Source organism: Cupressus sempervirens, chromosome 11, assembly GCF_028749045.1.
Source record: "Cupressus sempervirens isolate cs-2001-9-10 chromosome 11, ASM2874904v1, whole genome shotgun sequence".
NCBI classification, from domain to species: Eukaryota; Viridiplantae; Streptophyta; class Pinopsida; order Cupressales; family Cupressaceae; genus Cupressus; species Cupressus sempervirens.
In genome coordinates, this window is record NC_143128.1 from 278,072,108 (window position 1) to 278,144,196 (window position 72,089).

Genomic DNA, 72,089 nt, shown 5'->3' on the forward strand with positions numbered 1-72,089 from the left:
AAAATGTTTTACCATTTGAAAGTTATAGTTGTTTTTCAAGTTGTTTTTCAAGTAGCGTGTTAGTCAGCACTTTATATGTAATTCCATGAGAAAATAAACAATAATTACTTACTAAACTAATAATTTAAAAAACCTTACATTTATGGAAAGATAAGAACATTCTTAAGAAAGCCTTTTCATTTCATCAAATTTTGGCAAAAAAAAAGTCGTCAACTACATGTTTGAAGTAAAAATCACATTAAAAAAAGGCCAAAAGCACATTTAAAGGATGTTTTTAAAGTTGATCATATATGTTTGGTATCAAAAAATATAGTAGACCTTATAAAGATATTAATTTTTTTCATTTAGTATCAGGGTGGGTGGGAAAAAAGTTGGAATAAATTTTGAAATGGTTTGAGGTATTTTAGAACTACAGAATTTTTAGATTGCCACTTTTTGGCACACCATGATCCTGCACATACCTAATCCAAATAAATGAACCCCAAGCTCTTCCAAGAAAATCCATAAACCCTCCCATGTCTAAGTTGGACCTAGACTTGGAAAAGGCTAGGAAGGATAAAGAAGATCTTGCAAAAGAAATTGAAAGGGTTGAGAATGAAGTCCAAGCCACATAAACTAGGAGGAAAATCTAGTTCATAAAGTGTAATTCTACATTGCCTTCATGGCCAAATTTGTCTATCCCAGCTACAACTCCTATACTAGCTTGTGGTCCATTAATTTCAATTCAAGGAAAATTTCAAGCTGCCCCTGCCTTATCATCCACTATTAGTACTCAATTTCCTTTTGGCCAAACCCAACAATCTTAGAGTGTTGTTCTTAACCAAGCCAATATGGAAAGCACCTCAATTGTTGTTCATTTTTAGAAGAAACCTATCTATATGGATAAATAGAGAAAAATGTCATTTTTAGGTATTCCTGGTGCCCCACACCCTATATCTTTTGATTTGAGAGATAAAGTTGTCAAGTTCTCTAGAAATAATGTTCTTACTGGTGAGGAGCATTTAAGAGTTTTAATAGACATGTTAAATGACTTTGAGGTTGAACATGAGGATGTGGTGATGAAGTATTTTATTCATTCTTTGACTGAAGATGCACAGGATTGGTTTAGAAGACTACCTGATGACAACATTGGCTCATGGAGTGATTTGGAAAGTTTGTTCAAAGAACAATATGGAGATAATACTAGTGCTAGATTTATGTTGAAAGACTTCAATAATATCAAGAAAAACCCTAATGAATCCACATTTGATTTCAATGTAAGATTCTAAAAGGGCATGTACAAATTATTCCAAGTTATAATGCTAAATGAGGATGTTTGTCTTACAATTTATTTTAATGCTTTTGATGGCAAGATGACTTACCAATTAAGGGATAAAGATCCCAACACTTTGAGGGATGCTTATAAGATTGTAGTGAATATTATAGTTATTGTAATATGGGATGCTTATCTGGCAACCTAGGTAGGAGAGACGATACAAAGTTATTCAATCCCAAGACTAACAACAAAAGGAATGTTGATAAAACCCCTGCTAAAAAGAAACCTAAAGAACCCACAATAGGCTAGGTATTGGACTTGTTAAAAAATATGAACCCAACTACTTTTGATACATACAAGAAAAATTTTGGTGAGAAAGCCCTAGTGAATAACAACAATTTCAATAGACTTTTCAGAATGTAGAACTATCCTTATACCACTCAAATAAAGGATGGTAAGCCAATCCCTAGCCAAAACTAGAATATAAAAGATAAGAGTACATCAGATCCTCTATAGAGGAGTTCTATTAATATGAATGATGATGTGCCTTAGTGTATCTTTTGTTAGTCACCTCATTCTTCTAAGTATTGTGCTATTGCTCGATCGTTTTCTTTAGACCATAGTGCACAAAATGAAGAGGATGAAGAAGAAAAAATCCATGATGATGTAAGTTGTAATATGGTGAGCATGTGCAATGACTCTATGGATTCTGATTTGGAAGAAATAGAAAGTGATCTTGAAGATAAGAAAATTACTTATCAGTTACATCATCGACAAGTGTTTTCAGACAATGAAGGGTATGATGAAGATCAGGTATGTGCTACATCTTCTAAAGTTGGTCATGTGAACTTGAGAATGCCTTCCAAAGAGAAAATTGATAGGATCACTACAGAGATGATCTCCTAAGTACATAGTAATTACAATTTGAGAAATTGAATAGTTAACAATGATATTGGGAAGCCTTCTAGGATATTTATTAAAGATATTACACATAAAATGAAGGATGAAGATAAGATGGATGATGCAAAGACAACTAAGACCAAAGAAATCAAAACCAAGAAATGGGAACCTAAGAAGAAAGTTCAATTCCAAATAAATGAAACAGCAAAAGCAATTATGCAAGAAAAGGGATCAGGATCTAATACTGCTAAACAAATAATAGAACCTTTTATTCAAAAGGCTCTTACTCTAGGTATGATTGTATAACCCATTATATCTGATCTTATTGACATGACATCCATGTTATCAAAAATTACTGTGAAAGTGCCCTTATCTAAATTGCTTACAATTAAAGAACATAAGAGAAAAGCCTTGTCATGGTTGGGAGGGATAGGAGATAATAACAACAACATAGGAAAAAATGCTATTTAGAAAACCCCATTCATATTAGAAGATAGTGGTATTATGTCTAAGATTCCCCAAATGTTCTTGGATGATTAATCAATAGCATATATAGAAGACATTGACCCATTTTTTCTTAGTCTGATTATAAAAGGAAAAACCCTTAAGGATTGCATGATAGATTCATGAGATTCTAACACCATTATGCCATTGAAAGTAATGGAAGCCTTAGGGTTGAAAGTAGACACTAAGCAAGGTAGATGTACGTGCATGGATGCTAGAGAAGTTCTAGTCATAGGTACCATAAATGCTTTACCATTTAAGTTAGCTACATACCCTGAGGTAGAGTTGACCATGTCAGTCCTTGTAGTTGATATTCTTCCACATTATGGGATGTTACTCTCTAGAAAATGGAGTGTTGCTATGGGAGGTAGCCTACAATGTGACCTAACCTATGCCACCTTTCACATAGCAGATAAGGCTGTGAAGGTAAACATTGAGCTAAGGGTTAGTCATATTTTGGGGGAAGAAATTGATAAAGATGTTGCTTTCTTTTTATACACCATTGTGAATGCATTCAGAACAGAAATAATTATCCAAGAATTTGAGAAGTTGTCTGCTGAGATCAAACATGAAGTTGAGTGTTGTACTAATTCACCAGTATTGTGGACCATGTTCATTGATGGGGCTAGTTCCAAAGAAGGTGCAGGGACAGGGGTAGTTTTTTTTTTTTTTCTTGAAAAGAATACTTTTAGATATTCTTTCACCCTAAAATTTTCATGCACCAACAATATAGTTGAATATGAAGCCGTACTATTAGGATTTTGCATCCCACCATAGAATTAAGAAGTTGCATGATATAGGTGATTTTGAATTGGTCATCTCATAGATAAAGGGGACATATGCATCTAAAAATAAGAGGTTGAAATAGTATAGAAATGTTGTTTGGGATTAGATAGGATTCTTTGATGCATTTTGTATTTCATGGAGAGATAGGACTCAAAATAAGATGGATGACTTATTAGCCAATGTAGCAATTAAGCCATAAGAGGTATCATTTACAAGAATCTCATAGATTGAGATCCAGAATAAACCCTCAAAACTTGATAATGTTGAACATTGACAAGTTTTTGAAGATGGCAAAGACATTGTGAATTTCTTGTTGAATGAACATAAATACCATGGTCAAGAGTTGGATTGTAGTGATTTGGTTGAAACCATAGATGGGAAGGAAACAATCTTTTGTCAAGAGGTCATACAATTGAAAACTAATAAGGTACCTAAAGGTTTGGTTATTTTTGAGAACATGTTTGATAACCAAGATAGGGTAAGGCCTAGGGCTAATGATTGTAAACCTCAAGAACTAGATGAGATAAATCTGGGTACTAATGAGGCCCCTAAGAAAGTTTATATTGGATAGAATTTTTCAGCTAAAATTAGAATGCCTTTGATTGACCTACTTAGAAAATATAGACATGTTTTTGCATGGTCATATGATGACCTAAAATCTTATAAAGAAGATCTCTTTCAACATGCCATACCACTAAAGGACAATGTAAAGCCTTTTAGGAAAAAGCTAAGACTAGTCAATTCCACCCTAGCCCCAAAAATAAAAAAGGAATTGATGAAGTTAAGGGATGGAGGGATAATTAAACCTATTAGACATTTCACTTGGGTCTCAAATTTGGTACCTTTTAGAAAAAAGAATGCAGATATCAAACTATGTGTGGATTTTAGAAATTTGAACATTGCCTCCATAAAGGATAATTATAAGTTGCCAAATATGGAAGCTATGTTACAACAAATAACTGGGTCTGAGATCATGTCTATGATGCATGGATTCAAAGGGTATAAATAGGTCCTAGTGAAAGAAGAAGAATAGTTTAAAACAACATTTACAACTCACTGGGGAACTTATGTATATGTAAGAATGCCATTTGGATTGATTAATGTTGGTGCCACTTTTCAAAGAGCCATGGATGTGGCTTTCCATGAGTACATAAACAAGTTTATGGTTGTGTACCAAGATGACCTCACAACTTATTCCAAAAAGGCTAAAGACCACTGTAGGCATTTGGAAAAGATTTTCATTGAAGCATTGGAATATGGAGTGTCATTAAACCCTAAGAAATGTGCATTTAGGGTAACTGAAGGTAAGCTATTGGGACATATAGTATCAAAGGATGGAGTGAAGATAGACCCTAAGAGAGTAGTAGCCATTGATAAGGTTCCAAAGCCAAAGAATGAGAAAGGAATAGAATCTTTCTTTTGGTAAGTTAACTTTCTAAGAAGGTTTGTCAGTAACTTTTCTGAGATTAGCAGACCTATCTCAAAAATGCTCAAGAAAGGAGCCACTGTAGGTTGGAATGGTGAACCTTCATAGGCATTTTATGATATTAAAACTAACATAAAGAATGCTCCAATTTTGAGGAACCCAGACTATACAAAGCCAATGCACATATTCTCTTTTGCATCTTTCCACACTATAGCGACAATTTTGTTACAAAAGAATGAGGAAGGATATGAACAACCCATTACAATTTTTAGTAAGTCACTAGAGCCTACTGAATTAAAGTATGAGATATATGAAAAATAAGCATATGCCCTGGTAAAGGCTGCTAAGGCTTTTAGATGCTAAATGATTAGTGCTACTATCATTGCATTTGTACCTAGTGCTGCTATAAAGGACATTTTTTTTCTCAGAAAGAAGTATCAGGTACAAGATGTAGGTGGATCAATAGGATCCAAGAATTTAACATTGAAATACAGATAACAAAATTGGTAAGAGGTCAGGGTTTAGCTAAACTTATGGCTCAATCTAATTTGGATGCTAATTAGATAAATATGGTAACAGATGACCTCAGATCAGATATATTTGGCATAGATCACTGTGAGTGGTATGCTAATGTTATTGATTATCTACAACACATGGAAGCCACATCCCACTTGACTAAAAATGAGAAGAGGAGCACTAAATTACAAGCCGTCAGGTACATAATTGTGAAGGGTAGTTTGTGGTGGAGAAATTTTGAGGGAGTGTTACTAAAATGTGTTGATCAAGAAAAGGCCAAAGAAATCTTAAATGAAATGCATGCTAGAGTGTGTGGGTGACATTATATGGCCAAGACTACTGCACACAAGGTAATGAGAGCTAGATTTTGGTGGCCATCCCTTTTTAAGGATGCTCAAATCATGTTCAGGAAATGTGATGCTTGTCAAAGGTTTGCTAGAAAATTGAAATTTTCAAGTAATACTCCATTAAAACTAGTTGAGATTCAAGCACCTTTTTAGCAATGGGGTTTGGATTTCATAGGTGAGATCTATCCTAAATGTAGCACTGGTCATTCTTGGATTTTAGTTGCTACTAATTATTTCACAAAGTGGGTAGAGGTAGTCCCTACAAGAAATGCAACTAATAAAGTTGTCAATAATTTTTTGCTAAATAACATTATTTCCAGATTTAGTTGTCCTTAAGAAATTGTAATAGATAATGCAATGTTCTTTAGGTATGAGGAGTTCATGAAATTTTGTGACAAATATGGAATTAAAAGATCAACTTCTTCCCCTTATCATCCACAAGGGAATGGACAAGTTGAATCCACAAATAAGAGTCTTTTGAAAATAATCAAGAGAACCTTGTATGACAATAAGAAGGCTTGGAATTCCAAATTGCAATTAGCAATATGAGCTCACAGGGTGACTGTGAAGAAAGCCATTGGTGTAGCCCCATTTGATATTGTATATGGAATTCATGCAAGGATGCCATAGAATAACTTAATGAGCTTGTATAGCTACATTCAAATGTATGACGAGGATATCATTGATGATATGCAAGAAAGGATAGACGAGCTTATAGGAATAGAAAAAGCCAGGAGAGAAGCATCTCTTAGGAACCAAAAGACACAACTACATGGTAAGACCTTATATGATAAAAGGATAGTCAACAAAAAGTTTGGAGATGGAGATTTAGTCCTAGTGTGGAATGCCAGAGTTGAGGATAAAGGAAAACATGGTAAGTTTGATCCTATTTGGTTAGATCCCTATTTAATTGAAATTACATGGAGAGAAGACTTTTATATGCTCAAGGATTTGTTAGACAATATTCTCAAATTGCCAATTCATGGGTAGTTCTTGAAGAGATACTTTTCCTAAAGTATTTTGTTTTCCATGAATAGTAGCTCTAGGGTTTCTTGTTCCCTTGTACTTTTGTATATTTTGTAAATCCCTATAAATGTCTCTGTACAATGTTGTTCCCTATTTTTGTTTCTTTATTCATGTGCCCTCTAAAGAAGTTGTCATTGTTAATGTCAAGTATATGGTTTGCTCACCCATAGATTCTAAATTTTTGAATAGACTTAGGTAGTCTATTGTCTCCAAATAGAGCCATTATTGGTTTGATTTTTGCAAAATAAAATTTTCCCCATTCAAGTTACAAAAATTTAGAATTGAGTCCATTGTTGGAGACTAGGGTTTCTAGTTTTTGGTCTTGCAAATTTGATAACCTTTGAAATCCTTTGTCAAACCCTAGGTCTCATTCTTTTTGAATTTATTCAGGCACAATCCTTTTAAAATGAGAATATTCCATGTCTAGTTCAAATATTTCATGCCCTTAAGTGACCTTTTTCCCCTTTGTTGCATATTGTTTGATCCTTAGAAGATCTATAGCAGTCACATCGTCACTATCAAAAGATGCAAGTGTTTTACCCTATGTGACATAACGAATGCCACAAAATTGAGTGGTGGTGTTGTGAAGTGGAGGTGTGGTGATCAAAAAGTGCATTGCTTCAGAAGTGTTCAGTCATTTTTTTTTGGTTAGAGTTGTCAGAGATAGAAATGGAACCATCAATAATGAAGTGCAAAAGGCATCAATAGAATCTAGTTTTTTCAATGGGTTGTTATGTCACTGTCAGAAAAACTTTGTGCCCTACTGGTAGTGACATGAAACCTTAATAGAAAATACAAATGATGCTAGCTTTTAATTTTCCTGGTGACCATGAAAAATTCTAAGTGGCATGGTGGATGTGTGATTTTATTGTTCTGTCAGAAGTACTAATTATAATAATCATGATTTGATAGGTATCTATTTTTTTGGCACCAAATTTTAACAAGACACTAGACATTGCTATTTCACGATCAAAAAATTAATGATCTTCATCATTAGCAACATGGCACCTTGAGGAAAAATGATAATGTAGCAATAGTTCAAAAGGTGGGTCCTAGATATATGCTTTGTCAGATGTGAGTCACGCAACCTTTGGAACACAGTAGCATCTAGTTGGATACACATATGCACCAAAAATTCTAAGAACACCTGAGGTCAGTATGTCATGATCAGAAAATGAATGATCTTCACCATTAGTGACATAACACCCAGCCAAAAAGTAGGCATATGGTAGGAGCTAAGTTACATGGTAGTGCAACTAGGATTAAAATATTGATTTATGTACCAGCTGGATAGGATATCCTCATGTCATCAGTAACCTGGACCCATGCCCTATTTAGAAATTAGATGAAGGCTTTTGATCGTTGGATCAAGATCAGATCAATGATAGTCACTACCTTGCTATGAAAAGATGTGCACTATTTACTCTATGTGACATTGTGACTAGGGGACCCACCACAATCTATGCATGTCATGCAATTTCCTTGCCCTCAGACCAAGCTTAGATCTTTGGTCATCTCTTTACTGCTATGGTGAGTTTCTTGAGTGTTATGTATAGTGACATAGCGAGTAAAGTAGATGAAGAGGGGTCCCACCATATTACTCTTAAGTGATGCATTAAACTTCCATTGTTCGATCAAAATAGAATCAACAATCATTGCTTCCTTGCTATGACAACATGATCGCTCTTTATGTATAGCGAGGTAGCGACTCAACAACATGTGTCCTTAGAAATTAGTGGGTCCATTTTGAAGTACCAACAATGAAGTAAAAGTACACATGGAAAAATCTAATTGGATTGACTACCAACATGTCAAGTAGAATGTGAGTCATCTTTGATTGCATCCCTAGATCGTAGGAATCTCTCAGTTTGTTTTGGCCACTGCAAAGAAAGAAGAAAAAACAATGTTTGAACTACAGAGTAAGTATGAGAGTGTTTTCGAAGCTTATACATATCTTTTTGTGAATATCTTTTGTAAAGGACACCTATCAATTCTTTATGCCTGAAGCTTGTTACATCTCACATTATATAAGTGAGATTCTAGGGTTAGAGAATGGTCTGATTTCTAATGCAATTTTAGTATTACATAAATATGATTTTGTCCACTTATTGAGAAAACTTGATGATGTATCTTCTCTACAAATTTTTTGAGAATACATTGATATCATGTGATACTTGTGTCTTTTTAGAGTCATTCTAAGTTGTACTGCAATTGTATACAATTTTCAAGGAAAATCAATATAAAATATAGATGTCCTCATAGCTATTCTTGGTGAATTTTGTCTCCTTTTTTGTTACCTGGTTAAACTAATATTGTGTGAAGTAAAGCTCATCCAATTGAATGCAATTCATTTAGATTGTATGTCAATTCATTATTGCTATTAATTCAATGAATTAACTAAAGGCTTTAATGAGTTTGATGGGATTTCCATGCTAATAGAAAGGATGTATGTAAGAATAAATTCCAGTAAGAATTGCTGATAGAATTAGTTGTAATGCAACAAATTAAATCTAGAAATTGCAGTAGGGTCTGAATCCCAATGGGATAGGCACTGATCCAATTTATTCAATCTATAGATGCCTCTAGATCATGAAAAAGCATCAAATCTACAATTAAAATCAATTTTATTTTACTTTTTTGAAGAGTCTCAAAGATGGTCAACAGTTGTTTGCATAAAACATTTTAGCTTTAGTTAGCTGCTATTGCTAGAAGTTCTTGCAAATCTAACAAGAATTGTGACCTAATCTATTTGTAAGGGGTGTATATTATCTGAACGTGTGAAGAAATCAATAAACTACCCATATGTCAGAGATGAAAGATGAAAATCAAAATGAAACTAAATAAATTCTCATACTACAACATTCATTCTGAGTCATCCCTTAGGTATACCCACCTTGGTTTTGTAGAGCCTAAAGAGTAGAAAGTCAATTGTGGTTTTTCTGAAGTTGGTTCCAAATGGTTTAACAACATAATTATTGATAGGAAATAGCTAACCCTTAGATTATGTGAGTGTTATTATTTGGTATTGAGCCTTTGTCATTTAGTAGTTTTCAAACACCAACAAAACTTAACCATACATTTTTAGTGTTAATACCTAAGATGGATGACCTGAGACATCTTGAAGAATTCATACCCATAAGCCTTGGCAACATGATTTACAATTTCCTCACCAAGGTTATGGTTAACCTCATCAAGCCCTACTTGATAAGTTCATAGGCCCACACTAAAATGGTTTTTTCAAGAGGCGATAGATTCTGGATGCAGTCATAGCCACACCTAAGGTAATTCACTCAATGGAGAGGAGTAGGAATCTAGGTATGGCCCTAAAATTGATATATCCAAGGCTTATGATAAGGGAAAGAGGGAATTTCTTTTTAATATTTCTGTCAAGTTAGGATTCAGTGAGAATTTCATTAAGATTTTCAGGGTTGCTATTAATACTGTCAAGTTTTTGGTTCTATTCAATGGGTCCCCAGGTAGATTCTTTGACTCCTCTCAAGGTCTGTGACATGATGACCCCCTATCCTCTTACCTATTTATCATTATGGTAGATTTTATGAGAAGAAATTTAATAGCTTTAGCTAATTGTGGTAGAATAAAAGGCGTAAATCCTACATCCTTATGTCCCCCATAGGTTATACATCAATTTATTGATGACACCTTTTATTTGTCATATCTTTAATCCATGAAGCTAGAGAGTGGAAAGTAATTTTGAATCACTATGAGGAGGTTTCAGGGTAATGCATAAATTATTGAAAAATAAAAAATTGTATTTTTTGAACACAGACACTAGTTTGAGGAAAAAAGTGACCTGAATCCTAGAATGCTAGGAGGCAAGTCTTTCAGGTACCTATCTTGGCCTCCCACTCACTATTAGGGAAGTATCCATCCAATACTAGAATGGTCTAGTTAATCTCTTTAAGAGGAAGCTTGCAGGCTAGAAAGGAAAAATCATAAGTAGTGTGAGGAAACTCCTACTTCTCTCAGCTTCTTTGTAGGGTATTCAAGTGTACTTCCTCTCTATTTTTAAACTCCTAGGAAGATAAAGGGATATTCTTGAAAAAATCCAAAGAAATTTCTTGCTCTCTAGATTAGAAGATAAGACCAGAATGAGTTTGGTGAGTTGGGGAAAAGTATGTCGGCATAGGGCCCTACGGGGATTGAAATTTAGAAGGATAGGGGATCTGAATAAGACCCTCTTGACTAAGGTTGGATGGAGATTAATAAACTCTTTAAATAATTAGTGCAGTATTTTGAAAGCAAAGTATCTTAGAGGGGACTTGTTCCAATATGCCCAAGGTTCAAAAATTTGGAACAATGTGGTGCATACCCATAAAAGTTTGAAGATGGGTACTCATTGGGTGGTTGGGGATGAAAATCACATTGACTTATGGGAAGACCAATGGATACAAGATAACCCTCTCATGCACTCCAAATTTCATCCCTTGAGAGAGGCTTGTACTAGATATTATGGTACTTTGATTTTAAGCTATATCGCCCCTGATAGGAAATGGAAAAGAGTTTATAATAAGGAGAATTCTAGGGCAAGGCTCACTATGGAGCTCTAGAAACTGCTCTAGAGTTATTGCATCCCTTTCAGCCATGTTTGTGACTCTTTGGTGTGGAGACTTACCTCCTTACAAGACTTCATAGTGAAATTTTCTAATCTTTGTTATCTTGGGGGGGATGTGGCTCTAGGAATTGAAGGAAGGCCTAGCATGTTAGGATTAACCTTAGAAAGAAATAATAATTATATGAAAATATAAAAAAAGATCAAAAAATAATAGATCACACCAAAGAGAACACAAGACACCAAGATTTAATGTGGTTCACCCAAACCTTGGGCTACATCCAGCAAACAACAAGTCCAATATTATTATGATCCATTGATTACCACCTGATTACAATTTGTAATCCCTTACAACTCAATATCACCACAAAAAGTAATTTCCACATCACACATAATGAAAGATACATAACCCTAAGCCCTTTTATATAAGTATTTTTTTCCACTTTTAGGATTACAAAATACAATCCATATGTCGACCACATATTGGCCACAACATCAGCCACAACCCAAAAGTACATTTTTTGAACCCCAAAGAATTATGAAGTATGTACAATACTTCCTTGATTAGTCATGAAAAGCTAACAATATCCCACTTGGGGATTAATCAGACTCCACTATAAACAATAATCTCCCACCTAGAGACTGATCCTATAACAATACTGCTACCACATGGGGCTCCTAGTGGATCAAAACCACCTTGGAATATGCTATTCTTTTATTCTATTTTGTCCAAAAGACCAACCAAAGATGAAAAGGAGTTTAACTTCTCCCTTGTTACTACCATTGTAAAAATATCTTCTCAATTGTCATCTATATCTATTTTTTCTAGCTTTAACTGTCCATTATCCAAAATTGACTGAATGAAATGTTACTGCAATTGTATGTATTTTGTCTTTAAGTGTAGAGCAGAATTCTTTGCAAGATGAATGACACTCTAACTATCTATAAACAAGTGATTATCCCTTTAAGGGTGTCCCAATTCTTCTAGGAAGAACTAAAGCCATATCATCTCCTTGGTTTCCTCTATAGCAGCAATATACTCTACCTCTGTAGTGAATAAAGTGTTCACCTTCTATAGCTTAGAAACCTAGCTCACTACTGCCCCACCAGTAGTAAATACATAACCTATAGTAATTTTCTTGGAATCAATATCCCTTGCCAAATCTGAGTCAAGGTATCTATGTAAATTAGTAGTAGAGCGCCCAAAGTGTAAACACTTGCTGAATGTTCTTCTCAAATATTTGAGAATCCATTTGACTATAGTCCAATGCTCAATTCCTTGATGACTCATATATCTACTAACAACTCCCATTGCATGTGAAATATCTAGCCTTGTACATACCATAGCATACATCAAACTTCCTATGGCTAAAGCATAAGGTACCTTGGAAATCTTATCCTCCTCTTCTTGTGTCTTTGGACACATCTCCTTCATCAACATCAAATGACCAGGTAAAGGTGTGCTGATAGCTATAACATTCTCCATAGAGAAATGTTGCAACACCTTCTCAATATAATTAGCCTAAGATAATGTTAATTTCCTATTCTTCCTATCTCTGCAAATATTCATAGCAAATATTTGTTTTGTTGCCCCCAAATCTTTCATATAAAATGAATGTGCTAAATGGCATTTCAACCCCTTAATGTGATCCATGTTAGACCTAGCTACAATCATATCATCAACATATTGTATGCACCCTAAAATGGTCACCTAGACTATGGGCCCCCATTGTTCAATTTATCAATTTATCAAATTTCCTGAATCAATGGTGTGTAATATTTTATTAAATCAATTTAAATCAATTTCTTTGATCAAATTCAATTATTCTATTTTTCTAAGGTTGATCATTTTATCCTAAGTCTTATTTAATTAAAATAAAATCTCCTCTTTTAATTAAATAAAACAAGTCCCCATTTAATTAAAAGAAAACCTCTCTTTTAATTAAATAATTCATCAACATTTAATTAATTAAGAGAAAAACCCCTCTTTTAATTTAATTAAATATCTCCTATTTAATTAAAAGAATTGCTCCCTTTTAATTAAATGAAAATCCCACTTAAATATCTATTTTTGATGAAAAAGGAAATAAAATAATTTCTTTTATTTAATTTCTCTACACTTAAATGCACATATTTCTAAGTGGGACTTATCTTTCCACTTTCTTCTCAATCACTCATCTTTTCTCATTGGTGGATCTTTATTTCACATGGATCATTATTTCTCCACCCTTGATTAAATCTTTTTCCTCTCAATCTAGATCATCCAATCTTCTTTATAAGGGAGAGCCGTCTCCTCATTTTGGATACCCATGATTATGCTATTGTTATGCTGCAGGATTGGAGAGCAAATTTTGAAGGAGTCTCATTCTCTCTTGTACACATGGCTTTCATCATGGGCTTTTATCATTGCATTTGCAGATTAGTTTAGAGTCATATTTGCTTTCATAGACTAGATCTTGCTTTGTTTTGCATTGTTATCATTTAGATTAGCTTGCATCTTCATTTTCATAAATATTTGATGATCATAGAGACTAGAACTCTTGCTTTTCTGCTTTGAATCTCTCATTTCATGGTGTACTTGCATGGGCATGAACTAGGTTAAATTGAGGGCCTTCATTGCAAACCCTTGCACTCCATGAATAGAGAGCTATGAGTCGCCATTCGAGACCTCACTTTTGAGAAATCTTGGATATAATGACCCATAGTAGTGTGCCCACATTTTAGGCATATACATATAAACATAAATTAATGTAGCTTCCATGATCCAACCTCCTAAAATAAACACAATGATCAGAATGACACCTACTATATCCATGCTCATGCATAAAATTGTAAACTTGCATAAATCCCAAGTCTTATTTCTCAGCAAGGAGTCTATTTCATCTACAATTGTAGACTCCCATTGAATCTTAGTATCCACCTGCACAACTTCATCATAGCATTCTAGCTCACCAACATCAGTAAGTAAAATAGAATACAAAGAGGGAGAAAATCTTTCTAGAGGTCTACTTAGCCTTGTTGATCATCTAACATTCACTGGGGTGTGTGGTATTTTTTGTTGCAGTTGTTGAAAATCATAAGGAATTGTTAGAACATCAGCTTTTGGAGTATCATCCAACACTACATAATCATCTTATTTCTTCTCATGTTGCTATAACAAATCTTTGTACAACACTTTCTCATTGAATATGACATCACTGCTTCTTACAATTTTATGATTTTCAAAATCCCAAAGCCTATAACCAAATTCATCAACGCCATATCCAACAAATACACATTTATTTGATTTATCTTCTAGCTTGGTTCTATTTTCAAAAATTATATGAAAAAATGCTTCACATCCAAAGGTTTTGAGAAAAGAATAACTCACTTTCTTACCAGTCCATGCTTACTCTAGATTACCACAATCCAAAGAAGTCAAGGGACCTCTATTAATCAGATATACAATATTATTGATAACCTCTACCCACATGTTTAAGGGAAACCTAGCATGCAACCTCATGCTCCTTGAACACTCCATTATAGTCCTTTTCATGCATTCAACCAATCTATTTTTGTGTGGAGTCCTTGTAACATTTTTTCGTCTCTGAATACCATTAGTGAAGAAATAATCTTAAAATTCATGACTGCAATACTCACCACCATTATCAGATCTAAGACATTTTAATTTCTTACCAATCTCATTTTCAACCAAGCATTTCCATTTCTTAAAAGTTTGAAAGACATTAGATTTCTATCTAAGGAAATAAACTCATACTTTTCTAGTTGCATCATCAATAAATGTAACATAATAATGAAAGCCACCAAGGGAAGATACCTGAGCTAGTCCTCATACATCTATATGCACAAGCTCTAATCTCTCACTTTTATTTTCCTTCCCACTCTTCACAAAACTCACTTTCCTTTTTTTTCTTTCATACACACAGCTTTGACAAAGATGCATATTAACACATTTGAGACTCGATAAAGCTTGCCTTGAATGAAGTACTTTCATACCTTTCTCACTTTTGTGCCAGGGTCTGTTGTGCCATAACACTATATCTAAATGTACAACAACTGTTTGTTCTTCCTGCTCAATTGTAGCAATGTTCGTCAACATTCTTTTTCTTTGAAACAATCAAAGTAGAGAGAACAATATGACCTATACAAAGATATAAGGTGCCTACTTTCACATCTTTTTCTGCTACAAGGAAACCTTTTGAAACCTTCCAATTTTTATCATTAGAAGTAACCACACAATCTTCGTCATTTAGTTTCCCTACTAAAATTAAATTCCTACTGAACCTTGGAACATGTCTTACCTCATGTAGTAGCCAATGATTTTCATTCTACAACTTAATCTTAAATTTTCCCTTTCCAAGAATCTGATAGGGTTCATTATCCCCTAAATAAAAAAGCTCAAAATCTCCTTGGAAATAACCAATAAAATAACCTCTATGGTGTGTAGCATGACATGAAGCCCTGAAATCTAAAACCCATGAATTATCAACACTTTCTAAAGACAGAAGTAAAGCATCCTCTTCAGATTTGTTACTTACCACATTTTCCTCCTTTTCTCCATCTTTCTTTTCTCCTTCTTTTATTTTGAGTCCAAAAATATTTCTTCTTATGTTTTGGTTTCCCACCATACTAGCAATTGTTTGTTCCTCTTGATTGAAACCTCTTCCCTTTTGATTTTCCTCTTAATTTCCCACAATTTCTAAAATTGTTTCCTCTCTCAGTTGTTCTGCTTCTACTTTGTGTGTTCAAAGCACTTCTTGATGTACATCGAACTAAGATTTTGTTAGAACATTCCTCACTCAAAATAATGCCAATCACATCATGAAATTTTAAGGTATTAGATCTAGAAACAGAATTACTTATGGCATTTACCAAGCCATTCTAGCTTTTAGGCAAAGAACACAAAATCAAGAGAGCCCTAATTTCTTCATCAAAATTAATACCCAAAGAAGATAACTGACTAGTAATTGTATTAAACTCATTTAAATGATCTGCAATAGATCCATCTTCTATCATCTTAATATTAAAAAAAAACTTCATGAGAAATAGCTTATTTGAAGCAGAGGGTTTTCTATAAAATTTTGCTAGGGTTTGCATCATTTCTTTTGTCGTCTTTGCTTTTTTAATGTTAAATGTCACTGATGGTCTGAGGCATAACCAAATTCTTCCAAGTTTTTTTTTTTGTCTAAAATCTCCCAATCCTCATCTATTATATTTCCCTATTTCTTGGATTTTTGTTCCAATGGCTTCCATAAATCCTACTAATAAAGATAGTCTTCCATTTGCATTTTTCATAACTAAAATTTTTGCCCATTAAACTTGTCAACCTTTAGCTTACCCTCATCTGTCATTGCTCCCACTCAACTGTGAGACTCCCACTTAACCATGAGACTTTCTTGCAGAGGATAACTGGGAAAATAATAATAATAATAACCTTTCTCTGATACCACTTGTTAGGATTAACCTCAAACAAAAATAAAAATTAAATGCAAATATAAAACAATATCAAATAATAATAGATCACACAGAACGGAACACAAGACACCAAGATTTAATGTGATTCACCCAAACCTTGGGCTATGTCCACCAAATAGCAAGTCTAATATTATTATGATCTAGTGATTACAACCTAACTACAATCCGTAATTTCTTATAGCTCAATACTACCATAGGAAGCAAGTTTTGCATGACACATAATGAAAGATATCAAACCCTTAGCCCTTTTATATAAGTATATTTTTTCACTTTTAGGGTTACAACATGTTGACCATATATAAGCCATCTGTCAGCGACAACATTGACCATAGCCCAAACATTTTTTAAACCCTAAAAAATTATTATGTATAGTACCTCCTTGATCACTCACCACAAACTAATAATCTCCCACTTTGCAACTAATTAGGATCCAATCTAAACAACATAGCACCCATTGATCCTACCAAACATAAATTTATTCTAAAGGATGACCCTTCATGGGATAATTTTCAGTTATGATAATCTTCAAAAGAGAGGGTATCAATTAGCTGACTATTATGCATTATTCTAGAGATAAATTAAATCTATCACACAACTCTTCATTCACTGCCCTAATATACTACAACATTTGGGGTCAAATAGCAATGACATTTTGCGATAGTGGTCTAATTTGTGGTGATTTGCATTTATTTATTTTTTGCAATTTTCCTTGACATCGTCACAATACCAACATCAGAGTCATAATTGTGACATCTACATAAGTAATTTTGACATCACAGCTAGATGACTCAGGATTAATGGGAAATATCATTGTGAGAAGAGTAGAAGAGACATACCATGTATAGGCAACTCATATGGGTGTAGGAACCTCTCAGTTTGTTTTGGCCACTATAGAGAAAGAAGAGAAAACAATGTTTGAACTACAGAGTAAGTATGAGAGTGTTTTGGAAGCCTATAATAAAGAAGTTAAAAAGAGGATTGAACTTGAAAACAAAGTAATGGGGAGGTCTAAAAGGCCAAGAATAACATATCCCCATTCTCCAGTGGAACCTTTGAAATCCACTCATCTCTTAGAACTACCAATTACCCCACAAAGGCCATAGTATTACACTGTTGAAGACTTTGAAGAAGAAAAAAGCAAGCTATGGGCATTACATGTAGAAATGAATGTATGTTATGCAGATAAATTGAGAAAATCTATGACATATTTGGGGGATAAAATTGAATGGCCACTATTTTATTATCAGGTTACAAAGAAAATAAATATATGGGCTGAATTGAAAGCCCATGATGAGGCTCTAAAGCCTATTGTGAATAAATGGGTAAAAAGAAGGAAAGAAATGTCATTTTTGTGTTACTCTATCATAGAATTTTCACATGATCAAATTGAAAAAACATATGATATTGTTATCGATCCTCCATAATTTAATAATAAAAGAATTCATCTATAGAGAAGAATAGTGGGCTACTTGAGCATGTACAAGAGCTAGAAATTTGATTTATTCCCTTGTGCTATAGATAAGAATAATAAATTAAAAAACAAAGATAAATGGGATAAGGAATTAGATGATTTGTTTTGTCTAAGAATGAATAAAATCATCAATGAAATAGGACATGCATGGTGGGCCACCACAATAGAAGAAATGGTGAAAGCCAAGATATTCTTCAATTCTTTGAAACAAGAATTTGTTGATATTAATAGTGAAGTTGAGTATGTTATCAAGAAGCAACAAGATATTCTACATTTTGATTGGCCAGATGATACACTTTATGACAAGTGGATGGAAAATATTCCTTCTGGTGAATAGTTAGAGGAAGCTAAAACTAATGATGAAGAAATACATGAAGATGAATAGTAGCCAATCAAGAGATCAACAACACGAAAGGATGTAACAGAAGGGGGACCTACCAAAAGAATATTTTGATGTGTAAGTCTTTCTGTTACTCACAATTTTGTCTTTTTCTGACAAATGTATGAAAATATCTTTTGTAAAAGACACTTGTCAGTTCTCTATGACTGAAGCTTGTTGCATCTCACATTATATAAGTGAGATTTGAGGGTTAGAGAATGGTCTGATTTATGATGCAATTTTAGTATTACACTAAGTATGTTTTGATCTAGTTATTGAGAAAACTTCATGATGTATCTTCTCTAAATTTTTTTTGAGAATACATTGATATCATGTGATACTTGTGTCTTTTTAGATTCATTCTAAGTTGTACTACAATTGTATACAATTTTCAAGGAAAATTAATACAAAATATAGCTATCCCCATATGTGTTCTTGGTGAATTCTATCTCTTTTGTTGTTACCTAGTTATTTTGATATTGTGTGAAGTAAAGCTCATCCAATTGAATGCAATTCATTTAGATTGTATGTCATTTCATTATTTCTATTAATTCAATGAATTAACTAAAGGCTTTAATGAGTTTGATGGGATTTCCATGGTAATAGAAAGAATGTATGTAAGAATGAATTCCAGCAAGAATTGTTGATAGTATTTGTTGTAATGCAACAAATCAGATCTAGAAATTGTAGTAGACACAAAATCCTAATGGGATAGACAGTGATCCAATTTATTCAGTCTACAGTTAGGTAGATCATGAATAAGCATCAAGTCTACAATTAAAATCAATTTTATTTCACTATTTCGAAGAGTCTCAAAGATGGTTAACACTTGTTTTGGATAAAACATTTTTTCTTTAGTTAGCTACTGTTGCTGGAAGTTCTTAAAAATTTAAGAAGAATTGTGACCTAATCTATTTGTAAGGGGTGTATATCATCTAAAAGTGTGAAGAAATAATTAAACTACCCATATGTCAGAGATGAAAGATGAGAATTAGAATGAAACTAAAGAAATTCTCATACTACATCATTCGTTCTGAGTCATCCCTTAGGTATACCCACCTTGGTTTTGTAGAGCCTAAAGAGTAGAAAGCCAATTGTGGTTTTGTTGAAGTTAGTTCCAAATGGTTTACACACATAATTATTGATAGGAAATAGCTAACCCTTTGATAATGTGATTGTTATTATTTGGTATTGAGCCTTTGTTGTTCAGTAGTTTTCAAACACCAACAAAATGGTGACTCTACTGTCGATTATGTAATCTATCTATGAGAAGTACAATGGTGTTTTGGTCATTTTGTGTACGTATTTGTTAGCTCTTTTGACAAGCCTTGAGAATTTTGTAGAAAAGAAAAGCTGCATATATGCACACTAACATATACACCCTTTCCACATGTCTTATCCTACAAAGCAGAGTTACAGTCTTATGATTTGTGTGATTGGTTCTACTATGTATTTGTATATCGTATATCATCTCTTATCCTTTCCTTAAAGCTAGGAGTTATTTTGTTGTATTTTCCCTAGAATAGGGTGGTGACTTAGTCAAGGTTTTTAAAGCTAGTACTGATTTTATAAATAGTGAGTATGATTGATAAATGGAAAAACACAAGAGCTTACATAAGAGCTAATCTTGATATACCAATGTATACTGACTTATCTCAGGGTGGTAGGAATAATTTAAGCATGACAAAGACAAACCCAAACCCCACTTGGAATCCAAGAGGTAGTGTATTAGTTAATTCTCAATACCAGCCAATGGTAGGGAGAGAGTCCTCCTCACTTAATTCTGAATTAGAAACCACAAGACTCTTAGGAGGAATATTTAGCACCCCGTTACTAGATGAAAGAACATACCAGGAGAAGGATATGTCACCAATAATGAATAGATCCCCTAGACTAGATCTGATAGCTGAAATGAATCATAGGTTAGGACTCAAGAGTTCATTTGGAGATCCTTTTAATCCCATGGTGGCCCCATACATGGAACCTAATCTTATAGACCTAGATGACCTTACTGATTCAAAAGCCACTTTTGCAGATCCTAAAGAACTATAATCAAAGATAGGATTTTTGAAGAATTGGGTTGTTGAGGAAGAAGTGAAGCACATTCAATTAGAAAAGGAAAAGGAGCAAGCCACCTTAGATGCCATTGTGGAAAGAGATAATCTACTTAGAAGGATGGCTACCTTAAAAGAATAGAACAAGAAGTTAGAAGAAAGAATTTAAAATCTTCATGCTGATGTCTTTGGAGATGTAGATAGTCTAAGAACTAAGGTTCAAGAGTTACTCAAGTCCAAGCTTACAAGCCCATTCAAGTCAACCCTATAGAATCTATTGTGAAATCTATTGATAAAGGCAAAGGTAAAGCTATAGGAATCCAAATAAATGAACCCCAAGCTCTACCAAGAAAATCCATAAACACTCCCATGTCTAAGTTGGAGCTAGACTTGGAAAAGGCTAGGAAGGAGAAAGAAGATCTCACAAAAGAACTAGGAGGAAAATTCAGTTCATAATGACTAATTCTAAATTTGCTTCATGGCCAAATTTGTCTATCCCAGTTGCAACTCCTATACCAACTTCTGGTCCATTAATTTTAAGTCAAAGAACATCCCAAGCCACCCCTGCCTTATCATCCACTATTAGTACTCAAGTTCCTTTTGTCCAACCCCAACAATCTTAGAGTGTTGATCTAAACAAGGAAAATATGGCAAGCACCTCAAATAGTGCTGGTTTTTAGAAGAAACCTATCTACATGGATAAATACAAACAAATGTCATTTTTAGGTATTCCTGGTGCCCCACACCCTATATCTTTTGATTTTAGAGATAAATTTGTCAAGTTCTCGGGAAATAATGTTGTTATTGGTGAGGAGCATTTAAGAGTTTTCATAGACATGTTAAATGACATTGAGGTTGAACATGAGGACGAGGTGATGAAGTTGTTTGTTGATTCCTTGACTGAAGATGCATCAGATTGGTTTAGAAGACTACCTAATGACAAGATTGGTTCATGGAGTGATTTGGAAAGTTTGTTCAAAGAATAATATGGAGATAATACTAGTGCTAGATTTATGTTGAACAACTTCAATAACATCAAGAAAAACCCTAATGAATCCACATTTGATTTCAATGTAAGATTCCAAAAGGGTATGTACAAATTATTCCAAGTTATGATCCTGAATGAGGATGTTTGTCTTACAACTTATTTTAATGCTTTTGACAGAAAGATGGCTTACCAGTTAAGGGATGAAGAACCCAAAACTTTGGGGGATGCTTATAAGATCGTAGTGAATATATAAAACAATGGGAAATCATCTCACAAGCTAGGTAGGAGAGATGATCCAAAGTCATTCAATCCCAAGATTAACAAAAAAAGGGATGCTGATAAAACCCTTGCTCAAAAGAAAACTGAAGAACCCAAAATAGGCCAAGTGTTGGACCTATTAAAAAAGATGAACCCAACTACTTTCAATACATACAAGCCAAATGTTGGTGAGAAAGCCCTAGTGAATAACAAAAAATTCAATTTCAATGGAAGGATGGTAAGCCAATCCCTAGCCAAAACTAGAATATAAAAGATAAGAGTACACCAGATCCTCTATAGAGGAATTCTGTTAATATGAATGATGATGTGCCATGGTGTATCATTTGTTAGTCACCTTATTCTTCAAAGTATTGTGTTTTTCTCAGTCATTTGGTTTAGACCATAGTGCACAAAATGAAGAAGACGAAGAAGAAAAAGGCCACAATGATGTAAGTTGCAATATGGTGAGCATGTGGAATGACTCTGTGGATTCTAATTTGGAAGAAATAGAAAGTGATCTTGAAGATAAGAAAATTACTTATCAATTACATCATCAACAAGTGTTTTTAGATAATGAAGGGTATGATAAAGATCATGTATGTGCTACATCTTCTAAAGTTGGTCATGTCAACTTAAGAATGCCTTCCAAAGTGGAAATTGATACGATCACTACAAAGATGATCTCCCAGGTACATAGTAATTACAATTTGAGAAATTGAACAATTAATAATGATGTTGGGAAGCCTTCGGGGATATTTATTAAAGATATTACACATAAACTAAAGGATGAAGACAAGATGGCTAATGCAGAGATAACTAAGATCAAAGAAATCAAAACCAAGAAATGGGAACCCAAGGAGAAAGTTCAATTCCAAATAAATGAAACAACAAAAGGAATTGTGCAAGAAAAGGGATCAGGATCTGATACTGCTAAACAAAGGATAGAACTTATTGTTCAAAAGGCTCTTACTCTAGGTATGATTGTAAAATTGACTATATCTAAATCTATTGACATGTTATCCATGTTATCACAAATTAATGTAAAAGTACCCTTATATGAATTGTTTAGAATTAAAGAACATAAGAGAAAAGCCTTGTCATAGTTGGGAGGGATAGGAGATAATAACAACAACATAGGACAAAATGTTATTTAGAAAACCCCATTGGTAGTATAAAATAGTTTTATTATGTCTTAGATTCTCAAAATGTTCTTGGATGATTCATTAGTAGCATACATAAAAGACATTGAGCCATTTTTTCCGTGTCTGATTATAAAAGGAAAAACCCTAAAGAATTGCATGATAGATTTAGGAGCTTCTAACACAATTATACCATTCAAAGTAATGGAAGCCTTAGGGTTGAAAGTAGACGTAAGCAAGATAGATGTAGGGGCATTGATGCTAGAGAAGTTCTAGTCATAGGTACTATAAATGCTTTACCATTTAAGTTAGCTACATATCCTAAGGTAGAGTTGACCATGTCAGTCCTTGTAGTTGATATTCCTCCACATGATGGGATGTTACTCTCTAGAAAATGGAGTGCTGCTATAGGATGTAGCCTACAATATGACCTAACCTATGCCACCATTCACATAGGAGATAAGGTTGTGAAGGTAAACATAGAGCCAAAGGTTAGTCATATTTTGGGGGAAGAAATTGATAAAGATGCTACTTCCTTTTTAGATATTGTTGTGAATGCATTAAGAGTAGAATTAATTATCCAAGAAGTTGAGAAGTTTCCTACTGAGATCTAACATCAAGTTGAGCATTGTATTGATTCACCAGTATTGTGGACCATGTTCTTTGATGGGGCTAGTTCTAAAGAAGGTGTAGGGGTAGGGGTATTTTTTTTTTTCCTAAAAAGAATACTTTTAGATATTATTTCACCCTAAACTTTTCATGCACCAACAATATAACTAAATATGAAGCCCTACTATTAGAATTGAAGGTTGCATCCCACCATGGAATTAAGAAGTTGCATGTCATCAGTGATTTTGAATTGGTCATCTAACAGATAAAGGGGACATATGCATTTAAAAATAAGAGGTTGAAATAGTATAGAAATGATGTTTGGGATTAGATAGAATTCTTTGATGCATTTGGTATTTTGTGGAGAGATAGGACTCAAAATAAGAATGTTGACTTATTAGCCAATGTAGCAATTAAGCCACAACAGGTATCATTTGTAGGAATCTCACATTTTGAGGTCTAGAATAGACCCTTAATACCTGATAATGTTGAACATTGACAAGTTTTTGAAGATGACAAAGACATTGTGAATTTCTTGTTGAATGAAGATAAATACAATGGTCAAGAGTTGGATTGTAGTGATTTGGTTGAAACCATAGATGGGAAGGAAACACTCTTTGGTTAAGAGGTCATTCAATTGAAAACTAACAAGGTACCTAAAGGTTTGGTTATTTTGGAGAACACGTCTAATAACCAAGATAGGGTAAGGCATTGGGCTAAAGATTGTGAACCTCAAGAACTAGATGAGATAAATTTGGGTACTAATGAGGCCCCTAAGAAAGTTTATATTGGTCAAAAAAATTTAGCTAAAATTAGAAAGCCTTTAATTGACCTAATAAAAAAAAATAGACATGTTTTTGCCTAGTCATACAATGACCTAAAAGCTTATAGAGAAGATCTCTTTCAGCATTTCATACCACTAAAGAACAATATAAAGCATTTTAGGCAAAAACTAAGACCAATCAATCCCACCCTAGCCCCAAAAATGCAAGAGGAATTAATGAAGTTAAGGGATGGAGGTATAATTAAACTTATTAGACATTCCACTTGGGTCTCAAATTTTATACCTGCCAGAAAAAAGAATGGAGATATCAAACTATGTGTGGATTTCAAAAATTTGAACATTGCCTCCTCAAAGGATAATTATGGGTTTCCAAACATGGAAGCTATGTTACAACAAGTAACTAGGTCTGAACTCATGTCTATGATGGATGGATTCTTAGGGTATAACCAAGTCCTAGTAAAAGAAGAAGAGTAGTTTAAAACAACATTTCCAACTCCCTAGGGAGCTTATGTATATGTAAGAATGCCATTTGGATTGATTAATGTTGGTGCCACTTTTCAAAGAGCCATGGATGTGGTTTTCCATGAGTACATAAACAAGTCTATGTTCATGTACCAAGGTGAGCTCACAGCTTATTCCAAAAAGGTTAAAGACCATTGTAGGCATTTGCAAAATGATTTTTATTAAAGCATTGGAATATGGAGTGTCATTAAACCCTAAGAAATGTGCATTTGGGATAACTGAAGGTAAGCTATTGGGATATATAGTATCAGAGGATGGAGTGAAAATAGACCTTTAGAGAATAGCAGCCATTGATAAGGTCCCAAATCCAAATAATGTGAAAGGAATATAGTCTTTCTTGTTAGAGTAATTATTTGTTCTAACTTATTAATTAAATCACTTTGATTTAATTAATTAAGTTGCCTATTACTCTAGTTTTCTTAAGCTATCTTGTAGGTGCATATAATTAATATTTTATTAATTATATTATGTAACCCTAGCTTTCTTAGGCTTTAGTTTCCCTTTTTGGGTTTCGTGATTGTTAGTGTAGTTTTTTATTTTTTCCTATTTTGCTAGGTTTTTCCTACACTTTTAATAATCTCGCTTAGGTTAATAAAGCATGTCTTATTAGGTGAATGGTTGTGAGGTGTCACCTTCCTACATGTGAGCATCCATTAGCTATCTTGGGAAGATACTTTGCTATCTTTAGTCCGATAGATGGTTGCTCCTCATTGGTTGGTGTTGCCACCTCCTCTCTCTTCCTTGCCTATATAAGCATGCTACCTGGCTTGTATTTGTATCTCTTATTTTTGTATCCTTTTAATGCTATTTTGCTTTCAGCATTTGCATTACTCTCTTGGAGACTAACTCTATGATGCTATTTTGATTTTGTATCATTTGCATTCATAGTTTAGATATTTACTCTTTGCACTAGTTTTCTGGGTTATTAATCTTTTCAGATTCTAACATGGTATCAGAGCTTTTCTATGTGCAAGAGTAGATTTTAGTTTCCTTATTTGAGAGATTCGGGGGGGGGGGCAAATAAACTTTATTTTAGTTTTTTGAAAAACGAAGTATGCTCTTCTCTTGCATCTTTGGATGATCTTGAGAATCAAAAAAGTTTTGACAAAAATAGTTTTTCTCTGGGGTTTCAATCTCAAATCTGACAACCAACTTGCATATTTGGAGTTTTCAATCAGTTTTGCAGGTTCTAGCATGCCATTGATGGACTTGAGAAGCTGATCCAGCATTTGCATGTCAAATTTTGGTTGCTGGGGTCATTTTCTGATTTTTGGAGCCGTTTTTTTCTCTTAAAGGCGTCTAATTTACACTACAGCAACATCTTCTGTTCATCAAGAAGAAAAATGCTTTCTGGGTTTTGTTCGCAACCTCGAAAAACCATCTAGAAATTGCAGATTCTCAGCCGTGACTGTGCACAGTTCTTGTTTTGGAAACTTCGGAGGATCATAACTTTCTCATACGACCTCATATCGAGGCGATTCTTTTTTTGAAAGTGCATGATTTTTCGAGTAGATCGCAGTGGTGCTATTCGTTTCCTTGATTATTGTGCCCAAGTTTCACTTTTAACATATGCTCTTCATGAGGGTTTGTAATGTATTGAAATCAAGACCTACTTGTGGTTTTTTGGCCATAACTTTTGCATATGGAGGTATTTTTCCGATCCAAAAAAAAGTGCCGAAAAGATGGTTCCGAGACGGAGATGCCGGTACAGGTGTTTTTTGAGTTTTGATTCAGTTTGGTTGCCTGTTATGGCAGTCGAAGCCGGATGTTCTATTTTGCACTTCGGGAGGCATATCTTGAGCTTCCGATCTCCAATTTGGACTTCTTTATATCGTTGGAAAGCTCTGTCTGTGCTCTTTCCAGTGATGCTGGTTGTTGTTCCAGATTCTGTTCTAGACACATCCTATTCAGTCTTTTGCATTTTAGCATTCTGGTGGATATTCTGTTTGTTTCAGTTCTGGAGATCGATTTTGTTGCTTCAGTTGCTTTGTTTTGGGCTTTAATTTTTGTTGTTTCAGCCTTATGTTTTTTCTGATCATTGTTGATATTCACTGTAAGCATCTTTATGCAACGCACTGAAATAAAGTGCCACTCTTGCGTTTTGGGATCCTTTTCATCATTGTGATTCGTTGTACTCGCACTATTATATAAAGTTCCATGGGGGGGATAGTTGTTTGCCTCTTATAGGCTCTCTTTCTCTAATTCCTCATGCAGTGTCGATGACACATGCCTTTATTTGTGTTTGTACCTCACTCTCGATGAGTTTGGCTCCTATGTTGTAGGAGATTTTTGGCCCATCTTTTCAGCTACCTGTCACCTCACCTACCTTAAGGGGAGGTTATATTGTTGTTCAATGATTCTCTTCTGATCTCTTTGTTCCTTCTTCTGGAACATTCTTTGCTATCTCTTTTTGGAGTAGGGTTTTTCCCATGTGGTTTTCTCTATTTCTCCTCTTTATAGAGATTTTGTTGTGATTGGGTACCTGAACTGGCCTTGTTGCCGGGACCCAATTCTCTTTCATAGCTGTGCTAGGTTAGCTTCCTCCCAAGCTTTGCTTAAGGGGGGGGTGTTAGAGTAATTATTTGTTCTAACTTATTAATTAAATCACTTTGATTTAATTAATTAAGTTGCCTATTACTCTAGTTTTCTTAAGCTATCTTGTAGGTGCATATAATTAATATTTTATTAATTATATTGTGCAACCCTAGCTTTCTTAGGCTTTAGTTTCCCTTTTCGGGTTTCATGATTCCTTTATAAGGATTCACCTCTTTGTATTTTATTCATTCACTTATTGGATTATATGAGATATTGCTCTTTGCATGTCCATAAGATGGATCTGGCTTTTTGGCCTCCTTGATTTTTCCTTGCCTCTGTTCTTTGCTTCATCCATGTGACAGGGTTATGCATGCAAGTGTTCTTGGGAGATTAGTTTTTCACCTAATCTAACATTTCTTTGGGCAAGTTAACTTTCTAAGAAGGTTTGTCATTAACTTTGCTGAGATTAGCAGACCTATCTCAAAAATGCTCAAGAAAGGAGCCACTGTAAGTTGGAATGGTGAACTTTCATAGGCATTTCAGGATATTAAAACTACCATAAAGAATGCTCCAATTTTGAGGACCCCAAACTATACAAAGCCAATGCACATATTCTCTTTTGCATCTTTCCACAATGTAGTGACAATTTTGTTACAAAAGAATGAGGAAGGATATGAACAACCCATTGCCTTTTTTAGTAAGTCACTATAGCCTACTGAATTAAAGTATGAGATAAATGAAAAATAAGCATATGCTATGGTAAAGGCTATTAAGGATTTTAGATGCTACTTAATAGGTGCTATTGTCATTGGATTTGTACCTAGTGCTACTATAAAGGTCATTTTTTCTCAACAAGAAGTATTAGGTAGAAAATGTAGGTAGATCAACATGATCAAATAATTTAACATTGAAATATAGACAAGAAAATTGGTAAGAGGTCAAGGTTTAGCTAAACTTATGGTTGAATCTAATTTGGATGCTAATTAGATAAATATGGTAACAAATGACCTTAGATCTGATTTATGTGACATAAATCACTGTGAGTGGTATGCTAATGTTATTCATTATCTACAACACATGAAAGCCCCACCCCACTTGACTAAAAATGAGAAGAGGAGAACTAAATTACAAGCCATCAGGTACATAAGTGTCAAGGGTAGTTTGTGGTGGAGAAATTTTGAGGGAGTATTACTGAAATGTGTTGATCAAGAAAAGGTCAAAAAAATCTTGAATGAAATGCATGCTAGAGTGTGTGGGGGACATTATATGGCAAAGACTACTACACACAAGGTGATGAGGGCTACATTTTGGTGGCCATCCCTTTTTAAGGATGCTCAGATCATGGTTAGGAAATGTGATGCTTGTTAAAGGTTTGCTAGAAAATTGAAATTTTCAAGTAATACTCCATTGAAACTAGTTTAGGTTCAAGCACCTTTTTAGTAATGGGGTATGGATTTCATAGGTGAGATCTGTCCTAAATCTACCACTGGTTACTCTTGAATTTTAGTTGCTAATGATTATTTTACAAAGTAGGTAGAGACAATCCCTACAAGAAATGCAACTAGTAAAGTTGTCAATAATTTTTGCTGAATATAAATGATTTCAAGATTTAGCTATCCTCAAAAATGGTAATAGATAATGCAATGTTCTCTAGGTCTAAGGATTTCATGAAATTTTGTGACAAATAGGAAATTAAAAATCAACTTCTTCCCCTTATCATCTACAAGGGAATGGACAAGCTAAATCCATAAATAAGAGTTTATTGAAAATAATCAAGAGAACCTTGTATGACAATAAGAAGGCCTAGGATTCGAAGTTGCAGTTAGCAATATGGGCTTATAGGATGACTATGAAGAAAGCCATTGGTGTAGCCCCATTTGATATTGTATATGGAATTCATGCAAGGATGCCATAGAATAACTTAATGAGTTTGTATAGCTACATTCAAATGTATGATGAGGATATCATTGATGATATGTAAGAAAGGATGGACGAGCTTGTAGGACTAGTAAAAGCTAGGAGAGAAGCGTCTCTCAGGAACCAAAAGTTGCAACTACAAGTTAAGACATTATATGATAAAAGGACAGTTAGCAAAAAGTTTTGAGATGGAGATTTAGTCCTAATGTGGAATGCCAGAGTTGAGGATAAAGGAAAACATGGTAAGTTTGATCATATTTTGTTAGGTCCCTATTTAATTGAAAATACAATAGGAGAAGACTTTTATATCCTAAAGGATTTTTTAGACAATATTCTAGAACTACTAGTTCATGGATAGTTCTTGAAGGGATACTTTTCCTAAAGTATCTGGTTTTCCATGAATAGTAGCTTTATGGTTTTTTGTTCCCTTGTACATTTTTATATTTTGTAAATCCCTGTAAATGTCTTTGTACAATGTTGTTCCCTATTTTTGTTTCTTTATTCCTATGCCCTCTGAAGAAGTTGTCATTTTTAAGGTCAGGTATGTGGTTTTCTCAACCATAGATTCTAAATTCTTGTATAGACTCAAGTAGTCTATCATCTCCAGATAGAGCTACTATAGGTCTGATTTTTGTAGGACAAAGTTTTCCCCAATCAAGATACAAAAAATTAGAATTGAGTCCATTGTCGGAGACTAGGGTTTCTAGTTTTTGGTCTTGCAAAGTTGATAACCTTTGAAGACCTTTATCAAACCCTAGGTTTGGTTCTTTTTGAATTCATTAAGGTGAAAAACCTTCTAAAATGAAAATATTCCATGTCCAATTCAAATATTTCATGCCCTTAAATGACCTTTTTCCCTTTTGATGCATACTGCTTGATCCTTATAAGATCTATGGTAATCACATCATCACTATCAAAAGATGCAAGTGTTTTACCCTATATGACATAGTGGCTATTGTGAAATTGAGTAGCGGTGTCGTGAAATGGAGGTGCGGTGATCGAAAAGTGCATTGCTTCAAAAGTGTTCAATCACATTTTTTTGGTCAAAGCTATCAGAGATGAAAAGGCAACCATCAATAACGAAGTGCAAAACATGTCAACAAAATATAATTTTTCTGATGGGTCGCTATCAAAAAAACTCTACACCCTACTAGTCGCGACATGGTGCCTTAATAGAAAATATAGATGATGGTAGCTTTTAATTTTCTCGATGACCATAAAAACTTCCAAGTGGCATTGGAGACATTCAATTTTATTATTCTATTAGAAGCACTAATTAGAATAATCATGATTTAATAGGTATCTATCTTTTTGATACTAGATTTTAACAAGACACTATAGGTCACTATGTCATGATTAAAAAATGAATGATCTTAACCATTAGTGACATAGCACCTTGACAGAAAATGATAATGCACCAACAGTTCAAAAGGTGGGTCCTAGAAATATGCTTCTTTAGATGTGAGTCATGCAACCTTTGGGACATAGTAGCATCTAGTTGGATACATGTATGCTCTAGAAATTCTAAGAACACCTGAGGTTGCTATTGCACGATAAAAAAATGAATGATCTTCACTGTTAGTGACATAGCACCCACCAAAAAAGAAGGCATATGGTGGGAGCTAAGTTACATGGTAGTGTAACTAGGATTAAAATATTAATTTATGTGCCAACTGGACAGGATATCCTCATAACATCAGTAACCTAGACCCATGCCCTATTTAGAAATCAAATGAAGGATTTTGATTGTTGGATCAAGATCAGATCAACGATAGTCATTACCTTGCTATGAAAAGATGTGCACTATTTACTCTATGTGACATAGTGACTAGGGGACCCACCAGAATCTATGCATGTCATGCAGTTTCCTTGCCCTTAGATCAAGCTCAGATCTACGACCATCACTTTATTGCTATGGTGAGTTTCTCGAGTGTTATGTATAGTGACATAGCAAGTAAAGCAGATGAAGAGGGGGCCCAGCATATTACTCTTAAGTGATACATTAAATGTCCATCATTTGATAAAAATAGAATTAATAATCATCGCTTCCTTGCTATGACAACATGCTCACTCTTTATGTATAGCGAGGTAGTGACTCAATGACATGTGTCCTTAGAAATTAGTTGGTCCAGTTTGAAGTGCCAACAATGAAGGAAAAGTAAAATTGGAAAAATCTCATTGGATTGACTACAAACATGTCAAGTAGAATGTGAGTCATCTCTGCTTGCATCCCTAGATCATAGGATTTTTCAAAGATCAAAGGTGTAAATTTGAACATAGAAGGTGGTGCCATTCTGTTCATTTATGAGGAATGAAAGCTTCATGTGCAAGGAAAAATAGAGTATATTATAGAAGATTTCACCATTTCCACCTCATCTGAACAAAGATTTCAAGTTTCTTAAGAAGAAAAAATTGCTGAGAATATTGTGTTAAGCTTGACTGGAGCATGAAGTAGTTTCCCATTGTTCATGAGATATTGCAGAATTATAGAGAAGAACAAATAGAAAATCAAGTAAGTACTTATATACTATAACCTCTATAGCATTTCAATTTCTGCAAATTATAATCAAGATGCCTCCAAAGAAGGTGTTTTTTGGGAAAGAGAATTATTTGGATAGGAATATCCACGATGACTTGCTCAAATTGCTCCCTGAATTCACCATTGAGACTGTACAAGTTAAAAGGATAACTTCATTAAACCCTAGGTTGAGAGTCAGAGATGGATTAAATGACAAGGGGAATTGGGTCTGGGATGCTAATACTTCTTAGATTGGTTTGGATTTATTCAAAAAATGGTTTTCATAGAGGAATTTATTTGCCCCATATGCAAACTTTTTGAACTTTGACTTAGGGAAATTAGTGGTTCCAACTATCTTTATGGATTATGACCTCCTTGAGGCTGTGGAAAAAAACTATGACCAAGTAATTAGCATGGTGAGAAGACACGATGGTGAGATTTTGGTCACCATTGGCCCAACAAAAATTAGGTAGGTATTTAGTTTAGGGTCTCTCACTAATTATCATTTGCCCATTGATTTGAAAGGTTTAGAAAAGGAATACATGTCAAAGAAGGATTTAGTTGGGAAAGGAACAATTAGGGCACATATAGGAAAAATAGGAACTCTGCTAGCGATAACAATATCCTCCAGGGAACCTTTCAAAAGGGCATACTTCAATACCAGGGCTGTGGAGGCATACAATACTCTATGCAGAGTCTTTGGAGAAGATGAAGAGGAGTTTATGCCCATGAGTTTTATGTACATGATTACTTAGATTTCCTCTTTTGATGTGGACATAATTTTTTATTTTGCTTCTTATTTAGCTAAAGAAATCCATAACAGCCTAGTTGGGATTGATAAAGGCAAGATTGAAAAGATTTTTGGCCACTATTCTTTGATAATGCACATGTTTCTGTTCAAAGGAGTAACATATTTTGGAAAAGAGATGAAATTGAACAAGGAATAGGATGGGGAAGCCCTGTCAGTCCAATTATGGAGTGCAAATATGGGCTAGTTTTGTTAGGTTTGATAGGTATTTTGCTTCCAAATTGAGGTGCCTATTATTAAATGACAATCCCAGAATACCCAAGGCATTGGTAGGTCTTATTCAGCCCCTAGACAATCCTATTAGTTTTAAGGTTTCACACAATTGGGGAGACATCATCCCATATTTAGTCTCAACTATCATTAGGATTTATGATTTCAAAGGTACCCCCTATGTATTATCTTACCAACTGCCTTTAAAGGTAGGAGTAGCTGAATTTTTGTGGTAGCCTATTTTTTGAGAAGGCAGAGAGGGTCAATATTCCCCACTTTCATAATGGCCCATCAATTTGTAATCACAAAAGGGGGTTGGATTTCTCTACACAAGATTTTGGATCAATATAAGATGGTTGTTTCTCACCCTCATTTTTGTGACACTGAGGGATTTTATCATTTTTCTTTTAGACATAGAATTAAGCTTGGTAAAATTGATCATGAATTCAATTTTCCTGAAGATATAATAAGAAATGAATACTCCCTTCAAGAGTAGGAGACTAAGAAGGAAAAATGGAGAGTTTTCTCAAATTTTTTGGATTTCATTCATTGTTTTGATGTAGATTATAGTCCTCTAAGTAATGTTGTTACAACTACAAATAGAATAAATAAGCTCATGCTCACTTTTCCTAAAACAATGGAAACCATGAATGAGAAGAAGCAAATTCTTATTAATTATTTTGTAGATAAAGCCAGGGAGGTAATGAGAAAATTGTGATTTACTCCCAATATAGGGGCAGGTTAATTAACTATCCAAAAGAGGCCAGGTGATACTATCATTTAGAATAAAAGGATCACTGTTCATAAAGGAAAACAAATAATTGGGTCCACTAGTGTTGTCTGGGAAGAGAGGCTTCCTGAGCCTTCCCCTAAGAGGTGGAAAATAATAAGGGAGGAAGATCCTCATGTTGAAGAATACTCACCTTCATAGACCCCTCTAAGGATTGAAGAGGGACAACTCACTGGGGAGCAAATTGAATAGTTGGGGTGACAAGGAGGATTTTTTGTTACTCAATCTGAAATAGATGAAGGAAACCCCCAACAACATCCTATGCCAAGTTTTGAGTTGACAATTGCAAATTATAGAGGAAGGGAATTAGATCATGTGTTAGAGAAAGCATGTCAACAATTTTTGTTAGATGATAATTTTGTTAAATCTAGGGCCTTTTGCCAGTTTGCATGGAGAACCAACATGGGAAATTTCAAACCAAGATGAAATAAGCTAAGAATAGAGCATCCTAAGCTAGAGGAAATAGCCTTGCAAAACCAAATAAAAGAAAAGATGATACGGGAATTCCAAAACATAACCCCTGAAGAGGGGAGACAGATGGGTAAAGCCTCAAATATTTTATTATTAACAATAAGGGCATAGCTAATGCCTTTATTTTTAATTCTATTTCAAATAAAATGGATGTGCAAGACCTAGGCAAGAAGGAATTCACAAGGATTTCATTTAGTGAAGACCAAATTGCTCTAGCTATACAGTCATTGAGAAAGGGATCTAGGGTTGTTTCATCACAGCTAGATGACTCAAGATTAATGGGAAATATCATTCTGAGAAGAGTAGCAAAGACATACCATGTACAGGCAGCTCATATTGGTGTAGGAACCTCTCAGTTTGTTTTGGCCACTCTAGAGAAAGAAGAAAAAACAATGTTTGAACTGTAGAGTAAGTATGAGAGTGTTTTGGAAGCCTATAATAAAGAAGTTTAAGAGAGGATTGGACTTGAAAACAAAGTATTGAGGATGTCTACAAGGCCAAGAATAACATATCTCCATCCTCTAGTGGAACCTTTTAAATCTACTCCTCTCATAGAACTACCATATACCCCACAAAGCCCATAGTATTACACTACAGAAGACTTTGAAGAAGAAAAAAACAAGTTGTGGGTATTACATGTAGAAACAAATGTACGGTATGAAGATAAATTGAGAATAGTTCTCACATATTTGGGGAATAAAATTGAATGGCCACTATTTTATGATCATCTTACAAAGACAATAAATATATGGGACAAATTGAAAGCCCATGATGAGGCTCTAAAGCCTATTGTGAATAAATGGGTAAAAAGAAGGAAATAATGACATTTTTGTGTTACTCTGTCCTATAATTTTCACACGATCAAATTAAAAAAACTTATGATATTGTTATTGATCTTCTAGAATTTGATAATAAAAAAATTCATCTATGGAGAAGAACAATGGGCTACTTGAGCATGTACAAGAGCCAGAAATTTGATTTATTCCCTTGTGCTATAGTTAGGAAGAATAAATTAAAAAAACAAGATGAATGGGCTAAGGAATCAGATGATTTGTTTTGTCTAAGGATGAATAAAATCATCAATGAAATATGACATGCATGGTGGGCCACAATAGTAGAAGAAATGGTGAAAGCCTAGATGTTCTTTGATTCTTTGAAAAAAGAATTTGTTGATAGTGACAGTGAAGTTGAGTATATTATCAAGAAGTAATAGGATATTCCGCATTTTGATTTTTTAGATGATATACTTTATGACAAGTGGATGGCAGATATTGTTTTTGGTGAATGGTTAGAGGAAGCTAAAAATGATGATGAAGAGATACATGAAGATGAATTACAATTCATCAATTCACTTCCGTTAGCACCTAGGAGAAGAAGACAAAGAAGGGCAGTCATCTCAAGTGAAAGATTCAATGGATCAGTTGGATGACATAGCAAAAATAGAACCAAGTGTAACTATTACCTTGGTAATACATGATGATATGAGTGAAAATTCCAGAGTGGAGGTGAAGTTTCATGAATTAGAGCCTGACACATCACTACAAAGTCTAATAGCTACATGAAAAGAAGAGTCAAAATAGCAGCCAATCAAGAGATCAATAACATGAGAGGATGTAATAGAAGGGGGACCTACAAAAAGAATATTTTGATGTATAAGTCTTTCTATTACTCACAATTTTGTCTTTTTGTGACAAATGTATGTAATTATCTTTTGTAAAGGACACCTGTTAGTTCTCTATGCCTGAAGCTTGTTGCATTCCACATTATATAAGTGAGATTCTAGGGTTACATAATGGTCCAATTTCTAATGCAAGTTTAGTATTACACTAAGTATGTTTCATCCAATTATTGAAAAAACTTCATGATGTATCTTCTCTACAAATTTTATGAGAATACATTGATATCATGTGATACTTGTGTCTTTTTAGAGTTATTCAGAGTTGTACTACAATTGTATACAATTTTCAAGGAAAATCAATACAAAATATAGTTGTCCCCATATCTATTCTTGGGGAATTTTGTCTCCTTTGTTGTTACCTGGTTATTCTGATATTGTGTGAAGTAAAGCTTATCCAACTGAATGCAATTCATTTAGATTGTATGTCAATTCATTATTGCTATTAATTCAGCGAATTAACTAAAGGCTTTAATGAGTTTGATGGGATTGCCATGGTAATAGAAAGGATGTATGTAAGAATGAATTCTAGTAAGAATTGCTGATATTATTTGTTGTAATGCAACAAATCAGATCTAGAAATTGCAATAGACTCTGAATCCCAATGGGATAAGCACTGATCCAATTTATTCAATTTGCAGATAGGTAGATCATGAATAAGAATCAAGTCTACAATTAAAATCAATTTTATCTTACTATTTTGAAGAGTCTCAAAGATGGTCAACACTTGTTTGAATAAAACATTTTAACTTTAGTTAGTTGTTGTTGCTGGAAGTTCTTGCAAATCTAAGAAGAATTGTGACCTAATATGTTTGTAAAGGGTGCATATCATTTGAACATGTAAAGAAATCAATAAACTACACATATGTCAGAGATGAAAGATCAGAATCAGAATGAAACTAAAGAAATTCTCATAGTACAACATTCGTTTTGAGTCATCCCATAGGTATACCCACCTTGATTCTATAGAGCCTAAAGAGTAGAAAGCCAATTGTAGTTTTGTTGAAGTTGGTTCCAAATGGTTTACAAACATAATTATTGATAGGAAATAGCTAACCCTTAGATTATGTTAGTGTTATCATTTGGTATTGAGCCTTTGTTGTTCAGTAGTTTTCAAATACCAATAAAACTAAACCATACATTTATAGTGTTAATACCTAAGATGGATGACTTGAGACATCTTAAAGAATTTAGACCCATAAATCTCGGCAACATGATTTATAATTTTATCACCAAGGTTATGGTTAACCTCATCAATCCCTACTTGATCAGTTCATAGGCTGACACTAAAATGGTTTTTTCATGAGGCGATAGATTTTGGATGCAGTCACAACCACGTATGAGGTAATTCACTCAATGGAGAGGAGTAGGAATCTAGGTATGGCCCTAAAACTTGATATATCCAAGGCTTATGATAAGGTCAAGAGGGAATTTCTTTTAGATATTTTTGTCAAGTTAGGATTCAGTGAGAATTTCATTAAGATTATCAGGGTTGTTATTAATACTATCAAGTTTTTGGTTCTATTCAATGGGTGCCAAGGCAGATTCTTTGACTCCTCTCAAGGTCTACAACATAATGACCCCCCATCCCCTTACTTGTTCATCATTATGGTAGATGTGATGAGAAGAAATTTAATGGCCCTAGCTAATTTTTGTAGAATAAAAGGCGTAAATCCTACATCCTTATGTCCCCCATAGGTTATCCATCAATTTATTGATGACACCTTCTTATTTGGCATATCTTTAGTCCAAGAAGCTAGATCGTGGAAAGTAATTCTGAATCACTATGATGAGGCTTTAGGACAATGCATAAATTATTGAAAAATAAAAATATTTATTTTTTCAACATGAACACTAGCTTGAGGAAAAAAGTGACCTGAATCCATGAATGCTAGGAGGCAAGTCTTTCAGATACCTATCTTGGGCCCCCACTCACTATTAGGGAAGTATCCACACAATACTATAACAGTCTAGTTAATCACTTTAAGAGGACACTTGTAGGCTAGAAAGGAAAAATCCTAAATAGTGTGAGGAAACTCCTTCTTCTCTTAGCTTCTTTGTAGGGTATTCCAGTGTACATCCTCTCTATTTTTAAACTCCTATGAGGATAAAGGGGTATTCTTGAAAAAATCCAAACAAATTTCTTGTTCTCTAGATTAGAAGATAAGACCAGAATGAGTTTGGTGAGTTGGGGAAAAGTATGTCGACATAGGGCCCTAGCGGGATTGAACTTTAGAAGGATAGGACATCTGAATAAGGCCCTCCTGACTAAGGTTGGATGGAGATTGATAAAATCCTTAATTAATTGTTGTAGTACTTTGAAAGAAAAGTATCTTAGAGGGGACTCATTCCAATACCCCTAGGGTTCAAAAATTTGGAACAATGTGGTGCATACCCATAAAAGTTTGAAGATGGTTACTCATTGGGTGGTTGGGGATGAAAACCACATTGACTTATACAAGATAACCCCCTCATGCACTCCAGATTCCATCCCTTGAGAGAGGCTTGTACTAGATATTATGGTACTTTAATTTTAAGCTATATTACCCCCAATAGGAAATGGAAAAGAGTTTATAATAAGGAGAATTCTAGGACAGGGCTCACTATGGAGCTCCAAAAAACTACTCCAAAGTTATCACATCCCTTTCACCCATGTTTGTGACTCTTTGGTATGGAGACTTACCTCCTTAGGAGACTTCATAGTGAAATTTCCTTACCTTTTTTTATCATGGGGGGGATGTGGCTCTGGGAATTGAAGGAAGGTCTAGCATGTTAGGATTAACCTCAGAAAGAAATAACAATTACATGCTAGAATATTAAAAAAGATGAGAAAATAATAGATTGCATAGAAGAGAAAATAAGACACCAAGATTTAATGTGGTTCACCCAAACCCTGGGCTACATCCACCAAACAAAAAGTACAATATTATTACAATCCATTGATGACAACTTAATTACAATTAGTAATCCCTTATAGCTCAATACCACTACAAAAAGCAATTTTTGCATCACACATAATTAAAGATACATAACCCTAAGCCCTTTTATATAAGTATTTTTGACCACTTTTAGGATTACAACATGTTGCCCATATTTCAACCATACATTGGCCACAACCCAAAAGTACATTTTTTGAAGTCCAAAGAATTATGCAATATGTACAACACTTGATCAATTACCACAAACTAGCAATATCCCACTTGGGGATTGGTCAGACTCCACTCTAAACAATAATCTCCCACTTGGAGACTGATCCTATAGCAATACTGCTACCACATGAGGCTCCTAGTGGATCAAAACCACCTTGGACTCTAGGGTATGTGCAAGATCATGGTCAACCAAACTATGCTCTTAAGTGGCAATAAAAAATTAGAAAATCAGGGTTATATCAACTTGACGTGCAATTTTCTAGTTGTTATTAACTTTTTATCAAAAAGTTGAGAGAAAATAATCTCTAGAAAATTGAATCTAGTTTCTAAACTACTAGGATTTATCTCAAAAAATAAAATTGATTGGTCAAAATTTTGAATTTTAATGCAATATTACAAAAAATTTAGAACAAAAATAAGAAGTAGACGTATGTCTGACAACCTTAATCAAAATCAAATGATAATATTTTTAAATAATATTCTAGATATCAGTAGTAGACTCATACCTAGATGTGACACATATTTCTGGGTATTTTTATTCTAAATTAATAATTAATAATTAATTTTTGGCTTTAGTATTTTTGGAATAAAAAAACTCTCGTGTATGACCACCTTAACTAATTCAAAACTCTACAAAATTCAGTTTTTCATTTTTTTTCTTGTAGTAGAAGAAATATAGAATGTGATGCATCTTTTGGATTTAAAAAATGTTGTACCATTTGAAAGTTATAGTTTTTTTTGAAGTAGTGTGTCAGTTAGCACTTTATACATAACTCTATAAGAAAATAAATAATAATTACTTACTAAACTCATAATTTGACAAACCTTACATTTATGGAAAGATAAGAACATCTTTAAGAAACCCTTTTCATTTCATCAAATTTTGGTGAAAAAAAGGTCATCAGCTACATGTTTGAAGTAAAAATCACAATAAAATAGGCCAAAAGCACATTTTTAGGATGTTTTTAAAGTTGACCATATATGTTTGTTATCAAAATATATAGTAGAGCTTATAAAGGTATTAAGTGTTTTCATTTAGTATATGAGTGGGTTAGAAAAAAGTTGGAATAGATTTTGAAATGGTTTGAGATATTTAAGAACTACAGATTCTTCAGATTGCCACTTTTTGGTACCCCATGATCCTGCACATACCCTCTACTATTCTTTTATTATGTTTAGTCTAGAAGACCAACCAAAGATGAAAAGGAGTTTAACTTCTCCCTTGTCACTACCTTTGTAAACATATCTTCTCAATTGTCATCTGTATCTATCTTTTCTAGCTTTAACTGTCCTTCATCCAAAACTAACCAAGTGAAATGGTACTACAATTTTATGTGTTTTGTCTCTAAATGTAGAGAAGAATTCTTTGTAGGATGAATGGCACTCTAAATTTTTTACAGGATGAATGGCACTCTAACTATCTATAAACAAATGATTATCCCTTTGAGGGTGCCCTAATTCATCTAGGAAGAACTAAATCCATATCATATCCTTGGTTGCCTCTGTAGCAACAACATACTTCACCTCTGTAGTGGATAAAGTGTTCACCTTCTATAGCTTAGAAACCCAGCTCATTACTGCTCCACCAACAGTAAATACATAACCTATAGTACTCCACTTAGAATCAATATCCCCTACCAAATCTAAGTCAATGTATATATTTAAATTAGTAGTAGAGCCCCCAAAGTGTAAACGCTTACTCCATGTTCCTCTCAAATATTTGAGAATCCATTTTAGCATAGTCTAATGTTCAATTCTTGGATGAGTCATTTACCTACTAACAACTCCCACTGCATGTGAAATATCTAGCCTTGTACATACCATAACATACATCAAACTTCCTATGGTTAAAGCATAAAGTACCTTGCAAATCTTATCCTCCTCTTCTTGTGTCTTTGAACACATCTCCTTAGTCAACATCAAATGACTAGGTAAAGATGTGCTAATAGCTATAGCATTCTTCATAGAGAAATGTTACAACACCTTCTCAATATAATCAGCCTAAGATAATGTTAATTTCCTATTCTTCCTAACTTTGCAAATCTTTATACCAAAAATTTGTTTTGTTGCACCAAAATCTTTAATATAAAATAAATGTGCTAACTGGTATTTCAACCCATTAACATGATCCATGTTAGACCCAGTTACAAGCATATCATCAACATATAAACATAAATTAATGTAGCTTTCATCATCCGACCTCCTAAAATAAACACAATAATCAGAATGAGACCTACTATATCCATGCCATAAAACTATCAAATTTTAGATAACATTGTCAAGGTGTTTGCTTCAAGCCATATAAACTTTTCTTTAATCTGCACACTAAGTTCCCCCTTACCTTTGACCTCAAATCCCTATGATTGCATCATATATATCTCTTCATCCAAATCACCATGGAGAAAGGTTATTTTTACATCAAGTTTCTCCAAATAAAAATCCTCAGTAGCCACAATACTTAAAGTAGTATAGATAGAAATTGGTTTCACAACAGGAGAGAATATATCATCAATATCAATGCCTTTTTTCTATGCATATTCTTTTACAACTAACTGGCTTTAACTATTTTCTTACATCCATCCTCTTCTTTCAACCTATAAACCCATTTATTCTATAAAGCCTATTTACCTATAGGCAACTTGCATAAATCCCATGTCTTATTTTTCCGCAAGGAGTCCATTTCATCTGCAATTGTAGACTCCCATTGAATCTTAGTATCCACCTTCATAGCTTCATCATAGCATTCTGGTTCACCAGCATCAGTAAGTAAAATAGAGTACAAAGAGGGAGAAAATCTTTTTGGAGGTCTACTTAGCCTTGTTGATTGTCTAACATTCACTAGGGTGTGTGATATTTTTTGTTGCAGTTATTGAAGATCATGAGGAATTGTTGGAACATCATCTTTTGGAGTATCATCCAACACTACATAATCATCTTCTTTCTTCTCATGTGGCTGTAACAAATATTTGTACAACACTTTCTCATTGAATATGACGTCACTGCTTCTTACAATTTTATGATTTTCAAAATCCCAAATCCTATAACCAAATTCATCAATGCCATATCAAAAAAATACACATTTCTTTGACTTATCTTCTAGCTTGGTTCTATTTTCAAAATTTATATGAGAAAATGCTTCACAACCAAAGATTTTGAGAAAAGAATAACTCACCTTCTTACCACTTCATGCTTACTCTAGATTACCACAATCCAAAGAAGTAGAGGGACCTCTATTAATCAGATATACATAGTATTGATAGCCTCTGGCCACATGTTTAAGGGAAACCTAGCATGCAACCTTCTGCTCCGTGCACACTCCATTATAGTCTTGTTCAATGCGTTCAACCAATCTATTTTTGTGTGGAGTCCTTGGAACATTTTTTATCTGTAAATACCATTAGTGGATCCATAATCTTAAAATTCGTGACTGCAATACTCACCACCATTATTAGATCTAAGACATTTTATTTTCTTACCAATCTCATTTTCAAGCAAGCATTTCCATTTCTTAAAAGTTTGAAATACATAAGATTTTTGTCTAAGGAAATAAACTCATACTTTTTTGATTGCATCATCAATAAATGTAACATAATAATGAGAGCCACCAAGGGAAGATAACTAAGCTGGTCCCCATACATGTTTTTGTACAAGCTCTAATCTCTAAGTTTTCTTTTCCTTCCCACTCTTCACAAAACTCACTCCTTTTTGTTTTTTCCATACACAACTTTGACAAAAATGCGTATTAACACATTCAAGACTTGGTAAAGCTTTCTTTGAATGAAGTAATTTCATACCTTTCTCACTCTTGTGCCCAAGTCTATTATGCCATAGCACTGTATCTAAATTTACAACAATTATTTGTTCTTCTTACTCAATTGTAGCAATTGTTCCTCAACATTCTTTTTCTCTAAAACAATCAAAGTAGAGGGAATGATATGACCTATACAAAGATATAAGGTGCCTACTTTCACATATTTTTCTACTATAAGGAAACCTTTTGAAACCTTCCAATTTTTATCATTAGAAGTAACTACACAACACTCATCATTGAGTTTCCCTACTAAAATCAAATTCCTACTCAACCTTGGAACATGTCTTACCAAATGTAGTAGCCAATGATTTTCATTCTACAACTTAATCTTAAATTTTCCCTTTCCAAGAATTTGATAGGGTTCATTATCCCCCAAATAAGCAAGCCAAAAATCCCCTTAAAAATAATCAATAAAATAACCTCTATGGGGTATAGCATGACATGAAGCCCTAAAATCTAAAACCAATGAATCATCAAAACTTTCTAAAGACAAAAGTAAATCATCCTCTTTGGATTTGTTACTTACCACATTTGCCTTCTTTTCTCCTTCATTTTTATTTCAAGTCTAGCAATCTCTCTTCTAATGTCTTGGTTTCGCACAATACCAGCAATTGTTTGATCCTCTTGATTGAAACCTCTTCCCTTGTGATTTTCCTCTTGATTTCTCATGATTTCTAAAATTGTTTCCTCTCTTAATCATTTTTCTTGTGCTTTGTGTGTTCAAAGCACTTCCTAATGTACTTCCAACTAAGGTTTTGCTAGAACATTCCTCACTCAAAATAACACCAATCACATCATCAAATTTTAATGTATTAGATATAGAAACAGAATTACTTATAGCGATTACCAAGCCATTTTAGCTTTTTGGCAAAGAACAAAATATCAAGAGAACCCTAATTTCTTCATCAAAATTAATACCCAAAGAAGATAACTAACTAGTAATCATATTAAATTCATTTAAATTATTTGTAATAGATCCATTTTCTATCATCTTCATATTAAATAAACCCTTCATGAGAACTAGCTTATTTGAAGCAGAGGGTTTTTCATAAAATTTTGCTAAGGTTTGCATCACTTCTTCTATCGTATTTGCTTTTGTAATATTAAATGTCACCGATGGTGTGAGGCATAACCAAATTCTTCCAAGTGCCTTTTTTTCTAAAATCTCCCAATCCTCATCTGTTATAGTTCCCTATATCTTAGATTTTCCTTCCAACGACTTCCATAAATCCTGCTAATAAAGATAGTCTTCCATTTGCATCTTCGATAACTAAAAATTTTGCCCATTAAACTTGTCAACCTTTAGCTTAACCTCATCTATCATCACTCCCACTCAATTTTGAGACTCCCACTCAACCGTGAGACTTTCCTCTAAAGGATAACTAGAAAAAAAGAAAAAAAAAACTAGCTCTGATACCACTTTTTAAGATTAAACTTAGACAAAAATAAAAATTACATGCAAATATAAAACAATATTAGAAAATAATAGATCACATAGAAGAGAACACAAGACACCAAGATTTAATGTGATTTACTTAAACCTTGTGCTACGTCCACCAAATAGCAAGTCTAATATTATTATGATCTAGTGATTACAACCTAAGTACAATTTGTAATTTCTTATAGCTCAATACTGCCATAGGAAGAAATTTTTGCATCACACATAATGAAATTTACCTAACCCTAATCCCTTTTATATGAGTTATTTTTTTTCACTTTTAGGGTTACAACATGTTGGCCATATATCAGCCATATGTCAGCCACAACATCAACCACAACCCAAACTTTTTTTTGAACCCTAAAGAATTATGAAGTATGTATAGTACCTCCTTTATCACTCACCACAAACTAATAATCTCCCACTCAGGGACTAATTAGGCTCCACTCTAAACAACATAGCACCCATTGATCCTACCAAACATAAATTTCTTCTAAAGGATGACCCTCCATGGGATAATTCTCAACATTGATAATTTTCAAAAGAGAAGGTGTCAATTAGCTAATTGTTGTGCATTATTCTAGAGAGAAATGAAATCTATCCCACACCTCCTCATTCACTACCCTATTATACTACAACATTTTGGGTCAACTAGGGATGATGTTTTGCAATAGTGGTCTAATTTGTGGTGATTTGCATAATTTTTTTCGTAATTTTCCTTGACATTGTCACAATAACAACATTAGAGTCATAATTGTGACATCCCAAAAATTATTTAAAAACAAAAAATAAAACACAACATAAATTACTCCCAATTTGTTTTGATTGTGGAGAGTTGTGTGCAAAAGGAGGTGGAGACCTCCAAACAAAAGAAGGTGAAGAGCTATGCACAAAAGAAGGTGGAGAGCTCTAAATTTTTTCATGCCCTTGTACTTGGTGCATTTCATTCCTATGGGATCCTTGCATTTCATTGTTGTACATTTTCTCTATGTTTTGTTTCCATGCCCTTGCTTTGTGAATTGGTTGTCGTGCCCTTATCATCTCTACATTTTATTGTCATGCCCTTACTTTGAAATTTTGGTGCCATGACCTTGCTCTATGATTTTGGTGCCATGCCCTTTCTTTGTGATTTTGGTGCCCTGCCCTCACTCTATGATTTTGGTGGCATGCCCTTACTCCGCAAGTTTGTTGCCATGTCCTACCCTTGCTCTATGATTTTATTGTCATATTTTTCCCTTGCTCTGTGATTTTGTTACCATTCCCTAGCTTTGTAATTTTTGCCAAGGGCTATGTAAATGTTGGTTTATTTTCCTTCTAAATAGGTATCTCTTTATATCTCCTTTTGAACATGTATATTAGAGATAATTGTTAAGGTGCTTATTACATTTTAGCACAACATAAAAATTGATCGAGCTGCATACATTTAAAAAAAAAAAAAATTAGTTAAGCTTTGCCTTGGGGGTAGTAACCTTTGTATTACTAAAAAAATATTACATAGTATGTAGGAGGCATCTCTCTATTTACAAAACTAGTTACAAATAAGTTGTGCTATCCATTTCAATGAAAGAGATGCCCAATCCCTTTGCCAATAGAGAGTAGCCTTGCTATTACTTATGCTAGGAATAGTTTATCATTATCTTGACAAAAGGCCTCAAACATACTAATGTCATGTTCCTTTGTGACATCAGTCTTAAATAGCTATCAAGCCTTCTTCATTAGTTTCTTCTTACCTTCAACTTATAGACAAAATAGGGTCAACATATGTCCACCCAAGAGGCTAGTGTTGATCAAATCCAGGGCAATAGTCACCTCCAAATAAATCTCTTCTACAATAATTCTTCATATCATTCCATTTGTAGACATCAAATTTCCTAATACTTGGATAATTGGCTGAAAAAAATCAAACACCGTATTCCCATCATGAACATGGCCTCCTGTCCAATAGTCCACACCCAACAAATCGATCATGGTTCCCTTTTCTTGATCATTGGTAGGCTTGAAAATTCTAGCTACTTGTTCCTCCAGTGACTCCATCAAATCCTCTTCCTACATACACCTACATCTTATACCCATGATACTCGCCATCTTGTAAGAGACTAATGGATGAAGACACTTCTCCTTAAAAAGAAATTTACTGCCACATATTCAAGACTAAAATGTCTTCAAATATAGTTTGACATAGGATGTCCAAGGGCCGCATGACAATCTTGTACCAAACCATGCAATCTGACTCATTTCTAATATGAATCCTCAAATAAGTTTATTACAAACTAAAAGTGGAAGAAAAAGGACCTAAACTCATGAGAAACTCCACTTCCACTAGGTGAAGCACCACCTTCTGTCATTATCCAATGCCTTTACTCATGAATGACCAAATATACTTTGAGATGATCTCCTTGATATCTAGTGGCATGTGATCACTGTACTCAACTATGAAGACTTCATTGCAATCAATCCCCAAATTTTCTAGTAGGCATGTTGAAGTTGAAATTTTCCCATTGACCTCAAATGCTCAAAGATTTTTAGGATCCAATCTTCTAGTCTCCAAGGTTAGAAATCCCTCTATGTACATATACTAGAATCCAAATAATAGTAAAATAAACCTCACTCAACTTGTTCTAAGTGACTTACCTCAAGATCCTCCATAAAAATAATGCAGACTAGGAAAAATGGATAGAGTTCACAAGAAATTTTACAAAAACATATCGTAGAAAATATTTTTGGAAAGAAACTAACAATAACTAGTTAAGTGGATCTAGTTGTTAATTTTTTGGGTTGATTACAAATTCTTGTAGAGTTTTCATTAGTTTAGGTACAAAAAAATGAACAATCAATTGTTCCTAGCTAGCAAGATCAAATACAATTTTCCAAGGTGATAAAATTGTGTATGCAAGGAATTGAAGAATAACTTTAGTTAAGAGTTGAGTGTAAGGAGTTAAAGAAGAAAGTTCTTATGTGTAAATACCATAATCACAAGGCTCATTTCCTTGCAGAAGCCTTTGCCACAATGACATTACCTCTAAACCATGCAAAGGATGTTGAAGTGGTTCTCGACCTTGAAACACTCTTATAAGCATTTGATACTTGGGATAATCATAGGGAGACAATGCTGATACCTAAAACATTCTTATAAACATTTGATATTTGGACTATAGATTCTCAAATATTCTTGCAAGTGATTCTAATGTCATAGTACCTACCACAACACTTTCTTGGATTCTATCTAGTGGCTCCCATAATATCCTCTATGTTGTCTAGGTATTGTTTTTGTCATGTTGTCTCTTTCTAAAGTCACCCATCCTTTGCTCTCATGCCTTCAATTTTGATTATCAAACTTCTAAACATCTGCCTCTACCTTATCTAAAATCAACTTCACATTGTGTGGTAACTCTAGAATATATGTTTGATCATCGATAGCTTTCAGTTCAGCATAAAAAATTTCAAGATTGGTCAACCACCTCACTTACAAACTTCTCATGTCAAGTACTTTCTATACTATTTCAACACCATGTTCTTGCTTCTAAGCTAATATTTCTTTAGGTGCTTTTTCCTATAAAAATTTAATTTTGTTCAACAATTGTAAACTCTTAGAAAGTGCATTGTTGTTTTGATGTATGTATGCATATATAATGATGAATAATAATAATGTTTTCATGTATGTAAAAATAATAACTAACATTACCATTAGATCATATAATAATGAATTAATCAACCTAGCTAATCAGAAATACACCAATTTAACTATTGTTTCCAATGTCATAGTACCTTTAGATGCATTTTTCTTGTAGAACATTATTTTTGTCAAGAACAATTGTAAACTCTTAGAAAGTGCATTGTTGTTTTCATGTATGTATTAATATATATATGTATGTATGTATGTAGGTATGTATGTATGTATATATCATTCTCCATTTGTTTTGATTGGTTGTGGAGAGTTGCACACAAAAGAGGGTGGAAAGCTTTGAATGAGGGTGGAGAGCTCTGATCGTTGGTGAAGATCAGTGGAGATTTAGGATTTTGTTGCATTTTATGTGTGATCTCTGTGCCCTTTCTCTATGATTTTCTTCAAGGGGAGAAGAGGTGCCTATATAAATTTTCTTTTCTCTTCCTTCTAAACATGTATCTCTTGTTCATATATAATATCTTTGGTTAGATTCAAGGATAACTGATTATGATGATTGTATGCATATGTGCATGTATGTAAATCAGTTCACTATGTGAACTACTTTACATGCATACATACACACTTGCATAGTACTTGTGCTAAATTAAATTAATCAGTCATGTCTTCAATTCACACAAGCAATTATCCTTGCATTTGATCAAATTTTTTCATACCAAATTAAGTATGCAAAAATCTATACTTAGAGATTTTCATCTCTTGGTGGTTGAGTAAAGATCTTGTGCATAATATCATCTAGGTAATGATTGGATGCATTCACATTAGGTCATGATAGGATTGAATAGATGATCCATTTATGTTACATCATATTTGTTTTATTGAACATTTTTTAAACATAATTAGCAATACTAGAATTATACAACAACTAGTACCCTTGTTTATTTTATTTAATCATATACATTTAAGACTATTATTTTTCTTAAAATTAGACTGTATATTTTTTATCACTAAAACACAAATATAGATCTCTGATAGCTATATTTTTTAATTTTAAGATCTTTGTATTTAATGTGAAGAGTTTCCACTAATAGATAGTGGAATAGCCATAATGTTGAGCCACATAGCTCATGGCTTTTTCCACGAAATTATATTTTTGTCCTTTGAAAATATTATTGGTGAATGTTCTTCTAATTTTCCATATATTTAATAATTTATCACTTGTCATTTGAGGTAATTTTCTATTATGAGATAGAGACATCTATCATAAGGATGGACATGCCAATTTTGATCATCCTACTTTGAAAGTTGATCCTCTTATCAAATGAATGAAACTACTTGCAACTGACACGCTAATTTTTTGCAACTTGCTCAATCAACCATTCACACAACCATCTTCCTCCTACTACACCATCTAATCTTTTGTAAGTATCTCTCCTCTAAAGACCCAATAAATGGAGCCATTATCATCATGAGTAGACTCACTCTCCTCAAATAAATTCAATCAAAACTATTCATACCAAACTAAGTATGCAAAAATCTGTACATACAACTTATATTATCCGTTGGTGATTGAGTAAAGATCAAATATAGTATTCCAAGGTGATAAAATTGCATATGAAAATGTATGTATGTATGAATATATGTATGTGTATATGTATGTACTATATATGTATGTATGTATGTATGTACATGTATACATGTATCTTTGCATCTCATTGCCATGCCCTTGAGATCAATTACTAGGGGAAATATAAATAGATACATGTTTAGAGGGAAGATAAAAGAACATTTACATAGGTAGCTCTTCTCCACTTGAAAAAAATTGCAAAGAAAACAATACTACTTTTGGGCTTGAACACCACAAATTACACCGCCATCACAAATTTCCATCACAATTTAACCCCAAATGTTGTAGTGAGCTGCAAAGGGCACATAGATCACAAGGATATGACACAAAAATGAAATCACAGAGTATGGGAAAGGAGATCACAAGGAAATGAAAATGAAATTCTAGATCTCCACTAATCTCCACCAAGGGCACATCAACAAAATGCAAAGATCATAAGGGCATGACAATGAACTGCAGTGATCACAAGGGCACAATAATGAAATCTCCACCAATATTCAGATCACTCCACCCTCTTTTGCATGCAACTCTCCACAATTAAAAAAAATGGGGTATAATTTATGTAACATTTTTCTTTCTTCTTTTTTTATATCTAAAATCAACTTCACATTGTATTGTAATGCTTCCATAGGTGTTTGATCCTTGATAACTTTCATTTCAGCATTTCAACATTCATGTTTTCAAGTTTCCTCTTCATTATATAGTCCTTCCCACCCTAAAAAACACTTTGTTGCTTCATTAGAATTGGGACTTGAACAAAGCCAATGATAAAACAAAGCCCATATTCTAGAATCCAAATAATAAAACAATAAAACTCACTCACCCCATGCTAAGTGAATTAGCTCAAGATCCTGCACAAAAGTAATGCAGACTAGGGGGTTGCTGGACATAATAACCCAGCCAAAATAACCTTGGACACAATAACCCCACCATAATAACCCAAGGAAAAAATAACCCAGGGTCACAATAACCCATGGACAAAATAACCCATAGTCATTCTAGATCAAGTTAGTATGCTCAAAAAGGGACTGTGAGGCACCATAGAGGATATTTAGGTCATTTTAAGACCATATATCCCTTATATACCCCTAAATATCCTTAAAACATCTTTAATGTGCTTAAATAACTTATAAAATGGTAAATAGTTATAAAAATAAAGACAAATTTGTGGGAATAAGCTAAATAAGAGTTATTATGAAAAGATGTAAGTCAAAAGGCATTATGAAGAGGCATTAACTTTTGTGCCTCAAATATATATAACCAATGCATTTGAAATACTTCTACAATCTCCTTATTAAATAGAACATGAGGAGACTTTGCAACTCATAATTGATTATTTTGAAGACACATGGATTGGAAGACTAATTAGAAGAGGCAATAGATGGTCACCCAAGTTTCCAATCACAATGTGGAGCTGCTATTCAACTATTCAAGATGATATTCCCAAAACTAATAATTCTATTGAGGGATGGCTTAGAGGATTTAGTGAATCACTTTAATCATCACATAACTCAATTTGGGGATTCATCAAAGTAGTGAAAAAATAACAGGGTCACCAAGAGAATAAAATAGAGAAATATATGGCTGGACACACTACACAACCAAGCAAGAAAAAATATAGTGAACTCAAAGAAAGACTAAAAAGACTAGTTGATGGTTATGACAATAATAATATTTTAGATTATATAAGAGGCATTACTCATAATTTGACACATTAATTGAAAATTTGAATTAATTTTTTTCTTAGAAATATGCTTGTAATTTATAAATTCTATTTTCCTTTCTCTATAATCTTATGGGGTCATTTTGTCCATGGGTTATTTTGACTCCAAGTTATTTTGGATTGGGTTATTATGACCCTGGGTTATTTTTTCCTTAGGTTATTATGGCTGGGTTATTTTGTCTAGGGTTATTTTGGCTGGGTTATTATGTCCTATAATCATACATACATACATACATACATACATACATCTACACACGCAATTTTATTATCTTGGAAAATTGTATTTGATCGTGCTAGCTGGAAGCAATTGATTGTTCATTTTATTTTACCTAACCTGATGACAGTTCTACAAGAATTTTTAATCAACCTAGCTAATTAACAACTAGAGCAATTTAACTAGGTTATGGCTTGTTTCTTTCTAAAAATATCTGCTATGATATGCTTTTCTAAAATTTCTTGCGAACTCTACCCATTTTTCCTAGTCTGATTATAAGTTAGGTAATCAAGTATATCCTATAGAATTGTCATCAAATTAGGTAAAATAAAATGACCAATCAATTGTTCCCAGCTAGCACAATGAAATATAGTTTTCCAAGATAATAAAATTGCATGTGTAGATGTATCTATATACATGTATGTGTGCATGTGTGTGTATGTATGTATGTACGTATGTATGTATTTATGGATGTATATGTATGTATGCATATATATAGAGAGAGATCTTGTGGATTGTTCAGATTAGTGGAGATCTACGATTTCATTACCGTGCCCTTGTGATTGTTTCATTTCATTGTCTTGTCCTTGTGATCTCTGTATATCATTTGTGTGCCCTTGTGATCTTTATATATGTATGTATATATATACATATATAAATATGTATATGTATATGTGTGTATATGTATGTATTTATGTATGTATATAAACAACAAGATCTTGGCACAACAAAAAATAATAAAACTCACTCAACAGGTAGCATGGCCATGGGTATTGTCACAAGCTTTTAAAAATAACTATATAAGGAGTGAGTTAGGACATATATAGGCCAACCTTATATTAATTGTAAACTATAACATAAAGGATGCACCAAGGTGTTAAAGTATTGTAATTATAAAAAACTGCTTGATTTTCTTGAGTGGGTGTATGATGGTGAAGAGTTGTATTAGGATAGTAAAGCTCACCAATAGTTATAGGAATATAGCTACATCAAAACAATTAGAAACTAGAACTACATATTCATTAGAGTGAGTAGTTCAAGGGTTTGGATCCTGTGAATATAGGTATGTAGGTAGCCTAGTAGGTGGAGTATGCCTCTAGTGTGCATATGCCTTGGACATAGTTAGGTAGCACTTAACTATTTTAAGACATTACAAGTTAACTCAATGTAAGTTAATTTGCATGGTAGTATAATTTATTGAATCTATTGACACAATACTAAGTGGTATCCAAACAAATTGCATTTTAGTTCTCTGTTGGGGACATAATCATATTCTATTCCTTAATTTTTGATGAAGTTGTTGGTGTTTTAAAATGTACTAAAACTACTAAGCGACAAAATGCTTAATACCAAAATGAAAGTACATGCACAATCTAAATACTAGCCTATTCTTATTAACAATGGCATATGTAAGGTATTTGGACCCAACTTCAACAAAACCATAGATGGTTTTCTACTCTTTTGGCTCCGCAAAACCAGGGTGGGTGTACCCAGGGATGGTTCAAAATTGAAACAACTATATGAGGATTATTCTTAGTTTCATTCTGATTCTCATTTCAAGATCCTCAAACATATACATAATTCTTACTAACTTGATAAACACATCCCATAAATAGATATGGCCAAGAATTCTTCTATAGATCTGCAGATGTTTTCAACAACAACGGCTAACTGAAGCTAAAACATTCCATGTAGACAAGTGCTGGCGAACTTTGAAGTGCATTTGAAAAACCATTTGTAAGATATTTCTCCTTCAGCTGAAATAACTTGATCAGTGCCTAATCCATTGGGGTTCATAGTCTATAGCAAATTCTTAGATCTAATTTGTTGCCTTACAAAAAATTCTATCAGCAATTCTTATCAGAACTTATCATTCAAAAATCCTTTTCAATACTTAAGGAATCTTATCACATTCATCAAAGCCTTTATTTAATCCATTAAATTAATAGCAATGATAAATGGATATACAACCTAACTAGATTGCATTCAATTGCACAAGCTTTTACTCATAAAACATCAAGGTAGCTAAGTATTTAAAAGGAGACACAATTCAGAAAGAAATGATATGGGGACAGTTCATAATTTGTATTCATTTCCTTTGAAAATGGTACATCCTTTACAGTAGACTTAGAATGGCCTTCAGAAAGAAACATAGCTCATTCTATATTCATGTATTCTCAGAGAATTTGACAGAAAAATACATGACAAACTTGCTTTCAAAATTTGGACCAAAAACCAGACTAAGCACAATAATTAGAAGAAATAGAATTCGAACCATTCTTTAGCCTTAGAATCTCACTTAAATAATGTGAGATGCAACAAGCTTCGGGCTAAAAAAAGTGACAAGTGTCCTTTTTCAAAAATTGGGTAAATTACCCCTTTTCAAAAGAAAACCGAACAAACAAAAACAAACAAATAAAACAGAAGGCAAATGATAGCTGGAGCATAAAATCTTCAATTTTGTCCTTTTCTCTAACTGCTCCCAGTTGGTAGTGCTTTGATTTCTGCGATTGCTTCCCAGACAAATATTTCTCTTTTAGTGGGCCAGTCACATTCCTTAACTGTTGTTAATTCATCCACTATTTTCTACCACCTGGCATCAGTAATCACCCTTCCTTCTATGATAAACCTATTCACTTCAGTTTCAATCTTGAAAAGGGTATCAATTAGTTCATTGAAAAGACATTCATCAATACCATCTTGGAGAATGAACACCACTTGTGGCAAGTCTATAATGTGATCAAAAGAATTAGACCACTCATCAAAATCTTTTAACTTATCATTAGAATCAATAACAGAAGGAATCAAAGAATAGAAACCATCTGTTAGCATTTTTAATTTACTTTGAATTATTGCCAGCTTCCCTATGAAGATTTACAATAATTCTTTCACTTTGTCCATACCTTCCTTCACAATAATAACTTTATCTGGGAGATCTGGCTTCTTGGCTAACAAGGGTATCAACCTGTCAAAAAATTGCATATAGGTTCCCCACTGTTGAAAAATAGGCTCAAGCCATGTAACTGCACCCATGCATACCTGTTCTGCAGATTGCAGACTAATGAATATATTATAAGTATCCTGAGATATTCTTTTCAGAATGCTGATTCTATGATTTAATACACTCATCAAAACATTTTTCTTGGTATTATTATCAACCTGGAAAACTTCTATTTCCACACTAACCACAGGCACTGACACTGTTGTTCCCATAAGCATTTCTTCTATTTGGGCCTCTGCTTCTACTACGTGCCTTCTTTCTTCCTCTTGCCTTGGTGCATGCTCTGCCTTTGCTGCCATCTTGAGCTATTCTTTGAGGGATTTTATTTCTATTTCTAGAATCTTAATTTTTTCCTCCAACTCCTCTATTCTTTGTTTCTATACATGGCTCATTTTGAGCTCTTCTTCATATGTTCTCCTGATATCAAGGCATTCATTAAACATTGCAGCTAACTTATCCTCAATTTCATCAACCTTTTCCTCATTCATAAGAGAAAAATGTTTTACCAAACTAGAGATTTCCTTCCTAGTAGTACTCTCTAATGTCCACACAATCATATTGCCCTGAGCAGTTTCTTATATATCCATCATCTTAGGCTTCTTGGTGTTAGGGGCCACACTCCATACTACTAGGATTTTAGTGTCCACATTAAAACCTGACCCTCTTTTAAAACCTTCACTTCTAGTGACTTCATAACTGATGGCCTTATCTTGTCTTCTCATTTGGTCCAACACAAAAGCTTTCTCAATGTCCCAATGTGGTATTAGAATCATGCCACTCCTATGTACTAATTCCCTAGCTTCTGTGGCAGTCATTGTTTCACTTTTAGGGTCATAAGCCAATAGTTTTTCAACTAACTCTTTATTTTTCTCTAGATCTTCTCTTGGCATGAGACTCAATGTGAGTTCATTTTGTTTGATTTTATAGAGAAAACTTTTAAATTATGATGATTTAATAAAATCATCATCTTCCATGAATTTCTCAGATTGAATGAGCCTATCATCCAACCTTGATGCTGCAATTTGCATGTCAGTAGAACCTTTTCCTACTTCAGTAGCCCTTTGATGAAAATAATTTTGCTTAATATCAACAAAATACTCACTACTTCCAGACATGACTTGTATAGCTCTGCTTACCACCTTTTCAAGGATGTGCATTTTCTTTTGTCTTTTATTTCCTTGTGGCACCTAGGCTGAAGTTGATGGCTGCTCTTCTTCCAAATCAATTTCTAATTGTGTATCTGGTTCAGGGGATTCTCTATTTACAATGGCTTCTTCTCCCTCTGGCTCATGAGGCATTTGTAACATGATATGATCAAAATTCTCAATCATTTTCCTCAGATTATTAGGATATGGAACTTCTGTATAAAAACCCTTAAAATCAGGGTTGGTCCTCTTCAAAGCATTTTCTACTTTCCTTATTTCTTCATACTTCCTCAATAACTCATCTGCCTCCCCTATTGCTACTATGTTGGCAATTATGTCCTCTACAGGGATAGGCTTACTTGGAGGCAAAACAAAACCCCTAATGGTGTTAACCTCGTTTGCAATATAACTGTTAGATCATACATCCTATAGGGCCCAGTAGAAAATTTATACTGACCTAAATAGTCACTCAATTCCTCAAAAGCATTCTTTCCTATTTCAAAGTCTCCTACCTTAAAGGTTCTACATACAAAAGTAGGCTTATGCAGAGAGGGAGGGATCATTTCTTTATTCATCAATAAGAATTGCCAAAAGAATTCAATAATGGCCAATCTAGGGGGGTAGATATTTAGGCAATAGATGAGGAGGCTGTGGGCATGCAAAAACTCTAATTAAAGTACATTCTTTAAACAAAAATGTGCTTCCCCAGTTATGATCTAATTTTGTTTTTTCATCTAAGAAAGAGGGCCTAAGCAGAGTCTTCAAAACATTGGGTGCCCTAAAGAAAGTATGATCTAGCTGCCTCATGATAATAGAACTGAACAAATTGAAAAAAACTAGGGCATTTGAATAGAAGAAATCTTTATGCCAAATACGAGTCCAGAGTTGCACAGGTAACTCACCAAATTCATCAGAAGTTTGATCAATGAAGTCTCCACTGATGTACCCAATGTTGGTATACAGGATAAGGTGCATCAATAATGAATAATGATGGAACTTGAAGTCTTTCAGTTCTCCTTTCTTAGCATCAGAAATCTGCATGTGCATGATGTCAATGAAAAAGGCCACATAATCATACTCCTTATGATGAAAAGGATCCTGTATGTCGCATGCCATCAGAAAAAGAGAACCATATACACAATCCTCTACACCATCACTTCCCAATAATTTGTGCAACCCGTACACTGTGTTTTTGAAATAATTTTTGAACCTACTCAAAGGTAAAAAGTCTCCTACCTTTTTTTGGATTAACCCTGCCTTCTTAACTTTGTAAGGAATTTGCGGCAGCATGACATTGTTTACAAAGCAGGTTTTATTCCTAACGAATTTTCCTTGTAAGTCTGCAATGTCAATAGGTACATCTATTTGTCCCATCAATCCAAAAGCCTCAATAAAAGAAGTTCTGTCCAATGTACATAATACACTCCCATTATGCCTGTGAAAAGTCCTGGTTACTAGATTGTATGAATTTATTAGGGCCTTCAATAGGTCAACATCAACGAACACTTCTGGAAAAATTAATTTCACCATATTTCTATTCCATGGGTTACATACTGGCACATTCTCTACTCTATTATGATAAAAGTACATGAAAAGATCATAACCAGTAATTCTAGGGCATTCAACATCTCAAACAAAAGCATAAGGGTCTCTAAATATATGATCGTTTGCAGAAATTGAATTTGATGACTCTGGAAGGAGTTTTAGCCAGTCTTCTGCATGCTTGTTCGATTTTCTGACCATTGTCTTCTTTTTTGTTTTGACAACAGATTTCTTCCTTTTTCCTTTTGGTGTGACTTCTACCACATCATCAACTTCGTCTTCAACTTTGAATTCTTCTGTGTGTACCTCTTCAACTTCTTGGTCAGCCATGTCTTTTTTACTATACTTTGAATTCTTCTGCAACTTCACAGGATACACAGAGTTCTATAGCTTTCAAAACTTCAGAACAACATAGAAACAAGCTTCTTGAGGCTGGTAATTCAATTAAATCCTTGATGTTTTAATTATATATCTGCCAACCTTTTTAATAAATTTAGCATGCATGAGCTTTAAAACTTATGATCGCAGGTCACCATCAGGGTATATCAGCTGCAAAATTGGATTTTGATTGTACTTTTCAAAGCCTTACTTTGCTTGGCTACAGTAATTTTGTCCTTTTTTGCTTATCTGTCATGACACATCAAAGGTTCTTTCTTATATGACTATCTTCCATTCTTACGCTGAGTCAAACCTTCAATCTTCGTGATGCTGAAAATGCTCTCGATGGATCTCTACACTCACTTGGAGAAGCTTCAAAATGCCCTAATCATAGGAACGTAATGATGCTTTTACACTGTTTTGCAAATCCCTTTTACATTTCTACGAAACATTTTACCCCGTAGGATCTCAAGCCCTTTTATTGTGTGTTTTCGCTTTTACAATTTAAGCTTCTTTCGTATAAGTGTAAAGATCCTTAACTCTATCTTATTACCTTTTACACTTATACGTAACCCTTTACACCGAAACATTGAAAACCTTTTTACTAACATCTCCATTCTTACGATTCAACATTCCTCGCGTCAGCGTAAAACACTCACTCAGGCCGTCCTTGTAGCCTTTACGCTCCTACGTGCACGCATCTGCAGAGACCTTGGAAATTCCCTCTATGTTGTTCTGCTTACTTCATTTCTTGAGGTAGCATAAGGCTTCGAAACTTATCTTTCACTCTTACGACTTAGCTTTATTCGTATCACTGGAGAGCCCTCTCAACTGCTATTGCGGTCTCATGTTTTCCTTTTATCGTATAAGCGTAAGCCCTTTTTCTTGATCTTCCTTTTCACCTTTTTACGCTTACACGCTGAGACCGGACCCATAACCACGAAAAAGGGAAAAAAACAACTCTTTTTTCATACGCTTAACTTACAAGCGTAAGGGTGTAATATCAAAACTTAAGTCATGTGCCACGAGGGATGGGCCCATCTGACATACATGTCATGCCTCCATCTGATTTGCTGCAATTGGGCCCTTCTGACACTACAATAGGTCCCACATGATTCTTTTACTGCTAAAACAAAGCTTTACGGTCGTCTGCAAACCCAAGAATCATAGACACGTAAACCACATGGAACCTTGCCTCTGTCCTTATGAAAAACCTTTACTCGTAACACCGTAATACCCTCGCGCGCCCTTCAGATCATGCTTTATGCTTCTATACTACCCATTGAAACGTATATGCGTAAACCACACTGTAGGCTTTCCCTGCTCCTTCACTCAAGGTGTTTACTCATAAGCCCATAACAAGAGCTTTTCAAAGTGCGATAAATCCTTTATGCCTCTTAGCTGAATTATAAAGCGTGGCCACAGAAACCAAAAGCAAAAGGCATTGTGTTGTTACGTGAAACCTCACACCGTAAGAACGTAAAGGACTAACTTAAAACACTTTACAACTCCTCCTGAGAAATTCAAAAGGGATGCCACCAATTTCAGACCTGGGACAAATTCATGCCTATTTTAGGAGATCAATCTGGAAAAATCAATAGATTGTGATAACACATGAAACAGGGCAAGACTAGGGCAATCCTAAAAACTCATATGATTTCTCACCATAATTTTCAAAAAAATTTGCAAGTGTGAAAAATCAAACCAACAAAAGTAATGAGGGTTTTAACTCAGGCCATGGCAGAGCATTTAAGTTGTGAAGATAAAATTGGGAATGATTTATGTCATGTTTTTCTTTTTATATCTAAAATTAACTTTAGATTGTGTTGTAACTCTAGTATAGGGGTTTGATCCTTGATAGCTCTTATTTCTACATTTCTACATTTAAGTTTTCAAGTTTCCTCTTCATTATATGTTTGGTTTGTCAATGATTTACTCTAGTTGGATTACTATATGATCCAAAATGTTATGAAGTACTAAACCCAATAGTAATTTCTCTCACGTCTCTACAAAATGTAGCATAGGTTTAGGGTCCCTTGGCTCCCAAGAATTTATAGCAGATGCATAGGGTAGTAATTCCTTACACTCAACTCTTCACTAAAGTTATTATCACCGTCACATTGACATTACCTCTAAACCAAAATGAAATTACCTCTAAACATGAAAAATTACCTTTGAATCACAATGACATTAGCTCTAAACATGACATTACCTAGTGTACCTAGCTATAACTTCAACTTTCTACAAGCCAACAATAGTAGATATTATTTTACATTTATGCTTGTGTAATAATACACTTTTTACATCTCCATGCTTTGGTAGACAAAATATTTCAATAACCATTTTCTTCTTATCAATTATTTGGGAGCATGTTGTAAAGTTTTATCGTATATTTTCTTACTCTATTTTTAATTTAAACATTTTAGTAGTGCACAACTTGTTTGAAAATGAATGAGATGATATACTTGATATAACTTGGTGAATATAGGTTGTGAGTATATATGGTTACCAAAATTTTTATATCCATTCTAAATAATAAAAATTATTACTATACAATTGATTGATGTGGAAAGAAATGATGGCATTCAGGTTAAAAACTATGGCTTCAAACTAGATCCTGCAAGTTCTATAACTGCATTTACTATTTAATTTTACATACATATTTTTTCATTCATTGTATTTTCTTGATTTATTTAGTTTTGTGCATCTAATTTTGCTCATACTATTGTTATGTTTTTTGATTTCACCAATTTAAAGTTGAAAAAGAAACTACAAAATATATTATCACATAATGAATGAGCACACCAAGTGAAAGACCTTGTGTGATGAAGAATTATATGATTTTCTACATCTTTCAGGACATTGTAGTGCATTATAGGTTCACTTACATTCTTAAGTAGACATTTGTGAGCACTAGGTGTGTGAAGGCTCCATGCAAAAATATGTAGAAGAAAAAAAGCTCATAATGAACATTTTTGATGACATTTTTTCCAAGAGCATACACAAGTTCCTCAAGGTGACTTGGTATTATTAAATTTTCATGTTTACCAACACCATTTCTCTTCCTCCATATCTTGCACACATAAAAAATACTGCCTCCAACATTGAAACCATATGATAAATGGGAATAGCACATGCCCAAGCCATAACCTAGTTAAATTGATCTAGTTGTTGATTAGTTGGGTTGATCACAAATTCTTGTACAATTGTCATCAGATTAGGTATAATAAAATGAACAATCAGTTGTTCCCAACTAGTAGGATCAAATACAATTTTTTAAGGTGATAAAATTGCATATGCAGATGCATCACTTGAATGTTAGGCATGAAGCACATTCTCCAATTTATAGCAAATGGCTGGATATAAAGGCTCCATACGCTAGCCCAAGAATGGAGGCCAAGGATGTAACCATGCATGTATTGGCAGAGTTAATGTCATTGTTAATGGGCATTATATTTCCCCTACATACATATGGGTATGTGCAGGATCGTGGTGTGTCAAAAAGTGGTGATGTGCAAAAGGTGGAGTTTGAAAAATTCTAAAAGCATTTCAAAATTTGCTTTGACTTTTTTCTAGCCATCCTGATACCAAGGTTAAAAGGTTTGGACCAAGACTTTTTGGGTATCTGATAAGTTATTAGGTACTTGATATAATATCAAGTATCCGATATGAAATTGGATACCTAAAATCTACAATAGATTTTTTTTAAAAAAAATTTGAAAGTGACTTTTGTAAGGAAACTTGTAACAAAGAATATAACCATTTCCACATAACCCATAATAGATATGAAATATATATGCAATTAAAATCTACATGCAAGAGAATAGACAACATACCCACAAAAATGTGACATAAGATATACCTAACAAATCCTCATTGAGGGAATAACCCGGCCTCCAAAAGCATCCATCACCACGTATTATTCAGCAAAAACATCAATGCAATACAACCATGGAATCCTTCAAAGCCATAGCCACAACCAAGAAATCCATGTGAACAAGAATGAATCCACAAATCCCATGTCATTCTTCCAACCTTTGTGCAAAATGCTCCGTTGGCTAACCTATCAAGCCTTGTTCCGCTTGACTCTTGCCTTTTTCCTTCTATCTTTTCACATAACAACTACCCTTGTGGATGCTTATATAGTAGCAAGTCCCACAAAACCACCAAGTGGTATTACATAAAACATGTGCTACCTAACCCATTGACCCCACATTTAATTTTGGAAATTTAAATTTTTCCCCAATATTAAATAATTACATGAAATATTATCACAATGTTACAATACAACTCATCAAGTATATCCCATGGTAATCTTTACACGTTGCACATTCATCTAGGTGCAGCATTACATAATAAAATAAAATAATGCAATATAACAATATTATGCAATGTGTGCAACACCCATTATCTCAACAATTTTTGCATTGCGTTTTTTGGTTTGTTTGGTTGTGCTCCATTTTAGGTATTGGATTTCATAATGGGTATCAAATATAGTTAATATTTTTAAATATTTATTTATGATTTCAATGAATATGAATATAAATTAGTTATTTTAAATAGAATTTGTTAAAATTTGTGTATTTTTAATAAAAATTGTTGAAATTTAGAATTTTTTTAATAGAAATTAAATGTTTTGCAAATTAATAGGTATGGCTAACCCAAATAACGATACTGAGCCAAGGAACAATGTTCCTCATGACCCTCCACCAAATGATTGAGTACCCCCTCAAAAATATCTAGAAAATGATACTCTACCCCCTCAAAACTCTCCTTGAATTGAGGATTTGATATTTGAAAATATTGCCAAACTGAGGGTTTTGCAAACCACATATAAAATTATATGTATAGTGGCTTCCATGTTATCTATGTTCAACACCATAGTGGATAATATTAAAATACTTACCAATGAACAAAATGCCACTCTTCACTGGTGTGAGTAAATGCATGCCATGTTTGATGACCAGTTGGACTATGATAAGGTTATGGTCCTAAATATAACTAAAGATGATATAGTTAGCCTTTTTGTGGACCTAAAAATTGGTAAACAAGTAGAATGCACAAAGCCCAAATTATCAATTAAATGGTGCATAAATGAGGCTATGCATGCAAACTTTTGGGATCTTTGGTGGATGGTTTTTGACATTCCTCCACACAACAATTTAGAGGTGACATTCTATTTCATTAAAAAATTGTATACCAAATTTGTGTTGGACCTCAAGGTAAACTATTGGAGCATGAGGCCCAACATGGGTGTAGGAGGATGAGCTACTCAAAATAGACCCTTTTCCTAGTAGAATAAAGATGACACTTTTGTACCTCCTATTGATGTCTCCCCCCTCCTCTAGTGCAAAATCCTAATATCATTATAGAGGCTAGCTCTGAGACTATTAGAGCCACCCATAGATTGAGTAGCCTATTGATATCCCATGCTAATTCAGTGTTGCCTCACCATGTTGATGATGCTAGTGCAAGTTCATCATCAGTGAGCTCATCACATATTTTTGTGCCCCATACTTTCATAACATGAAAGAATATTTGTCTGGGTCTCATAGGTGATCTTTCTAAGTATCAATTTGTATTCGAGGAGGATACACTAGATGCACATACAGAGGCTACACACCTTTACATGAGAGAGGAGGGGCATGCAAAGGCATGAAATTCTTCTATTTCGGTACATGTATATATATTTTTGTGACAGCATATGTGATTTAGAGTTAATCTTTATAATAGAGTAATTTTAACCGATATTGACTTATATATGTGTGTTATCTCCATCCATGTTTAGTTGATGACTGAGGAAGAGCTTAGACAGGTTGATAATGTCATGCTATCAGCTATTTCATTTGGCCCTAAGACATCTATGGTACAATATGTTGTGTTCTCAGTATTTTTCTATTTGATATTGGAGCATATATGGTTTCTAATCTTCGTTTTTCTCTTGTAGGTATCACCTGTTAGTGGGGGCCAGATTGCGAGGGGTGAGGCACAAACAATTGATGAGGGAAAGGTAATTAGATTCTTTTAAGGTGATTAAATATCGATGTACTCATGTAAAATGTTTGTGGTAATGAAATTTAATTACATTCTTTAATGTATAGGGCATGGCTACTAGTAATGAGTCTAGGAAGATTTAGAATTGCAGACCCTCTGGAATTTTCACTCACAATGAGAGCCCCATTATATGTATAAGTATCATTTATTTATTATTTTCCTTATTTTAATAAACAAATTTAAAATTGATTTTTGTGATATTAACAACTGGTCTTTTGTATCTCATAGGAAACACCTAGTGCATAGGAGGCTAGACATCAGAGTTTTGTATCTTTGCTCACACAACCATTATATCTAGAGGAGGAGTCAAGAGCTAAGTTGAAGTCTAAATTCTTCATTATATGTTAAAAATTTAGTATGCTACGAATTATAATTTTATAGTTTAAGTTGTAGATTAATCTGACAAACATATTTGAACATATATAGGCCACAATCAACGAGGTTCATGCATTGCTGATGACATATGAGAGGACTATGAAATTTGAGAGGACTCCTAACCGGTGCATTAGGTCAGTGAGAGAGGTATTTATGATGAAAGTTTAATACTATAAATATTCATTAAAAAAAGGATCATCATGCATTTGAGTAATTTAGTGTTAGATACATAGAATCATATAAATTTAGAAGTCTAACTTTGGGTTTTCCTTTTTTGTTTATGTACTAGATATTCGATCCACCTAGTGCAACGAAAAGGTTGTATTTGATCTTCCACCAGTAGTATAGGATAGTATAGTTGTAATAGGATATGTCATGAGACATTTTGAGATGGAATATGCCACATTTTATATAAAAACATTGATATTATACACATTCTGATGGTATGGTCAGCCACATTTTGTATATGGATCTATGTATTTTGATATATATTTGTATAATTTGTCTATGGATACAGGAACTTTGATATATATTTATGTAATTTGTGTATGGATACATGTATTTTGATATATATATTTTTCATTTATGTGCACAATGATATACATATTGATTTGTTCAACTTATCATAGATCATGTGTATTGTTCATGCTTATGGAATATCATTGATTTTGATTATGTTTTTTATATTCGATTCAAATGAAATAATTTGTGAAGAACATTTTAACAATGTTTATTATCAAATTTTGATCCAATTTTTAATTTGAAATGATCTTTGTAACACCTTAAGATGTCATTATGGTTCACCCGCTTAAACACACTTAAAGCACCGTGGAGACTCTTCAGTATGGGGTGGACGTTGAAAATGGGGGCTCTTCATGGCTAGAATAAGGGTATCACTAGAATTCACCTACCCATCCATAGCTAATGGTGTTGACGATTCAATGCCAAGATAAGCAGTTTTAAAGTTATGTAGTGATGCACCTATGAACTAAGGCACACTACGAGTTTTGGCATTAATCAAGATCATTGTGCTGAATCCAAACATAATGCGATCTATCAAAAATTACATGGGTTATTTTAGACCTTGACATGACCATCCTGTAGCATTTGACATTTCATAGATAGACCCAACGAGCTCTAAGTTATGACCCTCAGAAGATCGACCCTGAAACACACTTAGAGCACCTTGGGGATTCTTTGGTATGCGGTGGTCATGAACGTTGGAGGATCTTTGTGACTAGAACAAAGGTGCAACTAGGGTTCACCTACCCATCTAGAGCTAATGGTGATAACAATTAAATGTCAAGATCAATAGTTTCAAAGTTACACAGTTATGCACCTATGAACTAAGGCACACTATGAGTTTTGGCATTGAAAGAGATCGTTGTGCTGAATCCAAATAGGATATGATCTCTCATAAATGATATAGGTTATTTTAGGTATCTACATGAACATCTTTTAGGATTCGACACTTAGAGCACCTTAGAGACTCTTTAGTATGGAGTGGTTGTGAACAATGGAAACTATCCATGGTTGGAAAAAGGGTATCACTAGGGTTATTATTAAGTAAAAAAATTATTTCTTGCCTCCCTCAAGTTTTTTGCATTGGACACAATGCAAGTTTTGTGTCAATATGTATTAAAATCATCATTTTTTACGTCCCTTTACATAAATTACATTAAGTAAAAACATCTTTTTTTCTTACATTAAATCAACAAGTTTACATTTACAATATCTCAAGTGTTTCATCATTATTGAATCAATACACAACTATCAAAAATCATAGTGTCAAAAATTATAGTTTCAAAAATCGTAGTGTGAAAAATTGTAGTGTCAAAAATAGAATAGATTTGTCTTCATTCTGCTCTATGGTTAGTTTTTTATCTTAATGCATGGCTGCTCTTCATGATGTACCTACATTCCAATATCATAAAAAAAACTAGTAAATAATCATATTAAACAAGATAATCATTGGTTCACTGAATCATTAAGAACAAAAGAATATAAGACGTAAATATACCTAGTCGAGTGTTCATGTAGGGTCCTCTCTCTATTTTAGGGTCTCCAATAGGGCTTCATGATCAACATTAGTAAAAGGTTATTTTACTTTTGGTCTTCCTTTATGCTTCAAAAACTCCAAATTTGTTACTATAATAAGATGTGAATATATGAGAATTATTTTATGCTTCTGATAGTCTTTGAATGTAGGAATTCCATTCCTTATAAGTATGTATGTCTGCACCCATGTTCCAACAATAACAACTGAACTAGTATGATATGTGAATCATCATCATCAGTGATCAATTGTGCAAGATTTTTTTTACCTCTTACACAATTTGCTAACCAATAATCTGATTTCTCATCATTCCCCTGTGGTGCAACTAATGCAAAGACATGTCCTGGCTAAAGAAGATTCGATATGTGATTATGCTCAAGTGAACTTTCCATGTCATCATTTTTGAAAGAGGGAATGATAGACAATGGAGTAAGATAATGTTAAGCCCATGTGTCCACCCACTCTCTTGACTCACAATGATCCCACTTAAAATAACTAGGACAAAAGAAAGATAGTTGACATGTCCAAATGGTCCATATACTAAAATCAAAACTCTCGAATGAATGCATTTTTGATGAGTCTCTAACAGTAGCATAATTTGATCTATTACCTACGGACCCTTTCTCAACCAACCAAAAGAACCTACATACTACTAAATCAAGAGCCCCTCCTGTGATAATGTTGAACTACACCAAATAACAATGCTACAAGTATAAAGAAGCTCTGATCTTAAATTCTTTAAATGCTCCTTAACTAGAGTTCTCTTCACACATGCCCCTACTCCATCATGTTCCCCTTTCCCATGTTTGAACTCAAAAAATATCCAAATATGAGGCACCACCCTCTCTACGTACATCCTACACAACCAATAAAACATGCGAGCATACTTGAATTGACCTATGCAATTATCTGACCAAATCATATGTCTATCTATAACAATGTCAATCCCAATATTATCATTATAATTTGGTGCATTTTCATTCCCCAACTATACATATTCATTACTTGACTCTATGAGTTCACCCTCAGTCAATACATCATCAACTTGATTCACATTTAACATACCTTGTCTCTTCCTTTGGTGATTTACCTTGTCCCTTTATCCTATATGTTGCAATGTCTTCATTTAATACCTTCCTTTTGTGTTTAGCCTTTCGACGACTACTTCTCTCCATTTAGACAACTATATTAGACACCTAAACATACATTATAGCAGCTTTTTTTAATCTTACAGGCCGCAAGAAATCATTTTTCACTAAACTCATGAAAATAGCATTAAAAAATGTGATTGTCGGTTTTGTAATAACACACAATATTTTGGAAAATGTATGTGATTATTTTAGGTACCTGATCCCATATCAGGTATCTGATTCAAGATCAGATACCCAAAATGGTCACCCAAATTTTGTAGGGAAGTCAAAATTTGGCAAGCGTAGGCAATGTGAACAAAATTGTATATTATTATATATTAGTATTTTACTAAATATAATATATTAATATATATTATTATTATATTCAATATATAGTCATATATTATAATTATTATTTAATAGTTATATATTATGATTATTATTATAGTTAATATATAGTCATATATTATAATTAATATCTAAATATAGTAATGTATTATTATTATAGGGTTGTAGGCTAAGGTAATCCATCTATAATTGAAAAAGTTACAATTAAAAATATAGAGCAATGAATGATCTTGTTTAGAACAAATATATTATTTATTAAGCCCATGAGGGTTATATATAGTGAGATGCATTTCATGACAACATATGTCCCTAGGGGTCCTAGGATGGCTAGGAACCTATTTGGTTTGTTTGAATGGGTTTAAAGGTTTCATAGGATAACCTATTACCCCTTTCGATGCATTGCATGACAACATATGTGCCTTAAGGTCCTAGGACCCGTAGGGACCTATTCGCTTTGATCAAATGGGTCAAAAGGGCTCATAGGATAACTTATGACCCCTTTCGATGCATTTCATGACAACATATGTCCCTAGGGGTCCTAGGACCCCTAAGGACCTAATTGGTTTCTTTGAATGGGTTGAAAGGGGTCATAGGATAACCAATGACCCCTTTCAATGCACTTCATGACAACATATGTCCATAGGGTTCCAAGGACCCTTAGGGACCAATTTGGTTTGGTCAAATGGGTCGAAAGGTGTTGTAGGATAACCTATGATCCCTTTCAATAGATCTCATGACAACATATGTCCCTAGGGATCCTAGGACCCCTAGGGACATATTTAGTTTGATCGAAAGGGTCAAAAGGGGTCATAGGATAACATATGACCCCTTTTGATGAATGTCATGACAACATATGTTTGGTTTGATTGAATGGGTTGAAAGGGGTTGTAGTATAGCCTATGACCCCTTTTGATGCATTTCATGACAACATAGGACCCCTAGGGACCTATTTGGTTTGATCGAATTAGTTGAAAGGGGTCATGTGATAACCTATGACCCCTTTCAATGTATTGTGTGACAACATATCTCTATAGGGGTCCTAAGACCCCTAGGCATCTATTTGGTTTGTTCAAATGGGTTGAAAGGGGTCATCGGATAAGCTATGACTTCTTTTAATGCATTTCATGACAACATATGTCCCTAGGGGTCCTAGGACCCATAGGAACCTATTTGGTTTATTTGAATGGGTTGAAAGGGGTCATAAGATAATCTATGACCCCTTTTGATGCATTTCATGACAACATATGACCCTAGCATTCATAGGACCAAGGGTCTATTTGGTTTGATCAAATGGGTCGAAAGGGGTGATAGGATAACCTATTACCCCTTTCGATACATTTCATGATAGGACCCCTAGGGACCTATTTTGTTTGATCGAATGGGTCAAAATGGTTCATAGGATAACCTATGACCCCTTTCAATGCATTTCATGACAACATATGTCCCTTGGGGTCCTAGGACTCCTAGGGACCTATTTGGTTTGATTGAATGGGTTGAAAGGGGTCATAGGATAACTTATGATCCCTTTTAATGCATTTCATGGCAACATATGTCCCTTGGTGTCCTAGGACTCATAGGGACATATTTGGTTTGTTAGAATGGGTTGAAAAGGGTCATAGGATAACTTATAACCCCTTTCGACACATCTCACGACAACATATGTCCCTTGGGGTCCTATGACTCTTTGCTACCTATCTGGTTTGGTTGAAAGGGTCGAAAGGGGTCATAGGATAATGTATGACCCCTTTCCATGTATATTATGACAACATATGTCCCTAGGGGTCCTAGGACCCCTAAGGACCTATTTGGTTTGATCGAATGGATTGAAAGGGGTCATAGGATAAGCCATGACCCCTTTCGATGCATTTCATGACAACATATGTCCCTTGGGGTCCTAAGAGCCCTAGGCACTTATTTGGTTTGATTGAATGGATTGAAAGGGGTCATAGGATAAACTATGATCCTTTTTGATGCATTTCATGACAACATATATCCCTAGGGGTCCTAAGACCCCTAGGGACCTATTTTGTTTGATTGAATGGGTTAAAAGGGGTCATAGGATAACCTATAACCCCTTTTGACACATTTCATGACAACATATGTCCCTATGGGTCCTAGGACCCCTAGGGACCTATTTGATTTGATCAGATGGGTTGAAAGGGGTCATAGGATAACCTATGATCCCTTTCGACACATTCAACTATATTGTATTTAATAATAATAATCATATAATATTACTATATATAATAATAATAGTCAATAATAATAATGATTATTGATTACCCATACTTAAATTTTAATAATAATAATAATATGGCTTGAGAAATATATCACTAGGTTTAAGGTTTGGGGTTAGGATAAGAGTTAAGTTTTAATAATATGATTCTATAACTCTAAGAAAAATACTAATTGTGATGTAGACTCTAAACCTAAATATAATCATTAATAGAATCATATCATTAAAACTTAACCTTTATCCTAACCTCAAACTTAACTATTATTAAATCATATTGTTAATTACTATATACTATATCTAATTAAAACACAATAAACTCTATATGAGAATATTCTTGACTTTGAATAGAGTTATTGAAACATTTATTTTCTGAAATAATTTTATTTCTTTAGTAATTAGATACAAACTAGTATAAAACATGCATTTAATAGACATTTCCAATTGGAAATGTGTGAGACCATATATAACTCAGCTAAAGTAAATTTTTCAAAATCATATGTTGGAAAAAAAATGATTTTTAGAAAGAAATACTCAAATTCAGTCATTGTGATAAGTCAATCTGAAAGGTGACACAACTTTGTACATAATTGTAACCCAAACAAAAAAGACTTTAGGATTTAATGAAAATAGGTGTGACATATATATATATATATATATATATATATATATATATATATATATATATATATATATATAAGCTAGTTATTAATTTGCATGAGAAACTATGGGTTGCCAAAAATTAAACATGATTTGTAATGTAATAATTGTTTAATTTTTATTTTGAATTTTTTAAGAATATTTCTCTTTTTTGATTGGTTATTTAAAATTTCGTTTGGGGTTTAATTATTTTTTCTTTTAAAAATAAAATAAAGTTGTCTAATAATAAAGTAGGGATCCCATGAGAAGGATTTATGTAGGAGTTGATGAAATCCAACTCCGAAGACGCCCAAGATCACCTGCATGCAAAAACCTGTTAAAGAGAAGCCAAGGAGAGAAGAGCATGGAGCAAGGGAAAAAATGCTAAATGGACATAAGAGAGAAAAAGATATTGCAATACAAGAAAATATGTATTTACAATATGCTAAAAGAGATGTTAAAATATAATGAGGGAGCACAAATATAAAGAGCTCAAGGAATCTCCTAGAACAAGCTAGAAGATGCTAGGAGATAAGTGTGACAACTAAGCATACATCCACATGAGGTGGAAAGTACTTGAACAAGGTGAGAGCATAAGTATGACTTTGGAGAGAACAAACTCTTGTATCATCAACAAATTATAACAAAATCCTAGACTACAACTAATAAACGAATGCATTTACCTAAGTAAGCTTAAGTAATAGAATAAATAATTAGTGAATTAATTATTTACTCTAATAGTTTAAGCTCTATTTTTGTGGAGCTAGAGGTTCCATGAGAATTATTATTTAAGGCTACACAATTAATTGGAATCTCTTTCTAGAAAATAGACACTATTTATTAGATCATAAAATTTGAGCAGGCAAAAATAGGGTGGGGTTCGAAATTGTTTCCAATAGCTAAGAATAATTTTCTATCACATGTCAGATTTTCTTGAAATTAATTATTTTAACCAAAAAAAATCACAAGTATATAAATTTTAGAAAATGAAAGCTTCTTAAATTTTGGACCTAAACATTTGAACTAAAGTTAAGAATAAAATTCATAGGATCGCCAATTTTAAAATATACCTAAAAATGCTCAAGTAGCTCCAACTCTATTTTTAAGGAAGACCCCTCTCATAAGACATGAGTCTAAAAAAGAAATATAATAAAATATTTTTTGAATGAATTTTTGGACTAGACACTTTCCCATGAGTAATGGCTAGAATTATTTTACATGTATATCCTTAGCAGAAATGCTAATTGCTTTTAACTTGATTTTGTCACCTTTACTACTTCTCATATGTTTGGCACCTTTGCTCTTGAATAAGTGTTGGCTCTTCAATGGTCTCCCCTCATGCCAAGAGGGATGCTTCTCTTTGTGCTTCTTTGTTTTGATCAATTCCTGAAGTTTTTTTTAGTAAATTTTTCTCTCTATTCTCATTTCTTATGGATGTTTTATGAAAACAGATAAGGATTTTCGTGTTATGTTTTTGGTTGCAAGTATGATGGCTAGAGTTTATTTCTTACAAGATATTTTTTTATTGACATTTGAATCTACCATCCTTAGAGGCAACACCTATCTTTAGTGGTATTTTTTCTTATTTATAAGTCTATATATTAATATGGGGTGTAGTGCGATTCGACATTATATGTGCAAATGAATATAATATGTCCATCTATAAAAAGA